The sequence below is a fragment of the Salvelinus sp. IW2-2015 genome, linkage group LG30 (assembly GCF_002910315.2).
Source record: "Salvelinus sp. IW2-2015 linkage group LG30, ASM291031v2, whole genome shotgun sequence".
In the NCBI taxonomy this organism is placed as follows: Eukaryota; Metazoa; Chordata; class Actinopteri; order Salmoniformes; family Salmonidae; genus Salvelinus; species Salvelinus sp. IW2-2015.
This window is the reverse complement of record NC_036869.1, coordinates 5,053,857-5,125,945: the sequence shown is the minus strand read 5'-3', so window position 1 is coordinate 5,125,945 and position 72,089 is coordinate 5,053,857. Positions and strand designations below refer to the sequence as shown.

At 42.5% G+C, this 72,089-nt stretch overlaps 2 protein-coding genes across 2 annotated transcripts in view; both read left to right on the top strand.

Annotated features, from left to right (window-relative positions):
* Positions 1-2,283, top strand: part of LOC111954791 (CUB and sushi domain-containing protein 3-like) — a 184,061-nt gene extending 181,778 nt beyond the window's left edge. The window contains 1 exon segment of the mRNA XM_070436005.1: positions 2,213-2,283. Within this exon segment, the coding sequence (XP_070292106.1) occupies positions 2,213-2,283 (71 nt within the window).
* A 22,209-nt stretch (positions 2,284-24,492) lies between these two features.
* On the top strand, positions 24,493-66,485 carry LOC111954790 (CUB and sushi domain-containing protein 3-like). The gene is made up of 13 exons (XM_023974702.2): positions 24,493-24,499; positions 28,381-28,476; positions 31,434-31,637; positions 39,121-39,245; positions 39,785-39,881; positions 41,466-41,584; positions 42,309-42,378; positions 46,272-46,388; positions 49,638-49,847; positions 50,240-50,428; positions 50,589-50,766; positions 60,644-60,789; positions 66,197-66,485. Exons 1-13 carry the CDS (start codon positions 24,493-24,495, stop codon positions 66,325-66,327), a joined length of 1,689 nt encoding a protein of 562 aa, XP_023830470.2. The 3' UTR covers positions 66,328-66,485.
* The last annotated feature ends 5,604 nt before the right edge of the window (positions 66,486-72,089 follow it).

The following is a 72,089-nucleotide window of genomic DNA, read 5'->3' as shown; positions in this document are numbered from 1 at the left end:
TTCCAAAGAACAGAATAAACTCATCAAACGTCTGTAAGGAAGACCGGTTTTGGTTTGTTAGTCCGAAAAATGTGTCTATCAACTTGCCAAATTGAGCCACATTTCAAATTATCACACTTTGAGAATAACTATTCCAGACGCGAGATGCACATCACTTCTGTTCAATTTTATTCTGTTATATTACATCTTGTTTTTTTACTATAAAATAGGTATGTTTTGACTGATAAGGGCTTGCGAAATAAGAGCGTCTTGTCTGCTAAATGAACAAAACAAGGCTATGCCATTGCACAGCAATAGGCTTCTACAAGCAAGCGCCACAATGTTGAGGTTATGTCACGTTCCTGACCTATTTTATGTTATTTTTGTATATGTTTAGTTGGTCAGGGCGTGAGTTGGGGTGGGCATTGTATGTTTTGTGTTTTCTATGTTTAGGGCACTTGAAATTAGCCTTATATGGTTCTCAATCAGAGACAGGTGTTTGACGTTTTCCTCTGATTGAGAACCATATATAGGTTGGCTGTTCACACTGTTGGTTTGTGGGTGATTGTCTTCCGTGTCTGTGTCTGCGCACCACACGGGACTGTTTTGGTTGTTCGGTTCGTTTATTGTAGTCTGTTCCTGTTCGTGAGTTCTGRGTGTTTTATGTAAGTTCCATGATCAGGTCTGTCTACGTTGTTTGTTTGTTATTTTGTATAAGTCAAGTATAGTTTGTGTCAGTCTTCGTCTTTTCAATAAATTCATTATGTCAACATACCTCGCTGCGTATTGGTCCACCGATCCTTCTCTCCTCTCCTCGTCTGAGGAGGAGGAAGATCTAGAAAACCGTTACAGGTTACTACCTTTTTGATATACTTTGTTCAACGATATAATATTGTTACGTACTCCTCTTGGGAACGCAACACCCCGCTACATCTCAACTCCCCATGGAGTGAAAAAAGTATATGATCGTAGGTGCGGGGAAGGACGACTGAGGCAGAGAAAAATACCATTTACAGGGAATGTATTATTCCTTAACACGGTAATGTGGGGAAAAGGGACCAAAGCAAAGAAAGTAAATATTAGAGTCCCCTCTCCTACCTTACCTGCCTTCCCACTTCTTACCTAACCTTAAGCACCTGGTGTGCTAACCAAAATAAAGATCTTACCTAGAGTGCATAGACAGAGTAAATACTACGGGTTATGTATGCCCGCAGGCCTCTTGCCTAAACACTCCCAAGGTGCGTTCCCCTTCCCCCCCTGGGAACAAATGAAACAGAATAATTTCAGTGAACAATTTCAGTTAACTAAAAACACAAAGTCCTATTGGCATAAACATACCTCTGAAGGAGCGGCTACAAAATAATATCAACAAAACTTTCACTGACCAACACAGGACATAAAAAGAAGATCTCCTCCCTGAGGGAGGAACACTGGCTGTTATCTACCTGGAGAAGGAGTTGGTAATTGAAGAGACAGCTGTTTCCCCTGACGAGAGGGAGGGGTCAGAGCTCCAATCAACGATGGAGCTGACCAATCAGCTGCTTTAGGATTCCAGGAAGCCATTTCCTGAAATGCACACACATACAAATCCACAACAACACAGAAACTGGGGAACGTAACAATATAAAAAGTTGATATTACAGTTTCAATACATGAAAATGGCATTTGTTTTTTTATTGACTGAATATACATGAGACAATTTAGCAATTAGGATTTGTTATCTGTAATGGTTATGATAAATGAGGCATTGTTGCGCACTGTTGGCATGTAGATAAATTCACTTTTTTTTTGTGCTGGTCTTCTGTTCTAAAAATAGCTTCTTCTTTTTTTTTTGTGTGCTGCCTTGGTACTCGAGTACTCAAAAAGAAATCATGCAAGTACTCGAACAGTCCAAAAAGGTCAAATGCCCATCCCTACCACTCACCCATTCATTCATTTCCCCCGAACCCAGAGCCACCAATGTTAAAGAATGCACTGTTCTGCAGCAATTTTTTTATGTTTCATTATTCTGTCACAAAGAATGACAGCAGCAATATTTCAGACAATGACAAGTTTGGTCTAGCAGATGATTAATGTAGAAGGAGAGAGAGCAGAGAGTGAAAGTGCTTCTCTCCCCTCCTCTCTCTCTCTCTCTCTCTCTCTCTCTCTCTCTCTCCCATCACTCTCTTTCTCTATCACCCCTTTCTGCCACCCCCCTCTCTCTCTCTTTCTCTCACTCTCTCTCTGGCCTCAGGCACACCATGTAAAATCAATGGAGAGATCTTCCTCTTCTCCTACCACGCCATTCCGCTCACATTTGTGTGAACTATCCCTTTAATTGTAGAAAAGAGTTGGAATGTTGAATTTTCAATACACTGGCTTGACTGTCCAATATTGTTTTAGCCTCCTATATTCAGATGATGTTTGTATAGTCGTATAAATCACCTGCAGACATTTTTCTTTATTCTTTGTTTCATAATGTTTGTCCTTTTTTGGTCTATCACCTTTTTCTCTCACTCATTCAGGTTATTCTGGTATTAAAAGGCAATTGATTTGGATTAAAGCTGTTACTAAACAACCTGGGGGATGCATTATTCGCAATTAGCATCAAATATAATCATATATAATATACTACATTGACATTTACAGTCCCACCAACAGTAGACGACTGCAATGCCAGGCAGCAGAACACACACACAAAACATACACGCACGAAAGCACACACTTCCACCACATGATTCCTACTGCTGTTACCAAGGGGATCATTTCATCATTATGTTGTTTTTTTACTGATGGGCTGTCTGCCATCATCTCCAGCCCATTTAAGGCTAATAGGGGAAAGGGAAAACCTACTCAGTAGCACAACTGAGGGCATTCAACCAAAATATGTTTCCCGCTTTTAACCCAAACCCTCTGAATCAGAGAGGTGATGTGTGCTGCCTTAATCGACGTCCACATTATCGGAACCCGTGGAGCAGTTGTTGTTGGCGATTAACTTGCCAGCTCGGAGAGTAGAAATAGTGACCTTTCGTTTAATGGCCCAATGCTCTTAACTGCTATGCTACCTGCCGCCCCTTAATACCAACCCAAAGTGGCAAACGGACATATTTGCACATTTCAATACTTTCAAACATCCGCTGTCAGAGCACGTGGGTTTGGAGAAGAAAAAAGTCTGAAATAATGCAGAAATTTTATTATATTGACTGAGCTGTCTAGTTGTTGCATTATGGATCTGATGTGCATGTTGGTGAAAAGAGAGAAACATTAACCCATGCCATTAAACTATTGCACTTTTACCACACCACTATTGTGGTATGCCATTGTTGACTCTTCGTGCACCAAAGGCCATTTATTTTCCTTTTTGTACTTTAACTATTTGCACATTGTTACAACACTGTATATAGACATAATATGACATGTTAACTYTACATTTTTTATTGAGAGAGAGAATATCCCTCATCACTTCTAAAACCATATATCTAACCCATCTTCTCCAGCTATACAGACGGCCTCCCCGACACACCATATCTCTTTCAACATCTCCACACTTTTTATCCTTTTATAGAATTCAAATTCCACCATAAGGCGCACAGAGACCATCCCATTAAATAATAGTAAAGGGTATGTTATCCTCCACCTTTGACCCTGTTTCTCCTTGTTAGCCAAATAGCCAACTTTGCCTGAACAAACAGAAAATTCAACAACACACATTTGGCCTTTTCCTTATTCGAATACCTCTACCCCATTATAAACATCCCAGCATTAAACTCCACCCCCAACCGCTCAAACAGACATTCCAACAAAGACATTAATGGCATTAACCTGGCGCACACAGAAAACACATGATGCACAGTTTCACTCATGACAAAGAAAGGACACCCCTGTCCGACTCCCATGTCACCCCTTACCAACAAGCTATTAGTGGCCAGGGCTCCATGAAGAACCCTCCACTGGAGGTCCCCTGACCTCTTTGGTACTGGGGGTTTGTAGAGCCCCCTCTTATCTAAAACCCACAATACTCTCTGCCCCACATACCCCCTGCCACTGATGTGCCTTCACTCCTGTTAGGCTCCTACTGTTCCTCACCTTAATGCAGAAGTTGTAAAGGATTTTACTTCCCACCCAGTGGTGGAAAAAATTGTAAATTCTCATACTTGAGATACCTTAAAGATACCTTAAAGATACCTTAATATAAAATGACTCAAGTAAAAGTGAAAGTCACCCYGTAAAATACTACTTGATTTAAAGTCTAAAAGTATTTGGTTTGAAATATACTTAAGTATCAAAGTAGAAGTGTAAATCATTTCAAATTCCTTATATTAAGCAAACCAGACAGCATAATTTTCTTGTTAATTTTAATTTACTGATAGCCAGGGGCACGCTCCAACACTCAGACATCATTTACAAATGAAGCATTTGTTTAGTGAGTCCGTCAGATCAGAGGCAGTAGGGATGACCAGGGAAGTTCTCTTGATAAGTGTGTGAATTTATATATATATATACATTCAAAATGTGACGAGTACTTTTGGGTGCCAGGGAAAATGTAGAGTAAAATGTATATAATTTTCTTTAGGATTGTAGTGAAGTAAAATTTAAAAAAGTAAAAGTAGTCAAAAATATAAATAGTAAAGTAAAGTACAGATAACCCAAAAAACGAATTAAGTAGTACTTTCAAGTATTTTTACTTAAGTACTTTACACCACTGCTCCCACACACTCAAACTACCCTAGGCTCAGAGTGTTAAAGTCCAACAAGTCCTACATACCCCCTTACCAGTGCCCAGTCTCTGCCGTCACCTGCAGTGGCGGAAACATTGGTGACCCCTCCCCCTTTGGCAGCTGCATGCATGCAGGTTTCCTCCAGTCGACATCAGTATGGTACAGCAGTCTCTGCGCCGCCTTTAGTCGGAATGCAGCCACCCTGCTTTCCAGTTCCACCAGGCCCTGTACTTCTTCGTGGACGGACATGTACAACACTGCCGCCCTCAGCCGGTGACCAGAAAAAATCCACCAGGTTGAGGACAACCAGTTTATGCCACAAGGAGGATACCGCCAGGTTGTTGATTATCAGCACCCTCCCTCTATATGACACTTGGGACAGGAGCCACCTCCAACTGGCCAATCTTGACACCACTGCCTGTGAAAGCCCCACCCAGTTCTTTGTGACCCACCTCTCCAAGTCCAGGTACACCCCCAACATATTAAGCCCTTCACAACCCCACTGCAAATCCCTCAAGGCCCCACATAACAGAGTTTTGCTCTTGCCCCAGTTCACCTTCGCTGACAAAGCTCCCTCGTACACCTTCAGACTAGTTTCTAGTGCCTGCATGTCCTGCCCATCCCTGTCCATCACAGAAACGTCATCTGCATATACCGACACTGCTATGCCTGTCAACACACCCATGCCTGTCCAGCACACTCCCTGTAGTCTCTTGCGTAGGAGGCCCAAAAAAGGCTTAATCGCTAGTGTATATAACTGCCCCGATATAGGGCATCCTTGTCTAATGCCCTACCTCACTCAGACTGGCCTATTGCGCCCCCCTCCCATCTTGACCATACATGACGTCCAGCATACATCTTCACACAAGCCAAAAACCTTTCCTCAAGCACAGACATCACATTAAACAGATACTTATGGTCCACTCTATCAAAAGTCTTCTCTTGGTCTAAAGAGACCAGTCCAAAGTTCACATTAGAATCTCTCGACATGTCCAACATATCCCTGATTAAGAACAAACTGTCCGTGATTGAGCATCCCGGTACACAATATGTCTAGTCCTTGCGTAATATAGAGTCCAGATGGGACTTCAGTCTGTTATCAAGGACATTGGCAAATATATTGTAGCCCGCACAGAGCAATGCCACAGGCCTCCAGTTCTTAAGTTCACAAAAGTCCTCTTTTTTGGGCAGGAGAGTCAGAGCCGCCTGACGGCAGCTCATCGGCAACTCTCCTACCCTGTCGCGCTCACGCAACATGCAAAAGAAGTCCAGTCGAATTATTCCCCAGAATTTTTTATAAAACTCCACTGGGAGTCCATCGACCCCCAGTTCACGGTCGGGGGACATCTGGGTTACGAATGTCCATTTCATCCTTCTGTGCCAGAGAGAGCTTTTAGGGAGTTCTGCAAACAAAACCTGAGCACACATAGGATCACACAGTCCTAAAACTCCACAGTCCGCTCCTGCATCTCCCACACCACAGAGGTCACCCACTCATCCGACAGCCGCAGACAATGCATACCCTTGGCTTCACCGGTCTGTCTTTCCAAACCAAAGAAGTAGCTTGGAGCATCCATCTCCTTGAGCATGAAGAACCTAGCTCTTACAAGTGCTGGATCGAATCCCCGAGCTGACAAGGTAAAAATCTGTTGTTCTGCCCCTGAACAAGGCAGTTAACCCACTGTTCCCTGGTAGACCGTAATTGTAAATAAGAATTTACCTCCACTTCACTGATATTACGCTCGAGTTCCCCCAATACGTTCCTAGCCTCTAAGGATGAGTGAGCTGTTTACTGTTGACTGAAAAGCCGAATTTGGACTTTTCCCACATCCCACCATTGACTCAGAGACTCATACTCCTCTCTTTGCAGCTCCCACCTTTCCCAAAAAGTCTGGAAACCTGAGCAAAAAGTGTATCTTGTAAGAGCTTTACATTAAACCATGGTTATGTGGTGATCCGAAAAACCCACCTGGAGAATGGTAGCGCCCACAGCCTATTGCTCTGATTCCTGGACATGTAAAACAGATCCTAGTTGGGCTGCACTCACCCTAACCCAAAAGACCCATGTATACTCTCTTGTGTTGGGATGTCTAGGTCTCCAAACATCCACTAGGTCAAACTGCTTAATGATGTCCTCCCCATTTCTATCTTTTGTAAAAATCTATTGTACAGTTCCAGTCCCTACCTACCACCAGAGTTCCTGTCTAAGACACCCAAACAGACGCCCCCTCTCTCTCCATGTGTTAGGCGCATACACATTTATAATGACAAAACCCCTGTTGTAAATTTCTGCTTTCACTACAAGCAGTCTACCCCTACACACCTCCCTTGAGGATAACATTTTTAAGGCCAGACCCAGTGCAAGAAGGACTGCCACCCCTGCACTAACATTTGTTCCATGGCTCAGCACACTTGCGCCTTTCCACCAGAGGACCCAATCAACTTCATTCACCACATCACTATGCGTCTCCGCATCTCTGGCGCCATTTATATTAAGCGAGCCTACCCGAAGAGCCTCCATAAGAAGTGGGAGAAAAGCAAGCAAAGAAATAGACCAATAGCAAAGCTCAAAAAGACCCAGTGCCAGAAAATAAAAATATTAATCTAAACAGCATCTGAAGATAGACCATTATGCATGGCTGTGACTACTTCCTCAACCTAAAACGTTTCCTGGGTGAGAGTACACCATGCCCCTCATTTTTCATAGCGTGTTGTACACATCTTATAAACTTTCCTGGATCGCAAAAGTTTTTTTTCCCTTTAGTCTCATTAAGGAACCTTGACAGTTCCCTCACCATGTACTTTGACCCCTTTGCCTGACTGGCTGTCAGCTCTGGACCCATTGAAGAGGAGTCTGAAAAGAAAGCCTCCTCATCGTCATCTTCCTCATCTCCATCTCCCATCCTGACCGCCTGCCCTTTCTCTCTAGTCGGGGCCTCTCCCCCAGCACCAGGCAAAGGTGCCTTTGACCACACCAGCCTCTCCCCTCTCACCTCCTTTCTTCTCCCCCTTTTTCCTCTTCCGCTTGACACTATCTTCCACCGGCCCCTAGTCGCTTGCCCTTCCAGATTAACCTGACTAGGCCCAGTCTCATCTACACCGCCATCCATGACATGAATAGACCCAGTCTCAGGTACACCACCATCCATAACATGACTAGACCCAGCCTCATTTACACCAGCATCTCTCTCCTTTCTAGGCCCAGCCTTATCTACACCACCATCTATAGCATGAGTAGACCCAGCCTCAGCTACACCACCATCTATAGCATGACTAGACCCAGCCTCATCTACTCCACCATCTACAGTGGTTGCTCCACTAAAAGTTTTGCAATTATGCTGCGAGACTTAGAGGTAATTTATGGTTTAGTACAGTACCCTGCATCACTACTTCATTGCTCCAGACCAGCGCAAGGGGATTTAGAGCACTGATTATGCTTTTGGGTCCTACTGTGTCTCTAACTGACATTGAATGGGCGACATAAACCTAAATAGAAACTGATAATTGTGCACGACTTCAGTATTACTTTCTAAAACTGTTGTTACACTAAGGTTTTTATTATTTTATTTTGTTAGGATTATTTTGCTCTTACTGGAGTACTGTAGTCCACTCCCGACCGGTCATGTTGTACAGCGCCTGAGTGGCGTAACGGTCTAAGACGCTGTGTTGCTACAGATGCTGGTTCAATGTCTGTGCCGGCCTCGACTGGGAGACCCATGAAATGACTGTAGCTTTTAAGTTTCTCTCCCTCTAAAAACATAAATAAATTATTCCAAATAACAAACTGGCTTTATTTACAAATTAGTAAAAACGTCTCACCCCATGTTCAAGAATGGCCTTTTTCTCGCTCATTTTATGTTATTTGAAAAGGAATTCATCTCCAAAATTGTATTATTAAAAAAAAAAGTGATTATTATTATTATTTTTGTTATTCATTTAGAATTATATAAAATAACCTTGGATATTCTCACAGATATATTATTAACCCTGTTATTAGCAGGACAATATATATTGGTCATATTGGTCATGGCTCCCGAGTGGAGCACAGTGGGATTGTCTTGCAGTTCTCCAGCTGTATCCACCCCACACCGCCACACTGGGTAGCACAGAGCAACACTTTAAAACTTCTTATGGCAGCAATCCCGTTAACGGGATGATATGACAACAGCCAGTGAACGTGCAGGGCGCCAAATTCAAACAACAGAAATCTCATAATTACAACTCCTCAAACACACATGTATCTTATTCCATTTTAAACGTAATCTTGTTGTTAATCCCACCAAAGTGTCCAATTTCAAATAGGCTTTTCAGCGAAAGCACCACAAACGATTATGTTAGGTCACCACCAACTCACAGAAAAATTCAGCCATTTTTCCAGCCAAAGAGAGGAGTCACAAAAAGCACAAATAGAGATGATTTGATGATCTTCATCAGATGACACTCATAGGACTTCATGTTACACAATACATATATGTCTTGTTCGATTAAGTTCATATTTATATCCAAAAACCTTAGTTTACATTGGTGCCATGTTCAGAAATGCCTCCAAAATATCCGGAGAAATTGCAGAGAGTCAAATAACAAAAATACTCATCATAAACTTTGATGAAAGTTACATGTTTTACATAGAATTAAAGATACACTTGTTTTTAATGCAACCGCTGTGTCAGATTGCAAAAAGCTTTACGGCAAAACACAATATTCAATAATCTGAAAACAGCGTTCAGCCACAAAAGCAAGCCATACAGTTACCCGCCAAATTGTGCAGTCAACAAAACTCATAAAAAGCATTATAAATCTTCACTTACCTTTGCTGATCTTCGTCGGAATGCACTACCAGGACTCCCACTTCCACAAGAAATCGTTTGGTTTGGTAATGTCCATCATTTGTGTCCAAATAGCTATTTTCGTTAGCGTGTTTGGAAACAAATCAAAACTCACAAAGCGCTTCACTAAAAGCTGATGAAATGTCCAAAAGTTCCGTAACAGTCCGTAGGAACATGTCAAACGATGTATTGAATCAATCTTTAGAATGTTTTAAACATAAATCTTGAATAACGTTCCAACCGGAGAATTACATTGACTTCAGATGAGCGATGGAACAGAGCTCCCTCTCATGTGAACGAGCATGGTCAAAGCATGGTCAGGTCATGGCAGACCTGACTAATTCCTTTCTCATTCGCCCCCCTTCACAGTAGAGGCACCAGACAAGGTTCTACAGACTGTTGACATCTAGTGGAAGCCGTAGGAAGTGCAAACTCATCCATATCTTGCTGTGATTTCAATAGGATCTTGGTTGAAAATCGACCAGCCTCAGAATTCCCACTTCCCGTTTTGATTTTTTCTCAGGTTTTTGCCTGCCATATGAGTTCTGTTATACTCACAGACATAATTCAAACAGTTTTAGAAACTTCAGAGTGTTTTCTATCCAATACTAATAGTAATATGCATATATTAGCAACTATGGCTGAGGAGCAGGCTGTTTACTCTGGGCACCTCTGTGCACCTTTCATCCAAGCTACTCAATACTGCCCCTGCAGCCATAAGAAGTTAAGGAGCATTGCACTAATAATGAAGCTGACTAGGGAAACGTCCCCGCTGTTCTTAGTGCCAGCCTGCACATTCAAACTAAAACAATGTAACTGATAATGACATCTTTATGCTTTCGGTAATAAAATAATGATAAAAATACTCTTTCAAAATGCCGATGTTTATTTAGTTATGGATCCATAATGAATTACCATGGGAATAAATATCACTGAATTACAGAAATATTGGAACAAAGTTGTCTGTTGAAGATAAACAAATTGTTGCTTACTGGAAAATACTCTTTCAAACACACATGGTCACGTTGTACAGCGCCATTATGGCTATTAGCAGGTAGCTGGACGATWGACTTGCCTAGAAGGAGGCTGGGGGGAGAATTCTATCATCAAATGCATTTCTAAGTTAGGTTGGCTATATCACAACCGACCATAATTGGTTGCAATTTCATTTTAATCCACCAGAAAGACTAAACAAATAATACCACAAAAAGTATTATTATGTATCACATCCGACGGTGATTGGGAGTCCCATAGGGCGGCGCACAATTGGCCCGGCATTTCTCTCCCTCTAAAAACATAAATAAATGTTTTGGCCTTTACAAATATTATTTTGGCCTATTCAGCTTAGAATCGCTCACTTTCGTAACATGTAGGTATTACAGACTCGGTCAGGGACAGGTTGAAAATGTTAGTGAAGACACTTGACAGTTGGTCCGTGCATGCTTTGAGTACACGTCCTGCTAATCCGTCTGGCCCAGCAGTTTTGTGAATGTTGACCTGTTTAAAGGTTTTGTTCACATCGGCTACCGAGAGCGTTATCACACAGTCATCCAGAACAGCTGGTGCTCTTGTGCATGCTTCAGTGTTGCTTGCCTCGAAGCGAGCATAAAAGGCATTGACCTCGTCTGGTAGGCTCGCATCACTGGGCAGCTCGCGTCTGGGTTTCCCTTTGTAGTCCGTAATAGTTTTCTAGCACTGCCACATCTGACGAGCGTCAGAGACAGAGTAGTAGGATTCAATCTTAATCCTGTGTTGACAAGTGCTTGTTTGATGGTTCGTCTGAGGGRATAGCGGGATTTCTTATAGTCGTCCGGATTAGTCTCCCGCTCCTTGAAAGCGGCAGCTCTAGCCTTCAGCTCGATGCGGATGTTACCTGTAATCCATGGCTTCTGGTTGGGATATGTACGTACAGTCACTGTGGGGACGACGTCATCGATGCACTTATTGATGAAGCCGATGACAGAGGTGGTGTATTCCTTAATGCCATTGGATGAATCCCGGAACATATTCCAGTCTGTACTATCAAAACAGTCCTGTAGTGTAGCATCCGCATCATCTGACCACTTCCTGATTTAGCGAGTCACTGGTACTTCATTCTTTAGTTTTTGCTTGTAAGCAGGAATCAGGAGGAAAGCATTATGGTCAGATTTGCCAAATGAAGGGCGTAGGAGAGCTTTGTATGCATCTCTGTGTGTGGAGTAAAGGTGGTCTAGGATTTATTTTTCCCTGGTTGCACATGTGACATGTTGGTAACTGTTTGGTATAACTGATTTAAGTTTGTCTGCATTAAAGTCCCCGGCCACTAGGAGCGCCGCTTCTGGGTGAGCATTTTCTTCTTTGCTTATGGCCTCATAGATTTTAGTGCCAGCTTCGTTTTGTGGTGGTAAATAGACGGCTACGAATAATACAGKTGAGAACTCTCTTGGTAGATATCAGGCGAGCAATACCTCAAGACTTCTTTAATATTAGACATTGCCAGCTGTTATTGACAAGAAGACACACACCCCCACCCCTCGTCTTACCAGAGGTAGTGTCTCTGTTCTGCCGGTGCATGGAAAATCCCGCTAGCTCTAAATTGTCCATATCTTCGTTCAGCCACGTCTCGGTGAAACATAAGATTTTACAGTTTTTGATGTCCCGTTAGTAGGATAATCTAAATTGTAGGTAATCCATTTTATTGTCCAATGATTGCACGTTAGCGAGAAGAATGGAAGGCAGTGGGAGTTTACTCGCTCGCTTCCGGATTTTCAGAAGGATGTCCGACATGCGGCCCCTTTTCCGGCGTCTTTTCTTCACGCAAAAGGCGTGGATCTGGGACTGTTCCAGTGAAAGCAGGATATCCTTCTTGTCATTAAAGGAAAAAGTTTATTTCAGTCCCCGGTGTAACGTCGGGAGAGTGATGGGTGTGGAGTCAGACGCAGAGAGCAGAAGGTAGACGGGAAAAAACGCTTTAATGTCCTCAAGCACAGTAACAGGTACAAACATGGGTGAAGCCCAAAACACAGGCGCAAACAAACCCAAGACCACTGTTACCAAAATACCGGACAGCGAAAAACCCAAAAGTCAACAAACACCACTAACGTCAAATAACCACAAGCCCGCACAAACACCAGCGGGCTAAACAAAATAAATAACACCCATCCCAAAACCCCAACAAGGAACAGGTGAAAACAATTAGACAAAAACAAATGAAAAGGAAATAGGGATCGGTGGCAGCTAGTAGACCGGCGYCGACGACCGCCGAGCGCCACCCGAACAGGAAGGGGAGCCACCTTCGGTGGTATTCYTGACACCCGGTGAGTAATTGCTTTTCTGATGTCCAGAACTTATTTTCGGTCATAAGAGATGGTAGCAGCAACATTATGTAAACAATAAGTTAAAAAAAATGTTACACAAAACGCTAAAAAACTAAACAAAAGACGACAATTTAAAGAGCATATTGAAGTTAGAAGTAYTAGGATTTGAAGCAATAGCCTACAACTATTTTAGCACCATTTCGCACTGCTCTGAGACAAGCATGGGGACTGGTCTTGATAAATCGATTGGATTATTATTTTGACTGAATCTCCATTTGGCTATTGGTTAGACTACAATTATGGTGTAGAAATGTTATGCTCTTAGTGTAACCTTCATTTAACTACGCATGTCAGTGGGTACTGCTAATCTAACAGTGTCTTAACTATCCACCATAGAAAATAAACATTTAAAGGAAAGACCAAGGAAATAATCAAGAAAATAAGTAAGGGCAGAGTCCTCCACACGGCCTCTCAACTACAAAACACTCCCAGCATGCACTAAGAGAGAGAAAGATAGTGCGAGAGAGAGAGATGGAGGGCTTGGGTGGTTGTGTTTCTCCTGCTTCTTCTCCTGCTTTCTGGCACTTGGTTTGGTGCCTGTAGTTGACCTTTGCTTTGATGTGAGATGGCGAGGAGGCTGAGAGCTTTTTTTCCCGCTTTCAATCCTCTCTCATATGTTCAGAAACTAATTCTGATGTTCATCAGGTTTTCCACCCATAGCAGAGCAGTGCGTTATTGTGCAGTGATAAACAGTATCTCTCTGTCTCTCTTTTGTTCTCTCTCTCTCTCTCTCTCTCTCTCTCTCTCTCTCTCTCTCTCTCTCTCTCTCTCTCTCTCTCTCTCTCTCTCTCTCTCTCTCTCACTTCTCTCACTCTCTCCTCTCTCTCTCTCTCTCCCCTCTCTCTCTCTCCCCTCTCTCTGTGGGGTTCTCACTTAGTTTATTGCTTAGTGTTAGGCCATACATCTGTGTTGTACAGGGTAAAAGGATGCTTCCTCCCACCCTTCCTCCATCCATCCATCTCTACTGGGTTATTTCTAGCTGTAACTCCCCCGTGAGGCGAGCTGTTCGCTCACCAGAAGAGTTCTCCACTTGAAACTGAAATGGGGAACTTAATCTTGTTGACCCACTCTCTCTCTTTCCACTTTGGACGAGGTTTATTAATTGGCCTTTCCAATACGACATCTCCTCCTCACCGCACAACTAAGAACAGGAGTTTGTAGTGCAATGGCGTGTGGGCTGTTTTTATATTAGTAACTACATTAAGTAAGGAAAGATGTCATATATAATGTGAGTAAACTATCTGTCTTTTTGACCTCTCATGGCCCACTCATGAATTCCTGTAAATAATGTGAAAACTGGTTATATAAAGACTCATTATAATGTAATAATAACAAAGTAATCATAAAGTTAAGAGAACCTTCAACCCTTACAAACACAGTGCTATTACTGTATTAGCTCGAGCTCAAGAGTGGTGGAGAGGACCAATTGCAATCACTAAACCAGGCTGTAATATACCAGCAAAACTGGAGACTGATGGCAATCCAACTAATCTGATTGCCATCTGACTGTCAGTCCATTCAAAGAAGCATGAGTGATGAGCACTCTTGCAGCTCCAAGCTGGTTTATGGAGAATTCACATTTTTGTTATAATATCTTGTTTGGCTTGGGCTTGGATGATTCTGCACAGAGCAGAATTTGGGATTTAAATTCTGATTCAGCAGATTTTGAGTGAATTCTTTCCATTGCTCAGTTTTCTTTTTCCAGTGGCTCCTGAAGGCATTCAGTGAGCTGACCTAAGCTCTCAGTGGACAAACACCATGTCTCTTTCTTTTCTTACATCAGATCTCTCTCTCTGTCTCTCTCGCTCTCTCGCTCTCTCCCCCTCCCTCTCTCCCTAACTGTGAGTCCCTCCAGAATGGATAAGGCTGTGAAAGCCTAGAGTGAAAACATCAAACCTAGTGTAACATAACCCAAGGCACACGAGAAACAGACAGGAGAGAAGGGAAGGCTCTAAGAGCATGTTAAAGTGTTTGGCTTGAAAGCCAGTCACACCATGGATATCTCAGTGCTTCTCACTGTTGACTGTAATTAAAGAATATGTCACTTATTTTCTTTGTCATGGGAAAGATATTTTAACTCTTGCCACCAGTGGTGGTTCCCAAGTGATGTCATTATAGAGAAAGACTGAAAGTGGGCAGATGAAATACATTTTGGTCTTATTCATGGATCATAAATTATTAACAGGATTAATAATTGATATCAGATTATCAGTATTTCAATGGCATCAGTGGATTTTAAGTACTGGTCCAGACGTTTTGGACATCTCAATCCAAGGACACATTAGTTCACCCAAATGCAAATCACCATGAAGCACGACCTGTTGTGTATGATATACTGTGTGTCATCTGTTTCTATACATGTCCATGTACTTCATTTAACTAAAGCAGCCATTCAAACAGGCTAAGATGAGTTGTTTGTCCTTGTCTGATTAGTAAGCCATCTCTACGGCTTCATTCCAAATGGCACCCCATGTCCTTAACGGAGTGGCTGCGGTTCCGGATTTTCTGGAAGACGACTTACTGTTGCAAAAAAAAAATAGATTTATGCGCATGCAGGATCCACTAGCCTACTACTTTTCAGCTGCTGCTCAGTGCTCAGTTCCTCCTCCATTGTCAGTGCTGTCACTCCTTAACATTAGGCCAAAGCAAACATAAGCAGGACACAAACAGGTTGTCTAGCAATTGCATGTTCTTTTTTCAGGAGGGAGTTAGCTATTTGTGGCCTCCACAGCATATCAAACAAGCAAGCCACAGACAGGCAGTCAATAGCGATTTAATGTACTTTTTTTCATCATTGTTACAAACGTTGGCAAACAGGTCTGATCTGGGTCTGATTCTGTGGCTCAGAGGCCTGTCCTGGACCCCTGTGGAGGGGCTGTGGAGGGCTGTTGACATTGTGTGGCCCCTGGGGTCCAGGGCTCTTCTCCGGTGGAGAGGATGGTGGGTAGAACACACAGAGACTGATGACTGCTTTCTACAGAGAGAGAGAGCGAGAGAGAGAGAGCGGCTCCAAATCCTGCAGATGGATGGAATGTTAATGTGAGGATAAGACGAGGCACAGCCTGGAGGCTCTTATATGCTACCACTCAAGCCCAGCCCCTACAAAACACACCCAAAACTCAGAGAGAGAGAGAGAGAGTAAAAGGAAGAAAGAGAAACAGTATGCTCTTATAGTCTATCCAGGCCCCTCCACAACACAACACACCCAGCACTCAGAGAGAGAGAGAGAGAGCAGGAGAGGAAGAAAGAGAGCGAAGAAGCTCTTATCCTGAGAGGGAGAGGGACAGATAAAGAGGGTGAGGGAGAGAGAGAGAGCATGGCTGAGTGTTATTGTAGTGTGGTTTTATAAAGGATAGACTGTCCATCTGGAACGACACTGAGTTAGACCAATGTGTTCTTTTGCAACTTCGACATTAGGTCTGCTATCTGTTTGCTTCTATCATTCTTTCCACCACTGTTCTTATCACGCTCTCTGTCTTTCTGCCTTTCTTGTGTTGCATGGCTATCCTGATTTTTCTGTCACCACCAGAAACAGTACATGATATTCTCTCTCTCTCTCTCTCTCTCTCTCTCTCTCTCTCTCTCTCTCTCTCTCTCTCTCTCTCTCTCTCTCTCTCTCTCTCTCTCCTTTGCTGGCACACTGAGACATGTCACCCAATAGATATGGGAGTTTAACAAAATTGGATTTGTTTTTTAATTCTTTGTGGGTCTGTGCAATCTGAGGGAAATATGTGTCTCTAATATTGTCAACATTTAGCAGGAGGTTTAGATGTGCAGCTCAGTTTCCACCTCATTTTGTGGGTGGTGTGCACATAGCCTGTCTTCTCTTGGGAGCCAGGTCTGCCTACGACGGCCTTTCTCAATAGCAAGGCTATGCTCGCTGAGTCTGTACATAGTCAAAGCTTTCCTTAATTTTGGGTCACAGAGGTCAGGTATTCTGCCACTGTGTAATCTCTGTTTAGGGCCAAATAGCATTCTAGTTTGCTCTGTTTTTTTGATAATTACTTGACACATTGGAAATAATAATCTTTTTGTTTTCTCATGATTTGGTTTGGTCTAATTATGTTGCTGTCCTGGGGCTCTGTGAGGTCTGTTTGTGTTGGTGAACAGAGCCCCAGGACCAGCTTGCCTAGGGGACTCTTCTCCAGGTTCATCTCCCTGTAGGTGATGGCTTTGTTATGGAAGGTTTGGCAATTGCTTCATTTTAGATGGTTGTAGAATTTAACGGCTATTTTCTGGATTTTGATCATTAGCAGGTGTCGGCCAAATTCTGCTCTGCATGTATTATTTGGTGTTTTACATTGTACATGGAGGATATTTTTGCAGAATTCTGCATGCAGAGTCTCAATTTGGTGTTTCTCCCATTTTATTAATTCTTGGTTGGTGAGCGGACCACAGACTTCACAACCATAAAGGGCAATGGGTTCTATATCTGATTCAAGTATCTTTAGTCAGATCTTAATTGGTATGTCAAATTTTATGTTCCTTTTGATGAGGTAGAAGGCCCTTCTTGCCTTGTCTCTCAGATCGTTCACAGCTTTGAGGAAATTACCTGTGATGCTGATGTTTAGGCCGAGGGACATATCTTTTTTTGTGTGCTTTATGGCAACGGTGTCTAGATGGAATTTGTGTTTGTGGTCCTGGCAACTGTACCTTTTTTGGAACACCATTATTTTTGTCTTACTGAGATTTACTGTCAGGGCCCAGGTCTGACAGAATCTGTGCAGAAGATCTAGGTGCTGCTGTAGGCATTCCTTGGTTGGGGACAGAAGCATCAGATCATCAGAAAACAGTAGACTTTTGATTTCAGATTCTAGTAGGGTGAGGCCGGGTGCAGCAGACTGTTCTAGTGCCCTCGCCATTTAGTTTATATATATGTTGAAGAGGGTGGGGCTCAAGCTGGATCTGTGTCTCACCCCACGGCCCTGTGGAAAGAAATTTGTGTGTTTTTTTCCAATTTTAGTTAACGGCACACTGGTTTTGTACATGGATTTTATAATGTCGTATGTTTTTCCCCCAACATCGCTTTCCATTCATTTGTCAACAGATTCTCATGCCAAATTGAGTTGAAAGCTTTTTTGAAATGAACAAAACATGAGAAGACTTTGCTTTTGTTTTTGTTTGTTTGTAAATTAGGGTGTGCAGGGTGAATACGTGGTCTGCTGTACGGTAATTTGGTAAAAAGCCAATTTGACATTTGCTCAGTACATTGTTTTCACTGAGGAAATGTATGAGTCTGCTGTTAATTATAATGCAGAGGATTTTCCCAAGGTTGCTGTTGACACATATCCCACGATTATCGGGAATCAAGGTAAGACCCAGATGCAGACACGTCGAATTGACAATGGTTTAATATTCCAACAGGGGCAGGTAATAGACAGGTCAAGGCAGACAGGGGTCAGTAACCAGAGGTGGGGCAACGGTATCGGACGGCAGGCAGGCTCAGGGTCAGGGTTTGCAGAGGTCAACAATCCAGAMGTGGGGCAAAGGTACAGGATGGCAGGCAGGCTCAGGGTCAGGGGCAGGCAGAGTGGTCAYGCAGGCGGACTCAGAGCCAGGACAGGCAAGTGTCAAAACCAGGAGGGCGAGAAAAAGAGAGACTGGGAAAAGCAGGATCTGAGAACAAAAACGCAGGTTGACTTGACACACAAAACAAACTGGCAACAGACAAACAGAAAACACAGGTATAAATACATAGGGGATAATGGGGATAATGGGGAAGATGGGCGACACATGGAGGGGGGTGGAGACAATCACAAAGACAGGTGAAACAGATCAGGGTGTGACAACAATAGTTATTGGGGTCAAATTTGTCTCTACTTTTGTGGATTGGGGTGATCAGTCCTTGGTTCCAAACATTGGGGAAGATGCCAGATGTCACGCCCTAACCTTAGAGATCCTTTATTTCTCTATGTTTGGTTAGGTCAGGGTGTGACTTGGGTGGGAAAGTCTATGTTTTCTATTTCTTAGTTTTTTGCCGAGTGTGGTTCCCAATCAGAGGCAGCTGTTTATCGTTGTCTCTGATTGGGGATCATATATAAGTTGTCATTTTCCCTTTGGCTTTTGTGGGGTCTTGTTTTCTGTTTAGTGTCTGTACCTGACAGAACTGTTCGCTTTCGTTTTCGCTTAGTTATTTCTTTTTTGTTGTGTGTTTTTGATAATAAAAATCATGAACACTTTCCACGCTGCGCTTTGGTCCACTCCTTTCGACGAGAGCCGTTACACCAGAGKTGAGGATYATGTTAAATAGTTTAATTATAGCCAATTGGAGTTTGTGTTCTGTATAATTTATCATTTCATTTAGGATACCATCATCACCACAGGCCTTTTTGGGTTGGAAGGTTTGTATTTTGTCCTATAGTTAATTCAATGTAATTGGAGAATCCAGTGGGTTCTGGTAGTCTTTAATAGTTGATATTTGTATTTGATCATGTATATGTTTTTTTCTGTTTGTCCTTTGTTAAAGAGCCTAACAGATTGGTTAAGTGGTTTATCCATACATCTCTGTTTTGGATAGATAACTCTTTGTGTTGTTGTTTGGTTAGTGTTTTCCAATCTTCCCAGAAGTGGTTGGATTCTATGTATTCTTCAAATATATTGAGCTGGTTTCTGACATGCTGTTCCTTCTTTTTCAGTAGTGTATTTCTCTATTGTTTTAGTGATTCACCATAGTGAAGGCGTAGGCTCAGGTTTTCTGGGTCTCTACGTTTTTGGTTGGACAGGTTTCTCAATTTCTTTCATAAGGTTTTTGCATTCTTCATCAAACCATTTGTCATTGTTGTTCTTAGGTTGTCTGCCTGACATTTTTATATTTGATAGGGAAGCTGTGAGGTCAAATATACTGTTTAGGTTTTCTACTGCCAAGTTTACACCTTCAGTAATGTTTTGTCCAGTAAGTTCTCTAGAAGGGATTGAATTTGTTGTTGCCTAATTGTTTTTTGGTAGGTTTCTACACTAATTTCCTTCCATATATAGCATTTCTTAATATTATGCAGTTCCTTTGGCATGTATACCTCATGATTGAGTATTGCTCTGTTCAAGTAGACTGTGATTTTGCTGTGATCTGATAGAGGTGTCAGTCGGCTGACAGTGAACACTCTGAGAGACTCTGGGTTGAGGTCAGTGATAAAGTAATCTACAGTACACAGACTATTACAGGCCCACAGACTATTACTATTCCAGGCCCACAGACTAGTACATGTCACTGGGCCTGGAAATTGTTGAGCTCCCCCTCTAGGATGGGGATTCTATTGGGGATCTCTCTCCCTCTCTCCCTCTCTCTCTCCCTCTCTCCCTCGCTCTCTCAGGCAAACACACAAACTCACTCACCACCACTTAAAGTACATGTCTGATGGTACAGCATGATGGAACAATGGGAATAGTGTCTCTCACATTAGGACACAATGTTATTTTGTGAAGAATGATTGAGGATGGAACACATAGCATGCCTGGGCATGGTCTATTGATGATGTCTGGATCACTGAATCAGATCACACTGCACAAACACCATGCATATCAATGTATTGCTGTGTCAATGGTGAGGTGTGAGTGTTACATACATCTACAAACTGTTAGTGGTGGCACTTTGTCTCAGCCTGGACTCGGTGGCTCTGGATCTACAGTAGGCTCCTCATTGAGTGGTGTAAACACCCTGTGTTACCATTATCAAACAGTCTCCAGATAACGCTGATTTTAGTCATCACAGATAAAATACTTTAGATCCTCTGAGTGGCAAGGAAGAGTCTTCAGAGGTGTAAGAATAATTAGGAGTACACATCTATTTGGTGCAGTGTCAGTAAACTCACAGAGCGCTTCATGTCCAATGTTTCATGTTGTGAATTATTCCCTTTGGAGGGATAGCGACGAACAGAAAGAGACAAGGGTGTCTGAGAAAAAGTAAAGTTCACCAGTTAAAAACAACAGAAGATGAATCAAGGTGACACTGGGAGTGGTGAGAGATGACAGAACCCAATGTGTGTGTGCATGTGCGCGTGTCACAGACAGAAAGTTTCTCTCCCTGTGAATTCATCGAGCCCTGAGCTGTCCTGATTCACAACAAAGAGAGACAGATTTATCTGTGAGCCATGGAGGGCACCAAGGGGAATGAGGATTAATGGGCTGTGTAGGCCGGGGCCTGGGCCTTGCCTGACACTGGCTCCAGGATAGGGCTGCTCCAGCCCAGGGAGGTCCTGCGGCAGCCGGCCCCAGGTAGAGGGGTGCCCGGGGGGGGGGGGGCATGGATCTGATGCCCCTGGATCGCAGTATTACTACTCCGCTCCAGCCAGGGCTCATATGGGACTCTGTGTTTGATATCTATGTCGAGGTGGGAGAACAAAGAGTTCAGATGGGGCTAGTTCGGGCAGCAGCCACTCACATTACACACACACACTGCACTCAAAACAGATCAGGCCGGCCAGAGAGAGTGAGAGAGAGAGAAAGCGAGAGATGATTATGAAATGGAAAGATCATGTACTGTGTGTGAGAGTCTGTGTGAGTGTGAGAGTCTGTGTGAGTGTGAGAGTCTGTGAGTGTGAGAGTGGGTTGGTTCTTCTATTCTAAAATAGTCCCCCCAAGGATAGTAAAACAAGGACAATTCTTCCTTGTGGGGACATTTACCACGTCCCTATGAGGACAAAGGCTATTTTAAGTTCAGGGGTTAGGTTTAGGGTTAGGGTTACAATTAGGATTAGGGTTACAATTAGGGTTAGGGTAAGGGGTAAAGGGTTAGACTGCAGTGGGCTAAGTCAGGGTCACACAGAGTGTTTATTGGTAGTCTTAAACAAATCTACTTTGAAACAAAAGTATACACCTCACACACATGGTTATGGGATCAACAAAAAGAAGACACCTGTACCATGTCAGATATAAAGTTGAAATGTATTTTATTTTGAGTTTGCATTCCAATATTACACTTTATATACACTACAGAAGACTGAAATATAACACAACTGTTTGACATAGAAACACTGGATTTTTGTCATTTTTAATTATGAAATTATGAAACATATTATTAACGTTCAACCCACGAGGCCAAATATTTTGGTCATTGACTGCAGGAAAGGGATACACCTGCTAAACGAAACCCTATGAGGCAAATAGCTAGGTTGCATCCCAAATGGATGCAATTTGTCTCAGCATCCTTTTATCCCTGTGGCTTGACTGAGGTGTTATCTCCATAGACATCTGGTTAGAGGGCTCAGTAGGGCCATGAGTCCTGACTGACTGAGTCCTGACTGGGAAAACATGCTGCTAGACGGGGGGGTATAGCTCAGCCTGATCACTAGAAATAGACTTTGATTTCAGATGTTTGAAACCGTCCCCAGAATATTGATATATGCCTTCCTCGGCGCTAACAAATGTGTCGTTTTTGCGATTATGCACCACTGGCCGCAAACTCGTGATAACTGGAGCCAGAGCACCCTGCTTAGACCACCACTGCAGTTCACAGTGCTCTAGCAAGCCGTGAAAATACTTTTTTTATTATTTTGTTTTAAGCCTTCCCCAAACCATAGCCCTAATCTTAACCACTCGGAATTGAAGACCTAAACTGTTAACCTTTGAGTTGTTTCTGTTTTAACCCAGAAACCATGCAGAATGAATGCATCAAAAATAGACATTCATCCATAATACGTGGAATTTCAAAGGGAAACTATGAGATCTTGTTGGTGATGTATATCTACCACGTTGGGGCGCCGGTAGTTTGGGTGCGTGTTTGTGTGTCTGTGCGCTTGTGTGGGTGTGAGCGTGTGTCTGTGCATGTGCGTGTGTGCATGTGTGGGTGCGTGCGTGTGTGTGTCCTGACTATGCTGGGTTGGCGAGGGGGGTAGATGTACCACGGCCCTGTGTGTGTGTACAGAAGCTCTATCGAGCTGTACAGTCAGAACACTAGCAGGCCACCCAACGGCAGCATGGACCAACGCTGGGGTGATTACCCTTTTGTCCTCTAGCTCCTTATCCCACAGACGCAGGTCCCAGATAATGAATTCCTTTGGATATTAGACATTTTCAAGATCCCAGCCCCTCGCCTGATTATTATTGGCCCTTTTCCACTGATTTCATGAATACTGCAGACTGAGATTCTAGTCCAGTGTGACATTCAAAGAGCTTCCCTTCTGCTGCAAGGTTATTGAAGAGTGAATCGCATTAAGCCAAGGCATTTATATTGCAGTAATACTGTATGTATTCCCTGTTTTATGCTTGGATTGGGAGCTTTTGGCACAAAGGACATTTTCTCATGTCTCCCACCATTAATTGCGTTTAGTTTGCACTTTAGAGGTTGAAAGTGTTTTAAATGAAAGCCATGATGGCTATTGCACACATTATTTCAGCGTCAACATTTGATATTCAACATTGTACCTGGGAAAGCTGGGAAAGTTCTAGAATTTGAATATAATTAATTCAGCCCAAGAAGTCGCGCTTCGGTCCGACCTTGAGTCATATGTTTACGCTTTGCATCTTACAGATGGTAATTGTATGCTTTGTACAATGGGGTATTGTGCCTGCCCTTAACACTTCTGTTCGGTATTTCCATGACTGTACCTTGGCTGTGTTTGTGTGTGTGTGGGTGTGAGTGTGTGCACATACGTGCGTCGTGCGTGCACACGTTGGTGGTGGTAGACACTGCTGTTGAGCATGATAACGTCAGCTATAGGTCCTCATTCATCTCAGAAAAGTCTCCATCTTTTTCTCTCTCTCCCTCTCTCCCTCTGTACCTTAAAGAACGGATGAAATGGAAATCTGTTCCAACCAAGGCACCATCAGGTGAGACACCGAACCAGAAAAAAAACGACAACTGCAAGGTCTTTTATTTTAGAGAGGTATCTTAACGCCTAAGAAAAAGCGCGGAAAAGGGAATCTGAATTAATCATCGGTTTCATTTCCATATAACCTCGGAAGCATCTGTCAGAACATGTTAAGTGAGCGAGACGCGTTTGGTAAAGGGCAATCTCGTGTGGCGGAGGTCTGTTTGTTGAAACTACTTCCTGAAATAGTGCTGAGCTAGGTGTTTAGAGCTAGGTGTTTAAGGCTATGTCCCAAATGACACCCTACTCCTACTACTAGCTCTATGGCTTCTTCAAAATGAGTGCAATACTTAGGGAATAGGGTACCATTTGGGACGCAGCCTCTGCTTGTGGGCACTGCGCTGAAGCACTTAGCTCTGGAAGTGCTAACAGTGTGTGTGTGTGTGCTGTCTCTTATACACATCTAGATGTGTATAAGAGACAGGTGTGTGTGTGTGTGTGTGTGTGTGTGAGAGAGAGAGCATGGCTGGAAGACAAGGTTCACCCTAGCTGCTTGTGAAACGAGGAGCTTGCTTCTCTGCTTGTCAGGCAGTTGGCTCTGTAGCGAAATATCTAGGCTATGTATGAACATGACTTTGAGTGGTACAGCTCAGCGTGTGAGTGTTCTGTCTGTAAGATTTTTCATGTGAACTCTTTTTTGAGGCAGTTGCTACATCCATTGTCGGACTTACACATTTATGATATGTACCCATTGATTCTTGAAGAATATAACTTATGAATGCCTCATGAGTTTAGTTCAGAACCCAAAATATAAGCTTGTTTTACTCCAATGTTTGTAAACAAAGTAAATGTAAACAAGCACTGTACAGCCTCAAAACATGGTTTTGATATCATGGACGGTCAGTCTTTTTATCCATAGCCCTGTCTATGAATTTGAAGGTGGTTACATTTCTCAAGCCCAATCCCTCAACTGTTTACCAATAAAAGTGTCAGGGAGTTTTCTTTGTTATTGTTTCAACTGATCAAATATATCCCTGAAAAACTGGTATCCTTACCTAGAGTGCACACTGAAACCTATTCATATGAGGAATGGGTCACACATGCTCTGACCAAGGCCAATATGCTGATACATAAGCTTGACTAAACTAAGTAATAATGGCAAGAGCTAACACAGATGTGAAAGTTGGCCTACTTTTCATTTTAGAAGGAATGGGTCTGAAATCTGAGGGATGGCACAAACCATAGGGTGAGCATTTGCCAAACTGGTACTCAGGTCTTCTCTGGTTCCATGGCCTCCCTCCCAGACACAGTACTCTGTAAATGGACCATGGTCTCTCTGTTCTCTCTGTTCCGTTCAACAAAGCACATTCCCTGGGGAAGGTTTGAGCTTTTTCCCCTGACTTGGGCCCAGTATTGGTGTGGGGATGCTGAGGTTCCCAGTGGTATGGCGTTTGGGGAGGGGGGTCTGTGTGTGGGGAGGCTGAGGTTGCCAGTGGTATGGCGTTTGGGGAGGGAGGTCTGTGTGTGTACAGTAGTACAATACCACGACTGCTACAAATACTGACATTTTAACACAAAGCTGTAGGACTTCTCCCCACACTATAAACCCACACTCCCCAAACACAATGGCATTAAAAGTGGATGGTAGGCTATTATGCTACGTTAAAATGATACATGCTCTTCCCTAACCAGAACTATTGGTCTATGTTTCTTACTGTGCCTTCAGGCCATACAGACGTGTTGCAGTGATAGAGAGCATTTCTCTCATCTTCTGTTATTCAAGGTGGTATTTGGAACGTAGCCTCTGTGCAGTTGGGCTCTTCAGCATATCATGAATAAAGGCCCATCAATAATGGCCTTGTTGGTACATGCCCAATTGCGCGTGTTTGTGTTTTCCCTGTCCTGTACTAAATATATGCATGAGGAGTCGAGCACACACTCATCTTGTATACTTAGGCATACAACTCAAAGGCACTACTCTTAACTTGGGTAAAACATCCTGGCAAATCTCATCATTTCTACGTTTCTGTTTAAATACAGAATCAAATCTGTAATACTTTTCTTGTAAAAAAAAGATGGATTGTTGCAATTCAAAAGCAACTGTATATAGTAAGGGTTGTATGTATCAATCGTCTCAGAGTAGGAGTGCTGATCTAGTATCAGCCCCCCCTTCCATGCAATGTTATTCATTGTGATCTAAAAGGCAAAGTGGATCCTTAATCAGCCCTCCTACTTTCAGACGCATGATACATACGGTCCCCGAATCTGTTTCACAGGGTGACTGTTAGTGTAAAGATACCATTTAATCAAAGCAAGAAATCAAAGGGAATCAGGCAAGATGTATGTATAACCTCCATACAGTATATTTGCTATTGGGATGGCCATGGGGTGTAATGACCCATCCCTTGTGCATCACTCACCAAATAAGCTTTGGGCTTAATCACAATATAGCAGTCCTATAAGCATACTATTATGTAGATGCATAGATACTGTAGATTCATTAGCATCTGTAGCCCTTTCCTGCAGTCAAAAGACCAAATCGGCCTCAAGGGGCCGATAATTAATAATGAGTTAATACCACTTTATTTATTACATTTTTGCTTAAAATCCAGTGTTTCTATGTCAAACCGTTTTGTTATATTTCAGTCTTCTTTGATGTATATAAAGTGTAATATTGGGATGCAAACTCAATATGTAATATATTTCAACTCTATATCTGACATGGTACAGGTGTCTTCTTTTTTTAAGACCATAACCATCTGTGTGAGGTGTATACTTTATTTAAGAATCCCAAGAAACCCTCTGTGTGACCCTGATTTAGCCCACGGCAGTAAAATCATTAACTGACTTCCTAATAGACAGTTAGTAGGGCAAGATGGTGCAAGTGAGTGTCATAAGTGTTCACCCTAATCTCATATATTAAGTGATTACACATGTGATTTGGATCTCCTCATTTCAAAATCAAAAGTTACTGGAAATGTCCAACCCTGACTGGGCATCCATCATTGGGCTTACTTCTTGGAAACCAAAGAGAATTTGGGTCAGGGGGAACGTAAAGTTAGAGAAATCAGCAACTAAGTGACTTACAACATACTATTTCTCCCGAGAACAAGTAGTCTCAGCATCAAATTGCAAATTGTCATTTCGTAACAATTTAGGGCAAGTACAGTAGAGTTTTGTTATGCTAATGACTTGGCTGGGTAAAGAGTGTTTCTGCCTTCACAATGACGCCATCAAAGTGGTTAGGGAGGGTAAATAAGGATTTTTCTGTGTTACTGTGTACAGTTGAGAGGAAGCCCACAGTGTGCACCAGTGTATTGCGGCTTTGCTCAGAACACTAAGAGACTCTCAGAGAGGTTTCCAATTAAAKGATTTAAATAAACATACAGTGCTGTTACCTCGGGGAGTCCCTGCCACAGTTTTACGCCCACTGCTGTTGTAATGAAGAATAATGATGTACTTTTGTGATGTTATTAGCACAATGTAAATTTTTTTTTAAAGCAGCTCAATATGCTCATTGCCAAAGAGAGGAGGAGCAGTTGACAAAACAGTAATTGTATAATGACACATTGTGATCTATTCTGCTGTGCTTTAGTACTTACCATCCACTGATGTCACAATTTAGCTCTCATGATTTTTCTAAACGGCCAGTACACCTGTGACAACTAGTAACGCTCTCGTTTCTATTTTGATAGCTTGGTGTGAAATGATGAATTGTGTTAACACAATGGTGCTAGCTTTTTTGTTAGTATTTTAATTAGTTAAAGACTTCTTTCTCTTTTCTCTCTTTCTCTCTTTTAGTGCTGTTTGGGCAATTTGTCTTGTTCCAGACATCACTCAATGACGTTGTGGACATTTATGATGGGCCTACGCAGCAGTCTCCACTCCTGTCTTCTCTCTCTGGCTCCCACTCAGGTAATATACAAAGAGCAAGGAACACAACACAACGACAGACACGTCAGTAAAAGCGACACTGAACGTTGTTCTGGAGATTTTCCTTTTTGTCACTGTGCTTGCTGTTTGGGGTTCTGGGCTGGGTTATTTTGCAAAAATGCTTAATAGCCACATCCCAAGAGCCATACATTAGTCACATATTGGACACGTTTATTCAGTATCACTTTAGTCTCCATACAAAGTATTTATCAGCAAAGCATCTGTTCCCCTTGGGTCCCTCAGTCACGCTGAGCTATTGAGCCGTGCGTGTGTGCGTTGGTGTGTGTGTACATGTGTGTACGTGCTTGCTTGCTTGTGTCTGTATATGACGGAGGGAAAATGACATGGTCTGTACCATATAATCAGCAGCACCTTATGAGATGCTCTTAACAAAGAGGTAAGTGCTGATACAAGGCTGTACATTTCCCCCGTGGCTATCAGGGATAAGACCACCAAAGTACCAGGGAGACTGTGAAGAAGAAGAGGAAGACGATGAGGTGGAATGAAAGGGGTCCGTTGGCAATCAATAAGGCCTTCTATCAAAGCATGAATCCCTTGTTGCCTCTTAATGTTCTATTCAAGTATAACATTGAACCAACAGCTGATTAGTTAAGCACAACAGGCATCAGAGTTAAACAACGCCAGATCAGAGATCAACATGATTGATTAATCCAATGGACTCTGATACATTTATCTTTAACTGGGTCGGATCATCAGTTGTTGGACAGCCAACCTACACATCAATCAGAAGAATAACCTTTCATCCTATGAAATATCTATGTGCGGTGGAGTTGTAAGTTGTGTTTGATTGATCATTGAAATCCGTCTTTTTTTTTTCTTTTTTCAGGAGAGTCTCTACCCTTGAGCACGGGCAACCAGATAACCATAAAGTTCACCACGGTCGGCCCGGAGACTGCTAAGGGCTTTCACTTTGTTTACCAAGGTTGGTCTTCCATAGATAAACTCAGCAAAAAAAGAAACGCCCTCTCACTGTCAACTGTGTTTATTTTCAGCAAACTTAACATGTGTAAATATGTGTATGAACATAACAAGATTCAACAACTGAGACATAAACTGAACAAGTTCCACAGACATGTAACTAACAGAAATTGAATAATGTGTCCCTGAACAAAGGGGGGATCAAAATTAAAAAGTAACAGTCAGTATCTGGTGTGGCCACCAGCTGCATTAAGTACTGCAGTGCATCTCCTCCTCATGGACTGCACCAGATTTGCCAGTTCTTACTGTGAGATGTTACCCCACTCTTCCACCAAGGCACCTGCAAGTTCCCAGACATTTCTGGGGGGAATGGCTCTAGCCCTCACCCTCCGATCRAACAGGTCCCAGATGTGCTCAATGGGATTGAGATCCGGGCTCTTCGCTGGCCATGGCAGAACACTGACATTCCTGTCTTGCAGTAAATCACGCACAGAACGAGCAGTATGGCTGGTGGCATTGTCATGCTCGAGGGTCATGTTAGGATGAGCCTGCAGGAAGGGTACCACATGAGGGAGGAGGATGTCTTCCCTGTAACGCACAGCGTTGAGATTGCCTGCAATGACAAGAACCTCAGTCCGATGATGCTGTGACACACCGCCCCAGACCATGGCGGACCCTCCACCTCCAAATCGATCCCGCTCCAGAGTACAGGCCTCGGTGTAACGCTCATTCCTTCGACGATAAACGCCAACCCGACCATCACCCCTGGTGAGACAAAACAACGACTCGTCAGTGAAGAGCACTTTTTGCCAGTCCTGTCTGATCCAGTGATGGTGGGTTTGTGCCCATAGGCGACGTTGTTGCCAGTGATGTCTGGTGAGGACCTGCCGTACAACAGGCCTACAATCCCTCAGTCCAGCCTCTCTCAGCCTATTGCGGACAGTCTGAGCACTGATGGAGGTATTGTGCGTTCCTGGTGTAACTCAGGCAGTTGTAGTTGCCATCCTGTACCTGTCCCACAGGTGTGATGTTCGGATGTACCGATCCTGTGCAGGTGTTGTTACACGTGGTCTGCCACTACGAGGACGATCAACTGTCCGTCCTGTCTCCCTGTAGCGCTGTCTTAGGCGTATGGACATTGCAATGTATTGCCCTGGCCACACCTGCAGTCCTCATGCATCCTTGCAGCATGCCAAAGGCACGTTCCCACAGATGAGCAGGGACCCTGGGCATCTTTCTTTTGTTGTTTTTCAGAGTCAGTAGAAAGGCCTCTTTCATGTCCTAAGTTTTCATAACTGTGACCTTAATTGCCTACCGTCTGTAAACTGTGAGTGTCTTAACGCCATTCCACAGGTGCATGTTCATTAATTGTTTATGGTTCATTGAACAAGCATGGGAAACAGTGTTTAAACCCTTTACAATGATGATCTGTGAAGTTATTTGGATTTTTACGAAATATCTTTGAAATACAGGGTCCTGAAAAAGTTTATTTCATAGATTATACTTAATTATTCATAAGTACAGTGTCCTTATTAGGACATCCTTATGACTCTGAGGCTGTACTAATTTTGGCAACATACATACAAAACTAAGTCCTTTCTGTCTTCCAATATTGGGTATTTTAGCTCTGTCATGACATTATTCAAATGAATCAGCAAGTCACTTTCATCCAACCCCAGCCAAGCCAGAGGCATGGATTGAGTTTAGCTATGCATGTAAGGATTGCCTACACTCCACTGTCACTATGTGTTCGAAATGACTGTATAAACATTAGGATCCTTTGAATACAGTACCTCCACTTGTAATAAATATTGAAATGTGTGACTCTGACAGGGAGTGAAATAAATTTTGCTTTATTGATATGTTCTTACAGAGTGCTCTCAAGAGTAATGCTGGTCTGTAAATTAAAATAATATTTAGATGCCTGACATTTAGAACGTCACACACTTCCATAGAGTACATACAGTCATCAGTAGTGTGCAGAAGCAAGAGGGGTACATTTACATTTTTCTGTCAGCTAGCTATCTGTTGATGACGTTGCCTGGCCCCAAAACCTGTCTGTTCAGCACTATCACAGGCACAGAGGTGTCCTGCTCAGCAAGATGCTTCACATATCCCCAAAAAGCTTCGAATGATCAAGCTTCTTATAACTTTCGCAAATTGTACACATTCCACATTTCCCCTCCTTGAAATCTCCTCAGAGTAATTTTGCGTGCCACATGGCACTCTATTCCCTACACAGAGCACTACTTTTGAACAGAACTCTATGGGACTTGGTCAAAAGTAGTGCAATATATAGGGAATAGGGTCCCATCTAGCAGCAGCATCCTCCAGTGTAGAAGTCTCATTCCCCCCTGACACATGCTAAGCCTAACTCCTGGATGGATCCCAACAACCCCCTGCCTCCCTCCCTGCATCTCTGCCTCCCTGCCTCCCTTCRTCCCTTCCTTCCTTCCTCCCTCATTTTTGGACTCATTCATTTGTTCTTGCAATTGCGAGCTAGGCCTGCTAACTTAAATCCCACTCAATAGCTCAGTTATTGCTCTTCTCAACATTTAATCCCAATTTCAATTGTCTGTTTAAATAGAACACCACCAGACTTTTACACAAATGACAGATTCAGTCAGACGGTTCTTGTTTATGTGATAACCCTGCCTTCAGTATTCAAGTGTGTAATAGTTTTTCTGAGCGCTCAGGGGCGGATGATGAAGGTAACAGACACACGCTCTCCTCTGCTCTTACAAAGCCTAAGAACACCATGGTGCTGGTCTGTCTCAGACGTGGTTTTGCATTGATGTTATATCTTACCTCAGAACCCATTATCAAATGTCACGTTAGCTAGCTAGCCAGCTAGCTGAAAGTCTGTGGTGAGAGATTGGGTATATCTAATTTGAAGTTTTTCTTCCCCTGCTGCTGCTTCTTCTTCCATTGCTTTACTGACACCTCCTATCCTATCCACAGCTGTCCCAAGGACCAGTGCCACCCAGTGCAGTTCAGTCCCTGAGCCTCGCTTCGGCAAACGGATCGGGAACGACTTCGCCATGGGTGCCTCGGTCCTGTTTGAGTGTAACCCTGGATACGTCCTGCACGGTTCCACCGCCATCCGCTGTGAGACCGTCCCTGACACCCTGGCCCAATGGAACGACTCCCTACCCACTTGTGTTGGTCAGTATGATTGGCCCCCAAGCCAATTGTCGGCTACGGTGATTGGCTACCGTGTGTGAGAAACACCCCTGATTGTTCTACCGCTAATAAGCTTTGTCAACATGCCAATCGTCACGGGCCACCTCTTAAGTGAGGCAAAGTCATTATCGTGGGAGCGTGAGTGTGCACACGAAAGCAGACTGGGGTTTTGGCTGTGAGGGTCCCTCAGAGGGCCTTCCTTACCACTCTGAACAGAATGTTTCCTCTTGGCTGTGCATTCAGCCAGGTCTAAAGAGTGTGGTGAGGAGAGGAGAAAGGATAGAGACAGAGGGTTGAGCAAGAAAAGAAGAGAGAGAGAGTGTGAGAGCGAGAGAGATAGAGAGATTGTCTCTGATGAGAGTATAGAGTTAAAGTGAGAGATGACACTCACTCTCTTTCCCGACGAGTGCTCTGGCCAGTTTCTTACACATTTTGACTATCAATAGAACTGCAATCTATTATTGTAAAAACAGCTAACTTTCTAACTCCGCCCATAACTTTTTGACTTTATAGCACTCCCAGAAGGCATGAATTATTGAGTCATTGTTAGTTTTACACTTAAGACATGACTCTGCCGTTGTGCTGTAGAATTTGTGAATTTTGTCTCATATATAATAAATTCTACACATTAGTTTATACTGGATTAAGCGTAAATGTTTGTTAACTGTAATTTTGTTAGTTATATGTTCCAACTCTCCCTCCATCTTGTGCCAATCATTTCTATTTTTTTCTAAGACATTGTCAGTTGGATTACATTTGAAGGATCTTTTAAAGACTCCCTTTTTTCTCTTCAAGTAAGTTTAGTCTTTTTTCTGCATCCTCTTTTTCTCAGACCACACACCAATATTCAAGGTTCTGTTTTTGAGCCAGATCAACATTCTTATCACACTACTTTTAAGACAGCTATTTCTTCTAGGCTTTTTTTGTGTACTTGGTGGGGTACAGTGGGCAGAGTGTGTGCCTGTCTGATGAGTTGTAGATTACATTTTGACCTGTGATAGCTCCCTGTTCCTCACTGGCAGAGACAGAATGACAAGGTGTCCTTTTCTGTCATGCCCATCCAAAGCCCTGCTCCAAAGCCCTGCTCCAAAGCCCTGCTCCAAAGCCCTGCTCCAAAGCAACGAAGGGTGACAGAGTACAGTAGTTCATAAACAGGATTTGACCTCAGCTGTAGTCTGCTCCTTCTGTTCATATATAAAGGGCCTCTATCTAGCTGTCTTTGAATGAATGGCCTCTGTCTAGTTATGTGGTGGTGAAAGGCTTCTATCTAGCTATCTGGAGGTGAAGAGCCTCTATCAATGCATTAGGGGGCGCAAAATTGACAGGGCCATATTTGCAAATGAATTGCTCTCTCCATGTTTTTAACTCGTGTTTTCCAGTGGGAAGGATACGGTCCATAGGATTTTCTCTGTGATTATCTTAGCACTATGGCTGCATTTTATATATCATCTGTAAAATATTGATGAGTTGAAATTGCTCTGAAGTGAATTTGTTGAATAATTTAAGCGCCTGACACAGATATATTGGACTTTTCTCTCTCTCTCGCTCATTGCCCTCTTTTGCCCCCTTTCTTTCTCGCTCTCTCTCTCTCTCTCTCCATCTCTCCCTCCTCTCTCGCTATTTCTCTCCCTCTCTTGCCGTCTCTCGGATCCGTCAGACATTTCTGCTGCAATTTTAGACAGCCATCAATGTGGCCCTACCTGCTCTTAGTTGTTTAAACAAAGTGTTTAGCGCTGACCCCTAGTATACACCGTTATCCTTCACAGATAGCATCACCATCGTATCTGAGCATCTGAGTAGGAAAGAAGAAACCTGTTCTGGCAGCACTAGATACCAGCTTGTGCTATTGACAACGCTCTGCTCTCCCACCTCTCTCCCTCCTCACGCGGTTCGGAGGACAATACTTGGCAGCCCTTCAAGTTTCTTGGCGTCCACATCACCAACAAACTAACATGGTCCAAGCACACGAAAACAGTCGTTGAAGCTCTCAACCTGCTCCACTACAGCTCTGTTGATGAGAATGGGTGCGAGCTCGGTCCTCCTTTTCCTGTAGTCCACAATCCTCTCCTTTGTCTTGATCACGTTGAGTGAGAGGTTGTTGTCCTGGCATCACAAGGTCAGGCCTCTGACCTCCTCCCTATAGGCTGTCTCATCGTTGTCGGTGATCAGGCCTACCACTGTTGTGTCAACGGCAAACTTAATGATGGTGTTATACAAAAATTTGAAGGTGCGAACGGACGGAGGCTAGCGCAATCCGCTCATACTTACATTTCTAGCAGACAACAACTCATGGAGAATGGGTCCCGAGCGACATGGTAGGAAAATACGACTTTGTACTTTGTAAAAGTTCCAAGGAAAATCTGACAACTGGACCGCTTTCAACGAAAGATTCCGTCACCGCTCATCAGAACTGCTTGGTGCCCTCACCACTTTCTCTCTCCCCGGACCTTTGCTCGCCTACATCATACGCATACATCGCTGACTTTTTATTGATCAGCGGTTTAACTATTTGATTACTGACTTTTAGGGCATTTAACAAACATGATGCTGTTGTTCATTTTGCTGGTGTCTACCCTTGGCTTTTACAATGTTGGCGATACTTTTAGAGCCCGTTGCTCTGTGAATGAGGAAGTATATGATTGTTTCTCCCTCGACTATTGTGAGAAACCCCACGCTTGCTCCGGAAATGCACATGAGAACTATGCACATTTCTCCTGAACAATATGGGAGAAATCAGACTCTTGCTCTTACATGTCAGGACTGTTCTCTTGGTACTTAACCATGTATCTGGACTTTACACATCTCCTGAATGTGTAAAGTAAAATGACTCTGGAGACTCTGGATTCTCGTTCAACTGCTGTCTGTAAATCCAAATGTTGTAACCCTCGATCTAGACTTGCCATTATCTTGCTGCTTCTATTGTCTGGAAATGTCCAGTCTAATCCAGGTCCTGACATTCTTACCCCTGCCAAATTAAGTAGTCAGAGTGGCCTGAAGTTTTTGCATATAAATGTAAGAAGTCTTCTGCTGAAGCTTGATTTTGTGAATATATGGATAAAAACTGCCGACCCTGATGTATTTATGCTTTCTGAAACCTGGCTTAAAAAAATCTGTTACTGACAAAAATATTGGCATAAATGGTTACAATGTGTTTCGTACAGATCGTAAATCTAAGGGTGGTGGTGTTGCTGTATATGTAAAAGACAAGTTCTCGGTGGTCGTTCTGACTTCTGTTACTAAACCTAAGCAATTTGAATATCTGTCTCTGAACCTAAATCTTGGTTTATCTTTAAATATTGTTGTATCTTGTTGATATAGAACTCCATCTGCTACTGTTGGCTCTCTGGATTGTATTTTCAAATTGTTATCACAGAATGTAAATTCTGAGTTTGTCCTGATGGGTGATCTGAATCAGGACTGGCTAACATCTAGCTCTGATCAACTTAAAATCATGTGCAATACCTACAATCTCACTCAGATTGTCAACAGTGTAACGAGGTTGAATATAAAGTATCCTCTGAAATCCTCTTTGATTGATTTGATCTTAACCAATACTCCCCATCGTTTTAATGCTTCTGGTATTTTTGCAAATGACATAAGTGATCACTGTGCTATTGCCTGTGTGAGAGATGGTCAAATTCCTAAGAAATCTCCACGTGTTATTACGAAAAGAAACTGGAAGCGGTTTGATATTCAAGGTTTTTTACATGCTGTATCTAGCATTGAATGGAATAGAATGGAATTAATCCCTGATGTTGAACTAGCCTTTTCTTACTTCCACAACACATTCCAGGATGTATGCAATAGGCATGCGCCTTTAAAAAAATACAGGATTAAGGGCAGAAAGAATCATTGGCTTACTAAGGAACTTACAAAAATCATAAGAGAACGAAATGCTATGTGGGCTAAAGCAAGAGGGACTGGTTTGGCAGATGATTGGAAGGCTTTTAAACATCTTCAAAATGTGGGTGTGGCTATGATCTGTAAATTGAAAGCAGACCACTACCTGAAATCTACTTCACAAAATGTAAATAATCCATCCAAATTTTGGCAAGAAGTGAAGGGTTTGGAGTGCAGAAAAGATACACAGCTTCCCAAACAATTGTTGGTCGATACACAGATTGTAACTGAGAGAATCTCCATTCTGAAAGCCTTGAATACGCATTTTTTAGATGCAGGCCGTTTATTTGAAAAGGTCAAAGGTATAACACTCTGTTTCAGAAGTGTGTAAAGCCCTGAAAGAAATGTATTTTTTTTTAAATGCCCTGGCCCTGATGAACTAGACCCCTGCCTCCTACACCTAGCTGCAGACATCATTGCTCCCCCTTAACATGTATTTTTAACCTCACGCTTGATGTTAAGGAAATCCCCAAGTTATGGAAATCTCCTTTTGTACTGCCTCTCCTGAAAGGTGGAGATCCTTCGCTACTTGACAACTATCGACCCATATCAAAATTGTCTGTACTGTCAAAGGTACTGGAGTCTACTTCCAAGGTCTAATTCCAAGAAAACAGATTCTTAAATGGAATGCAATCAGGTTTTAGGTCTGGCCACAGCACTGTTTAGCAACATTGAAGGTTTTAAATGACATCCACTGTGCTCTTGATAAGAAGTTACATTGTGTGTCTGTATTTATTGATTTGTCGAAGGCTTTTGACACCGTGGACCATGCTGTGTTAGTGCAAAGGTTTAAAATGTTTGTGTGGAATTACTGGTCGTGCTCTAGATTGGTTTATAATTACTTATCAAATCGTACACAATGTGTAATGGCGATGGTTGTAAATCCATAGAGTCCATAGAGGTGTGCTCAGGTGTTCCGCAAGTTCTATTTGGGCCCACTGTTGTTCATTTTGTATATCAACGACATTGGGGATCTGATTGAAACAGCGGATGTTCATTTTTATGCAGATGATACTGTTCTTTATTCAAGTGATAGTAGTTTATCTTTAGCTTTTGAAAATGCCCAAAGAGCATTTAACATCATACAACAGAATCTGTATGATTAAAGCTGATTCTAAATTCGGGTAAAACAAATGCATGGTATTTTCAATGCCAGGCATGTTACAAATCATGTCATTGCTACATTGGCTGGACATACTATAGAGCAAGTTAAAGTGTACACATTAAATATCGTCAACATTACCGGTCCCATTCTGATTTGCTTCTAACAGTACCAAAAATTAGAACAGGACATGGTAGAAATAGTTTTAGTTACTTAGCTCTGTGGTCCTGGAATTCCGTCATGAACATTTTAAAATGTGATGATCTAGTTTCGTTGGTGGAGTTTAAACACTTGATCGATGTACATATCATAGAAGAGTGTAAATTGTTTTTAGGCCAGCTGTTTTTAGTCAAGACGTTTGTGTTTTTAATGTACAATATTTTTGTTGTACTGTATGTGTGTTTTATAGTTTTGTTTAATGTTGTGTTAGTGTATGTAAGTTGTTTTGTCTGAAACGTTGTTCCCTCTGCTGCTATTGGACCAGGTCTCTCGTGGAAAAGAGATGTTATCTCAATGAGAAAAAACCTGTATAAATAAAGGTAAAATAAATAATAAAAATAGGCGTGCCTGGCCGTGCAGGGAGTACAGGAGGGCACTGAGCACGCACCCCTGAGGGGCCCCCGTGTTGAGGATCAGCGTGGTGAATGTGTTGTTACCTACCCTTACCGCCTGGGGCCGGCCCGTCAGGAAGTCCAGGATCCAGTTGCAGAGGGAGGTGTTTAGTCCCAGGGTTCTTAACTTAGTGATGAGCTTTAACTTCTTATGGCTGCAGGGGCAGTATTGAGTAGCTTGGATGAAAGGTGCATGACCTTCTGCCAATCTCCCCGTGTGCCCCCCCCAAAAAACAATTCTGGGGCTGCCTCTCGTGCACGCCTCCTCGAGCCAACTCCTTGTAGCGTCGCCGCTCCGCTTTAGCTGCCTCCAGCTCCTCTTTTGGACGACGATACTCTCCCGTCTGTGCCCAGGGTCCCTTGCCGTCCAGGATTTCCTCCCATGTCCAGGAGTCCATTACACCACACTGCTTGGTCCTTTGGTGGTGGGTAGTTCTGTCACGATGTTCGTCTGAGGAAGAAGGAGGAGACCAAAGCACAGCGTTGTACATGTTCATGATGTTTAATATAACCTGAACACTGAAACAAAAAAACTAAAATGGAACAAAACGGTTCTGTCAGGTATACACACAAAACAGAAAACAACTACCCACAAAACAAAGGTGGGAAAAGGCTACCTAAGTATGGTTCTCAATCAGAGATAACGATAGACAGCTGCCTCTGATTGAGAACCACACCCGGCCAAACACATAGAAATAGACAACATAGAACAAAAACATAGAATGCCCACCCCAACTCACGCCCTGACCAACCAAAATAGAGACATAAAAAGGATCTCTAAGGTCAGGGCGTGACAGTCTGCTTGAAACATGTTGGTATTACAGACTCAGACAAGGAGAGGTTGAAAATGTCAGTGAAGACACTTGCCAGTTGGTCAGCGCATGCTCGGAGTACACTTCCTGGTAATCCGTCTGGCCCTGCGGCCTTGTGAATGTTGACCTGTTTAAAGGTCTTACTCACATCGGTTGCAAAGAGCGTAATCACACAGTCGCCCAGAACAGCTGATGCTCTCATGCATGTTTCAGTGTTACTTGCCTCAAAGCGAGCATAGAAGTTATTTATCTCGTCTGGTAGGCTCGTGTTGCTGGGCAGCTCTCGGCTGTGCTTCCCTTTGTAGTCTGTAATAGTTTGCCAGCCCTGCCACATCCGACAAGCATCCCTTTTTTTTCATTGTCCCTTTTTAAATAAAGTTTTATTTAATCACAGACACATGGTGGGATGGGTTGTGTGTATAGGTATGAGGCCAATAAGTGCTGTGCTGATTGGTCAACGTGAGGTATTACATTATTTTAGACCTCTTTACTTTTTCTACAATCACTGTCTGTCACTGCAAAGAATGTCTTTATCGAAGATTTGATTAACCGTTCCTTGTCCAACATGCGTTCTCTCTATGTTAGACAATCAATATTCTATTGACTGAGGCCTCACTGAATCTTAACTATATGTCAGACATCTATAGTGATATCTCTGTCTGTAGTGAGGTAACCAGGGCCCCTATTCAGAAAGTGTAACAGACTAGCAGTGCTCATCTAGGATGTCCTTCAGTTTCATGTATTTAACACAGTCTAGGAGAAGACATGCCTTGCTCCATTAGGCACAGCACAGCCACCTGGTTGTACTAGCTACATAATGATATCTGTATATTTAAAAGCCATCGGTGCGTCCAAAGCACAGACCCACGTATATGGTGGACATATTAGGACATACATGCTAGCTAGTCTGATGTAGCATGTCGTTTTCCTTGGATGTCTGATGTGCTTGTGCTAATGTATGGGACGTACTGTATTTTACCACAGGCACTTGTACGGTGTACTAACATACATCCCTCTGTGTTTTGACTTTGTCTCCTCAGTGCCGTGTGGAGGGACCCTGACGGCACGCAGGGGGACCATCCTGTCCCCGGGTTACCCTGAGCCCTATGACAACAATCAGAACTGCGTCTGGAAGGTTTCGGTGCCCGAGGGCGCTGGAATCCAAGTAAGAGGGCCTCTTCTGTTCTGTTTGAAGTCCCATGGACAAATATAGATGTTTGAGATTTAACAATATCGCCATGCAGTATGAGAAGTTAAAACTTTTAATAAAGGGAATGCTTAATAGCTTATTAATTATTTAAAGGGTAAATGTTTAATGTCGCCAGTAAGAGTGCTCTGTGTTTTGAACCTCAATTCTCGCCCCTATCTCTTTCCATTGAATATTATCTACAGTACGTTTTCAATGTGTTTTTTAAATTAAGTGACGACGAAGTGTATGTGTATTTCTGTATGGGAGTTTTCTTCCTCTGGCTGATACCCTTTTCACACTACTGAGCCAAGCCGAATCGAGCTGTACTGTGGTGGCCTGCTTACGCATCCGCCATAGTGGCTGGAACAGTGTTGGAAAGGATAATGTGAAAAGATAATATGCAAGCCAGTATAGTACTGTTTGGGATATAGTATGAATCAGGCATTAGTGAGTTAGCTCAGTTCGGGTCAGGTTGGTGAGGGAGTGTGAAAAGGGTCTGACTCCGAACTTCTCAGGTCCAGGTGGTGAGCTTTGCTTCCGAACACAACTGGGACTCTCTGGACTTCTATGACGGAGGTGACAACCACGCTCCTAGACTGGGCAGCTACTCAGGTAATCTACAGATCCTGTATAAAAATTTAAAAAACACTTCTGGTGCCTTCATTTATTTATTTAGCATCACAAATGTGTTGTGATATCTGTTAATGTCATCCTGATTTGGTCATCAATTAGAGTTCCAGCTAGCTATATTCTATGACAAGAAAGTCCCTTTCTGAGATCCTTATAATAATTTACTGTGAAAAATAAGTTGTTTTCCCTCAAGACAAACACCTTCCTGCGTCCATGACCACGATCTCATAACACAAAATGTATCTCATAACACGAAAATCCCTTTCCGAGATCATTATAATAATTTACTGTAAAAAATAAGTTGTTTTCTCTCAAGAAATACACCTTCTTGCGTCCACGATCATGATCATATAATTCTACCAGTCGGAACACATGTGGTTCAATGTGTCCCTCCCTGACTGTATACTACAGATCATTTCCTGCAGGCCTGTCAAGGGAGCTCCCTCCCGCTGATTTCTGTAGCCACATTGACAATAATACCATGGCTGATGAGCACATCGATAGGGCCCCAGCATCAGCCACGCTCCGGCCTTGTTGGCCTGTCTGTCACCGAGGCCCAACGGGTCAATGCTGGATCTATGGGGTAGAGAGTGGGAGGAGGACGTGGGGTGGACAGTAATGTGGAAGTTCAACTGGGTATGAGTCCCATGCTGAGGCCTGAAGGACAGGGCCACTCCACAATGTGGAGCTGTGAGCTGGTCCATACAGATCTGACCTGCCTCATCACCTATACAATCTATAGGAAGCTGCTGGAGGTTGGAACAATGGGATGTTAGAGAGGGAATGAGATCGATGTGAGGAGGACACGTAGGAGAACGGAGTAGGGAGATGGACACAATATGCGTCATGTTTACAGCTGTCCAAGTGCTGTAGCTAGACTGTTTGTTCTCTTCATAGCTGTTCACTGTTATTTAAGTCTGTTATTAACCACTTGTTAGTGTCGCTAAATTGCACCTTACCAGTAGCTGAGAGGGTATCATCTGAATGGTATGAAACACAAGCAAAAGGTTGATTCACAAACCAACTACCCAGTGTTACTATGTTCCTGTTTTACATAAGCCTTTAATCACTAATTGATTGTCCCATCTCTTTTTTTGGGGGGGGGGGGGGGTTAGTATTTATGGCAGGACAACAAGCAGTAAGGGTGAAGTGAACCTTTAAAGAGCTTATTTTATAACATCTTGTCTCACTCTCGTTCTCTCTCTCTTTCAAGGCACCCCATCCCCCAGTTGCTCAACAGCACGTCCAACAACCTATACCTGAGTTTCAAGTTCAGACATCAGTGTGTCGCTGCAGGCTTCCACCTGGAGTTACACAGGTTAGGCTGTCACTAGATGGCTTTATCGTGTATGTGTGTGTGTGTGTGTGTGTGTGTGGTGTGTGTGTGTGTGTGCTGTGTGTGTGTGTGTGGTTGTGTGTGTGTGTGTGTGTGTGTGTGTGATGTGTGTGTGAGTGATGTGCGTGTTGGTGTTGGTGAAATGTGTGATGAGCGTGTGAGTGTGTGTGTGTTGTGCGTTGTTAAAACTTGTGATAACAAGTCATATGTCTCTTTCCCATTCTCCACAGCCATAGGTCTGGAGTCCTGTCCAGAGCCACAGACCCCCAACTATGGCATCAAGGTTGGAGAGCGCTACATGGTTGGAGACGTGGTGCTGTTCCAGTGTGAACAAGGCTACTCTCTGCAGGTAATTCTTTCAATCTCTATTTTTTTCTCTATCTGGATCGATTTAATCTATTCTCTCCGTCTGTTCATCTTAGTAGGTATTTTGAAAGTTTTTCTCAGTGTTCTACTGTTCTAAAGCATCTATGAATAAGGCATATGTAACATTACAACATAATACTGTATGTTTATAAATACTTACACCATGGCATTCTTCAAAACTTGTTTCAGATTGACTTCAGATTGAAGGGCATTCTAGAGCATTCATTATTTCCCTATAACGCACAGTATATTTGTATGGTAGAATTCAATGGCTATAGTTCTTACATGTTCTATGTTTGAGCTGCTTTTGAAAGGAAAAGTCTAATTGAAAACATTATTGGCATTGACATAATTCGATTTTCATAATAGCAAGCTAGGACTGATGGTTTGGTTAGCTAAACTAGCAAGTCTGTTTGTTTGGTTACCAAGGCAACTACCGTTGCTATCTAGTAAACTAGCTAGCTGGATGTTGAACACATTTCTACCTGCAAATGAATACATTTTTTGTGGAATTGTGTTAAATTATAGCCATGGTATAAAAGGCATAATCAACTCGGGGTGCGGTCTCTGGAAAAGAATACAACTCCATGGGAGGTTATTTCCACTCCACTAGCGCGTTGTGGAACACACCTTCCACTTCGTTCATTATTTTCCAGAGAAGGCATAGCCCCTCATTGATTATCTCTTACATGTATTTTCTTCACCAGGGGAACGCCCATATAACCTGTATGCCAGGACCAGTSCGGAGATGGAACTACCCAGTCCCACTGTGTCTTGGTATGTGGATAACCTTACTGTGACATTAGTACAGATGTAGGATCGTCATTTGATCACTCTTTTTTGCTGAGCAGGAAATACAAACAAACTTGTAGTGTATTTAAAAAGGCTTATAAAGTTTGTCATTTCCACTTTGAAATTAATTTCAGACTTTATTTGCACGAAACGAAAAATGTATCAACCCCTACAAAAATGTCCATTAATTATAGCCCACATAATAATTCACATGTCCTGTTGCTGCAGGATTATTTTCCTGCTGTAGAAAACTGACTCAAATGAAGATCCTACATCTGTATGTCTAAACATCTAGTAGAAAATAGAATAGAGTTCCTTTACTCTGTGACGTAAAGGTGTGACTGTCAATTAAGATTGTATAGAGCAGCGTTTTCCAAACTAGTGGTCATGAGAGAAGCTGAAAATGGGGTCGTTCAGAGAACAGGGGTTATGTCAGTAACCTCCTGTAGCCGGTAGATGTGGTTGTAATAAGCAGAGTGGTTTCTGTATTCTTCCTACAAATGTGGCTCTATCTTTTGAATGGTTTAAGCTACAAAATATTATGACTCCATCACTGAAAGATAAGACTCTCAGGAACACGCACAGTGCATTCGGAAAGTATTCAGACACCTTGACTTTTTCCACATTTTGTTACGTTACAACATTATTCTAAAATGGATTAAATAAATAAAATCTTCATCAATCTACACACAATACCCCATAATGACTACGCAAAAACAGGTTTTCTGTATTCTTGCAAATTTATTACAAATAAAAGTAAAAGTATTCAGACTCTTTGCTGTGAGACTTGAAATTGCGCTCAGGTGCATCCTGTTTCCATTGATCATCCTTAAGATGTTTCTACAACTTGATTGGAGTCCACCTGTGGTAAATTCAATTGATTGGACATGATTTGGAAAGGTACACACCTGTCAATATAAGGCCCCACAGTGCATGTCAGAGCAAAAAATAACCATGAGGTCGAAGGAATTGTCCACAGAGCTCCGAGACAGGATTGTGTCGAGGCACAGATCTGGGGAAGGGTACCCCAAAATGTCTGCAGCGATAAAGGTCCCCAAGAACACAGTGGCCTCCATAATTCTTAAATAGAAGAAGTTTGGAACCACCAAGACTACCTGGAGCTGGCCGCACCGCCAAACTGAGCAATCGGGGTAGAAGGGCCTTAATCAGGGAGGTGACTAAGAACACGATGGTCATTCTGGCAGAGCTCCAGAGCTCCTTTGTGGAGATGGGAGAACCTTCCAGAAGGACAACCATCTCTACAGCATTTCACCAATCAGGCCTTTATGGTAGAGTTGCCAGCCGGAAGCCACTCCTCAGTAAAAGGCACATGACAGCCCGCTTGGAGTTTGCCTAATGGACTCTCAGACCATGAGAAACTAGATTCTCTGGTCTGATGAAACCAATATTGAACTATTTGGCCTGAATGCCAAGCGTCATGTCTGGAGGAAACCTGGCACTATCCCTATGGTGAAGCATGGTGGTGGCAGCATCATGCTGTGGGGATTTTTTTCAGTGGCAGGGACTGGGAGACTAGTCAGGATAGAGGGAAAGATGAACAGAGCAAAGTACAGAGAGATCCTTGATGAAAACCTGCTTCAGTGCGCTCAGGACCTCAGACTGGGGTGAAGGTTCACCTTCCAACAGGGCAACAACCCTAAGCACACAGCCAAGACAACGCAGGAGTGGCTTTGGGACAAGTCTCTGAATGTCCTTAAGTGGCCCAGCCAGGGCCCGGACTTGAACCCGGTCGAACATCTCTGGAGAGACCTGAAGATAGCTGTGCAGCGATGCTCCCCATCCAACCTGACAGAGCTTGAGAGGATCTGCAGAGAAGAATGGGAAAAACTCCCCAAATACAGATGTGCCAAGCTTGTAGCATCATACCCAAGAAGACTCGGCTGTATGTGCTGCCAAAGTGCTTCAACAAAGTACTGAGTAAAGGGTCTGAAGACTTATGTAAATGTAATATTGCAGTTTTCTTTTATTATCTGAATACTTTCCAAATGCACTGTATGTGTCTGTTTCCCTCTACAATGCTCACAAGCCTCATTAGACCAGGCACTAAATCAGACTGGGGGGAAAAGATCCTCACTAACCACATTTTCATCCACAGTTTTTATGCAAGTAAAGTTTTTAAAAATGTGGATATCAAAATGAGGTCTCGGGCCAAAATGTTTTGGAGCCCCTAGTCTAGAGGCTCGGTACACAGTAGAGAAAGTACAACTTTGACATTTCCAGAGTTGGCTGTTGTCTCGGGGACAACTGTCATCTCAGGCCAGCTGTATATCCTGGGGGGGAAAAAATATTCACAGTTCACCTGCTTACAGACCTTTTTCATGACCTTTTTTAAGCATATTGCAAAAAAGTTTTTCAAATTAAACACATTGGTCAACGTACAGTAATTCACCTAGACATGATGAATTTGATTGATTTGTTCAGAAACAACGTGTACATTGCTTTGTAAACAAAAATAATGAGCCTGATCACTCCAGGGATGTGCATTGGGCTTTGGTATGCATATGAAACGGACACATTCTCTTTAGTCTCTTGCCAGTCATTGAATGAGCTGAATGAGCCTATTTCACCAAACAGAAAAAAATAAAATGTTCTGGGATCTCGGATCTCTGTCCTCACGCTCGATACAGTCTCTTCCTCTGAGCTGCTCTACTGTGAGGGGCGTGATGGATACGTTCTGTGACTGCTGTTTTTGATGTGCCAGAAGTTTACATCTGAGCCTCCCCACTGCCACTGATTTTGGAAGGCGATGCGGTACTAGAGGGTTTCCCTTGGGACCCTAGGCCTCAGTGTTAGGACCTCTAAAGTTCAACCGTCGACTTATCAAGGCCACGTTGTTTATCTCTCAGAAATCCCTGGTGCTTTGATGCCTTCACGTGTTCTGTTTGTCCCATTGGACTTCCCGTCCCCTCTCCACGTTCCAGCAACTTTGAAGGTGCAACTCTCACTAAAGAGTTCCGGCCACAAGTCCGAACGCCTCTTTATTCACAGTCSACTCAGCTCATCCATCATTTTTCAGGTCGGATAGGTTTCAACTGCTTTTGATATTGTTTCATCTTTTTTTCTTTTTTTATCTAACAGAATTACTTTTTTCTGACACACAACACTTGTAAGTGGTGAAGAAAATAAATTCTGCCTGTGCAGACACATTTTCTGAAAGACCCCAATGAAGCGTTGTGCTTTTGTTCGTTGTTTTATAAAAGCTCTCACACCATTACGAAAGGTACGCAGCTCCTTTGTGCCTTTTAGCACACAGAAGGCTGTTCTTTTCACAGAATAAGATTTACCTCAGACTGGCTGAGCCACTGAGAGGGAAAGAGACTATGCTAATAGCACTACAAGGTGAGTTGATCTGTAGCGCTGATGCTAAAATAGACTTCAGAATGTTTGAAGGGCAGGCCCATTTAAAGGCCTGTCAATAATGTACTAATCTAGCGGTGGCCCCAATACCCATTCATACAGTCTAGAGATGTTTAACCCGAGATGAACCTTTCTGCTTTTAGGAGACTGTAGCTATAAATACAGATAAGAACATGGCATGGTGAAGTTTAAGATTTTTGTCTATGATTAATAAAGTAGTTATTCTACTCTATTGTACTGTACTGTACTTTACTGTACTGTACTCTACTCTACTCTACTCTACTCTACTCTACTCTACTCTACTGTACTGTACTGTACTGTACTCAACGTTGCTATACTGTATGCGGTTTTACTCTACTATACTGTACTATACTATACTGTACTGAACTTTACTATACAGTACTTTACGCTACTTTACTCTACTATACTGTACTCTACTGTACTCTGCTCTATTTTACTCTTCTATCCTTTAGCCTGTCTAAATGTGATTGTCTCCACAGCCCAGTGTGGTGGCTCCATGACTGATGTCAGCGGTGTCATCCTGAGCCCTGGATTCCCTGGAAACTACCCCAGTGGATTAGACTGCACCTGGACTGTCAAACTACCCACCGGCTTTGGTATGGGAACCCACTGACAGTCATTGTGACAAAGCACACACACACACTGTCAAGCTACCTATCACTTTGGTACATTAATTCACTGCCATTGTGGCCAAGCCACTGTCACACACTGTCTTACAAAGAAGTGGATGTCTTGATATTATTTCAGTGAAAACCCAGCTTGTGGGGAAGTGGTCCTAGATGTAGCAGCAGTGTAGGGAAGTGTCAGACRCATGTTTGTCAGCTGTAGAGGTAATGATGCTTGATTTATAGGCCTAATGTGCAGAGACATGGAAAGTGTAACACCAACCGTGATGTAAAGTCAATCCACCAGTCAACCAGAAAGCAGCATCATTGTTTACCTATAGTAGGCTACATAAATAGTGTAGTCGACACTAATGCACTCTGGACCAGATGCGTTATCTCCTTGCAGGCGATATGCGCGTGTTAACTCAAGCTGCTGTTCCACAGCAAATCTCTCCACAGATTTCCAATGTATGATTTACTGTATGGCAGTGGCGGTCGATGCCGTTTAAGATGAGGGAGGATGCTTTTTTTTGATGAGCATGACCTTATTTCTATTACAGCATCTTGGATGACAGTCATTCATATTTCATTCACCCAGTTCAATGTAACATTGAAAGGTTTAGGTTACTACACGATACTCTAATTTTCCCTCTACCCATCATGGGGTTGCTACAACAGGTCGAATAATTTTGAGTAATCAAGGTGACAAACAGTGACACATTCAATAGCACCTTGCACACTTTTGCCTGTGTCAGAGTGATCTGGGTGGAATCATTAGTCAACAGTTGCATATTAGAGTTTCTATTGGACAAATTGAGGTATGTTTATCCCCCGTTTCATTCCGTTTGCTTCCGTTTAAGAAATGTTTTTCAAATGAATCACACGCAACACACAGTTCACTTTCTAGCAGCCACATACAAACAGCATGATCACTTTGCTCCTTGTATATATCATTCCTTTTCGCATCTATCTACGTGCTCTCTTCCTCTTACCTTTCCTTCGCTTGTGGACTTCAGTGCCAAACACATCATCTGTCTGGACCAGGTGAAAAAAACATATCATGACTGCTGACCACTAGACACAGCCTGCATCGTTTTCACCTCATAGTCAACATCTGTAGCTACTAGAACTAACGGTTAGTAAACTCGCTACAATCATGCAGTACAATGTACAATCAGAAAGCAGTTTAGCAGGTACACCGGTGGGCCCCGGTGGCAATAAATTAATAAAACCAAAAGCGTACCTTGACTTAGAAGAGTTCCAGTGTTGGATAGCCATAGCCCACTAGATAACAATAGCATCCTCTCTGTTTGAGCGGGGGGTTTGAGTAGCTGAAAGTGAAAGTTAAAAAAAATACACAAATATATAGCTAGCTCTCTCTCTTTTGCTTCTCATTTATTTTGGAAGAAATTAATTAGTTCAAAACTCTTCAACTATTGTCTGTCTCTCTCGTTGAGTTAACTTCTCACCACATTTTATGCACTGCACTGCAGTGCTAGCTAGCTGTAGCTTATGCTTTCAGTACTAGATTCATTTTCTGATCTTTTGTAATTGGGTGGACAACATGTCAGTACATGGTGCAAGAGCCCTGATAGGTTGGAGGAAGTCCTCCAGAAGTTGTCATGATTACTGTGTAAGTCTTTTGAAGGGGGTGAGACCCAAGAGCCTTCTAGGTTTTGTGTTGAAGTCAATGTACCCAGAGGAGAACAGAAGTTAGCTGTCCTCTGGCTTCACCATGGTGCTGTTGAGGCTACTATAGACCTTCATTGGAAAACAGTGGTGTTTTAATCAATTATTTGGTGACATTAATATATTTATGTATAGTTTTCACAATTTTGTATTTTTATGAAATTCACTGAGAGGATAGTCCCTCCCTATCTCCTCTGAAGAGCCTCCACTGCTGTATGCATATGTTTGAGTTACAGTATATGCATGTTTCGACAGCAAATCATTTTAGCCTGGTTGAATGGATTCAAACGCATGGTGAAATATAAAATGTGTGATTCAATAATCCATGCTTTCTGGGAATGCTATAAAGTCCAAAAGTTATGGGCAGAGCTAGAAAGTTGGTTGTCAGAAGTTTTACAATGTAAACTTACTTTTAATCCATTTGTCTGCATATTTCAAGACATGGCATATGTGGGTGTACTGACATACCCAATGGGCTGGACAATTATTCTCATCACTCATCTTGAAAAAAACGTATATTAAAACTTGGAATTCAATTAATCCGCCATCATTAACACTATGGAAAAATCAAATTATTTATTCTTTAAATATTGAAATAGCATGGGCGACCGAGAAAAACAAATTGGCACAATTTAAGGCCATGTGTCAAACAATAATGCAGGGACTAGGGATGGAGGTGTAAGCAAGCGGGTCTGAGCAGATTAAATGTAGTGGATGTTTGTGTGCGTATGTAAATCAAATCAAATCAAATTTTATTTGTCACATACACATGGTTAGCAGATGTTAATGCGAGTGTAGCGAAATGCTTGTGCTTCTAGTTCCGACATGCAGTAATAACCAACAAGTAATCTAACCTAAAATTCCACAACTACTACTTATACACACAAGTGTAAGGGGATAAAGAATATGTACATAAAGATATATGAATGAGTGATGGTACAGAACGGCATAGGCAAGATGCAGTAGATGGTATAGAGTTGTTGCTGTTGTTCAATAAGCTGTTGTTCATATGTGTATGTTTGTATTTGGTGTAAAAATATATCCTTTTTTATACTGTATATATAAAAAAGGAATATAACATGTGTCTGGTGTTCCTGGAATTCAGACAACAGCATTATATACGTGGGAGGTAGCCTAGTGGTTAGGTTGCAAGATTGGATCCCTGTATATGTCGTTCTGCCCCTGAACAAGGCAGTTAACCCACTGTTCCTAGGCTGTCATTGRAAATAAGAATTTGTTCTTAACTGACTTGCCTAGTTAAATAAAGGTAAATTAATAAATAAACATTAATGTAGCTTGACTATATTATGACATTTAGTTGCTCCTCTCCTTTGCAACTCTTTTTATGTACCAATGAGCATCTCTCAGTCAACTAACCTGTTATCTTGTGTAACGTTTCTTCTTATAGAGTGTCAGTGTTCTGTTTCAGTGGGTTCTGGATTCTAGGATTAACCTACCTGATGAAATAAAGGCAGATGAGTAAGATCATGGACTTTATTTCATAAACTCACAATCTGACCAGTATGTTTTTAATATACCTGTTTATTTTAGGAATCCACCTGCAGTTCCTCAACTTCTCGACAGAGGCCATCCATGACTACCTGGAGATTCGGAGTGGAACTCTGGAGACTGGCACGGTGATTGACAGGTTCAGTGGACCGCAGGTCCCCAAGTCGCTGTTCAGCACCACCCACCAGACCAGCTTCTTCTTCCACAGCGACTACTCACAGAACAAGCCGGGTTTCCAGATCACTTACCAGGGTGAGGATAGAGTTTGTTGTTTAAAAATATATATTATTAAGATATTTTATGATTTTATTGAACAGATAGATAGAGAGAATGACAGTGCGGAAATATGGATAGAGGTTGTGTCAAAAGGCAGTAGGCCGGATTCGAACCAATGCCGACACCGTAGACTACAGAAGTAGATCAGTAGAATGTGTGGAAGAGGAGAGAACTCAAAAAGGGCTTGTGATTTCTCTCAACTCAATTCAATGTCATTGTATTTTTCATACTCTCGGGCTGGGCTTAGTATCCTCGATTTTGGCATGACACAGTTTTATCTATATATCAGTTTTCATGATTGTATAATTTCTTTATATGTATTTTCTGCCAATATTTATCTGAATTATCGACCACTTCCTGATTTCCAGCCTATCAGCTGCAGAGCTGTCCCGACCCTCGTCCTTTTCGTAACGGCATCGTGATCGGCAGTGACTTCAGTGTAGGCTTCACTGTGTCCTTTGAGTGTCTGCCTGGCTACTCCCTCATCGGGGACGCTTCTCTCACATGTCTGCATGGAATCAGCCGCAACTGGAACCACCCGGTACCACGCTGTGAAGGTAACTATAGAAAAAGGATATATATGGTAACTACTAGCATATAAATCTAAAAGATACGATCTCTATGGTAACAGATTGATACTGCACCTAGAGAGCTGCTGTGGGCGTTGTGTTGGGGTAACATCARCTGACCTGGCTGTGTATCTCCTCTCATCTATAGCTCTGTGTGGGGGTAACATCACCTCCATGAATGGGACCATCTACTCCCCCGGCCACCCTGAGGAGTACCCCAACTTCCAGGACTGTGTGTGGAGCGTAAGGGTTCCCCCTGGGAATGGGATCTACATAAACTTTACTGTGCTCAGCACTGAACCCATATATGACTACATCACCGTGTGGTAAGAACCTACACTCATCCCTCTCTCAGCAACTAAGGTGTTATATCATACTAAATATACATCCACTTCACTGTGCTCAGTACAGAACCCATCTCTGACTACAGCACTGTGTGGAAGGAAGAGATTCCCACTCATCTCTCTCACTCACTCAGCAACTAAGTTGTCTTTGATTTGAATTCATCTATCACTGCATCAGTGTGTGGAAAGAAGAGATTCCCACTCACCTCTATCTCCGCAACTAAGTAGTGTTTTATGTTACATTATAATATATGTACTTGGTAAAGTCTTAACTACTGGCCTCTCTGCGTGGTAAGATAACCCACTCACGTCACTTCCTGRCTGTAGTTAGCTCTTCATGCACCTTGTTATGGAAAAGGTTGGAAAGGGAGTTCACAAAGACAGCTGTTCTTTTTCCTTCCCAATCACCTCTCACTAGGCAACAAAGTAGTGTTTAATTTTTCATTGCAAAGCTGCCAACTCTCACAAGTTGAGCGTGAGACACACACGTTTGACCCTCTTCTTACGCTCACGCTCCACGCCTCTTATATCTCACGCATTGAAAGTACTGCCAATTAGTCCATTAGTCCATGCATTAACTTTTCAACTGTGCTCCAAGTCCTTTTGAAATCAGAGCATCTGCGCGTGCAATTTCACATCACGAGCAGAACCTCTATCATTGTCCTGTCTTGCCACAGCACTGTGAACCGTGGCACATTGAAGCATATGATTGGTCTAGTTATGTGAGGGATCAAGGGGATTGGATGCACGTTTAAAGAAACGCCCCTCAAGATTAGAGTGCAGCAGAATGGAGAGAGAGAAACGTTCTCCGCTGAGTTGATAAAACTGTAAAAAGAGCAGCACAGTAGCACTGTTTTATGTACAATGTTGTCAACAAAATTAGGTTGCAGTTACTCCCGTCCCTATTGCAGAATGCAGCCTTTTGACAGCATGTACGAAAGTTGACTTAAACCACACTTGCATTAGTCCCCTTGTTTGGTGATTGGCATTTAGGCTGTGACAATGAAAAGGAAGTAGACAGAGTTACAGTATGTTTTAGCAGGGAAGATTGGGTAGGGGGACCTGATTTGTAACTATGAAAATAATTTTGTCAAACCGATTGTGAACTCAAAACTTCTAGAGGGGGGGACAATAAGTTGAAAAAATGATTTGGGTAGGGTGTAGGGGCATAATATTCTCTTCAGGAGATTTTGTTATCTATTTACTTTATTTAGCCTGATAAGTTGAACAATTTTCATTCTTAACATTGGCCTAAAATATAGGGTAATTAGTGTGCTTGTCAGCAAGAACACTACTGTTATTCCCCATACTTATTTTGTTATTCCACTTCTTCCCAATTTTGCCAGTGTAATTGCATACACTTAGTGTACAAAACATATGAACACCTGCTCTTTCCATGGCATAGACTGACCAGGTGAATCCAGATGAAAGCTATGATCCCTTACTGATGTCACTTGTTAAATCCACTTCAATCATGTAGATAAAGGGGAGGAGACAGGTTCCTGCAGTCAAATGACCAAATCGCCCCTCTAGTGGCCTCATGGGTGGAACGTTATTAATATAAATTATAATTTCATATATATATGATAAAATTATATATCATTTTTAAATCTAATAACATGCCGAAAGCCGGTGTTTCTAGGTCAAACGGTTTTGTTATATTTCAGTCTTCTGTGATGTATATAAAGTGTAATATTGGGATGCAAACTCAAAATGTAATACATTTCAAACTCTATACATCTTGACATGGTAGAGGTGTCTTATTTTTTAAGCCTCCTTGACAGTCACCGTGATGACAGTGTGAGGTGAGTATACTTTGTTTCAAAGTAGATTTGTTTAAGACTACCAAGAAACACTCTGCGTGACCCGATTTAGCCCACTGCAGTAAAATATTAAGAAGGAGTTTAAGCCTTGAGCTATTGAGACATGGATTGTGCATGTGTGCCATTCAGGGGATGAATGGGGGCAAGACAAAAATGACAACCCTGGTTTTAATAAAATAAGACCTTTGTTTCAATACACATGAGGGGATAACAAGAAATGCTGTGAACTATGTGATAGGCAATTAGCCTAGCCAATTATGTTAAAGCTCACCCTTGACCTTACATGTTGGATGCTAAATTAGTGGAATTATTATAAGATCTCTATTGTGATTGTAAAAATATTCCTATTTTTGTTGTTTATATACTTTAAAGTGTTTTAGTGATTATACAATTGTCACAAAAAACAACATTGTTTTTAGAGTTCCACGTTCCATAGTGCTCTCCAACCTCTTCTCCCCCCCCCCCCCCCCCCCCCCCCCCACAGTACATCTATTTTAAGCATCGGCATTGTTGAACGCAGACTTTGAATCTCTCCATGTGACCTGTGCACCAAGCAATACAAGTTCTTCAAGTATCCCCATAGATCCAGTTCAAAGGCATCTTGATGTTTTAAAAGAGAGTGGCTTTCTGAGTAATTGTCTTCCCCAGCACTCTTGACACCACTGTTGTGTAGTGGGATGGAAGAGAAAGAGAGAAAGAAGAGGGGTGGAATAATGGAGGAATGAATGAGTCCGGAAGTTCATTCTAATAATTGATGCCTCCATCCATGCGCACACAAATTCCAAGTCCCCCTTTGTTTTAAAAGAATCCATGAGGGTACTTTAATTTATTAATGCTTTCAGCATAGCATACCCTCCACTCCACCCACACCTTTAAATAATGACCTTTCAGCATAGCATACCCTCCACTCCACCCACACCTTTAAATAATTCACTTTCAGCATAGCATACCCTCCACTCCACCCACACCTTTAAATAATACCTTTCAGCATAGCATACCTCCCACTCCACCCACACCTTTAAAATAATGACCTTTCAGCATAGCCACTACCATCCACTCCACCCACACCTTTAAATAATTTCACCTTTCAGCCATAGCATACCCTCCACTCCACCCACACCTTTAAATAATGACCTCTTCAGCATAGCATACCCTCCACTCCACACACACCTTTAAAGAATGACCTTTCAGCAGAGCATTACCCTCCACTCCACCCACACCTTTTAAATAATGACCTTTCAGCATAGCATACCCTCCACTCCACACACACCTTTAAATAATGACCTTTCAGCATAGCATACCCTCCACTCCACCACACCACCTTTAAATAATGCACGTTCAGCATAGCCATACCCTCACACCTCCACCCACACCTTAAATAATGCACAGTTCAGCATAGCATACCCTCCACTCCACCCAGACCTTTAAATAATTCAGTTTCAGCATAGCATACCCTCCACTCCACCACACCTTTAAATTAATGACCTTTCAGCATAGCATACCCTCCCACTCCACCCACACTCTTTAAATAATGACCTTTCAGAATAGCATACCCTCCCCTCCACCCACACCTTTAAATAAGACCTTTCAGCATAGCATACCCTCCACTCCCCACACACCTTAAATAATGCACTTTCAGCATAGCAATACCCTCCACTCCACTCCCCACACACCTTAAAATAGCACTTTTGGACGGTTGCCCTCCTTTCCCCCGCCCGCCCTTCGTCAGAGCGAGGGGCCATAGTTCACAGACAAAGGGTTTAAGGTTAGGGGGGCCTCCGGGTGCTCCGCCGCCGCCGAAGCGCCGGGAGGGCTGGGGAGACATTAAACCCGGCMCAGGCGGTTGACTGGGWTCCCAGTGCCGCGCGAGGATACTGGGCGATACTCAAGCCGCTTAAAGATGTGAGACCATTTCGGGAAGTCCCGGTTCACCGGACACCCCCAGTCCCCTTCGGTAGCGGCCGACTCATCCGCACATAGGTGCGTCATGTGGCCGTAGCTAACGGGGAAAGGGGATGGAGCCAGTCGGGCGCAACCCAGGCAAAGAGGAAATGTGGGGAACCGGGCTAGGACCGAAGACACCCGTGCSGAGGGAAGGGAGTAGGATGCTGCACCCTACTTATCTGTAAGCGAGATTGCCCTGAGCCCCACGCCGAGGGGAAGGAAGAGGCTAAAAKGTCTTCGGAGAMTCGTAGTCTCACGCCGTTTACCCGCGCTTCATCTGTCTGTTTCGCTCGACGGCCTTCCGATCTATGTTCTTTAGTGGCCCTCCGGTCGACAACCGTTTTCATTTCGGTTATTCATTTCCCCTTTCTTGTATTGTATTGTACTTGATTGCCCCGCTTCACTATCTGTCTGGGCTTATAGATCGAGACCTGCTGCGGATATGGGTACGGCCCGGCGCGAAATTTACACCCTCTCCCCCGGATTTTCAAGGGCCAGCGAGAGCTCTCACTCACTCACTCACTCACTCACACCGTGCTCCTGGAACGTCTCCGGTGTACGCAAATTAGCCAGACTAATAAGACAGCTCATTTGTTCATTTGGACCACCCTAACCTAATTGTGCACAGAGAGTGGGTCCACTGATTACCAATACCCAGAACCCCTCTCCTCTTCACACTCTTCTTTACCTTTTACTGGCTCCAGATTGTACTGCTCTCTGGCTGCCAGGATCACAGAGATGTAACCCTCCTGCTGCCCCTGTCTCTTAATTAGGTAGGTAGTTTGATATCTGGGTACCTTTTTCAAACAGCCTCAATTTGTCGGGGCATGGACTCTACAAGATGTCGAAAACATTCCACAGGGATMCTGGCCCAATGTTTCCTACAGTTGTGTCAAGTTGGCTGGAAGTTCTTTGGGTGGTGGACTATTCTTGATACAGACGGGAAACTGATGAGCYWGAAAAACCCAGCAACTTTATAGTTCTTGACACAAACCGGTGCGCCTGGRGCCTACCCCGTTCAAAGGCACTTCAATCTTTTATCTTGCCCATTCACTTTGTAGCTACAGCTATACAGTTTGTAGCTACAGCTATACAGTTTGTAATTACAGCTATACAGTTTGTAGCTACAGCCTACTTTGTAATTCACAGCTCCCTCCCAGTTTGTAGCTACAGTATACAGTTTGTAATTTCAGCATACGTTTAATTACAGCTATACAGTTTGTAGCTCACAGCTATACAGTTTGTAGCACAGCTTTACAGTTTGTATCTCAGCTATACAGTTTGTAGCTACAGCTATACAGTTGTATACGCTATACAGTTTGTAATTACTAGCTATAACCAGTTTGTACATACAGAGTATTACAGTTGTACGCTACAGCTATACAGTTTGTAATCACGCTATACAGTTTGTAGCACAGTATACATTTTAATCAGCTATACAGTTGTGTAGCTACATGCTATTACAGTTTGGTAGCTACAGCTATACAGTTTGTAGCACTTACAGCTTATACAGTTTGTAATTACAGCTATACAGTTTGGATGCTACAGCTATACAGTTTGTAATACATAGCTATACAGTTTGTAATTACATGCTATATTACAGTTTGTAATTACAGCTATACAGTTTGTAGCTACAGCTATACAGTTTGTAATCACAGCTATACAGTTTGTAGCTACAGCATACAGTTGTACATACAGCTATTACAGTTGTAATTACGCTATACAGTTTGTATTACAGCTATACAGTTTGTAGCTACAGCTACACAGTTTGTAGCTACAGCTATACAGTTTGTAATTACAGCTATACAGTTTAGTATGTGTAGCTACAGCATACAGTTTGTAGCCATTACAGGCATACAGTTTGTAATTACAGCTGTACAGTTTGTAATTACAAGCTATAATTTTGTAATTACAGCTATACAGGTTTGTAATACAGCTTATACAGTTTGTAGCTACAAGCTATACAGTTGTAATTACAGCTGTACAGTTTGTACAAGCAGCTCATCTTGTAATTAAGCTATACAGTTTGTAATCACAGCTATACGTTTGTAGCTACAGCTATACGTTTTGTAGCTACAGCTTATAACAGTTTGTAATTACAGCTATACAGTTTGTAGCTACAGCTAACAGTTTGTAATCACAGCTATACAGTTTGTAGCTACAGTATACAGTTTTAGTCGCTACAGCTATAGACAGTTTGTATGTTTTTACAGCTATACAGTTTGTATTACAGCTTATACAGTTTGTAATTACAGCTATACAGTTTGTAGTACAGCTATCAGTTTTAAGCTATACAGTTTTGTAATTACAGCTATACAGTTTGTAATTACAGCTATACAGTTTGTAATTATCAGCTATACAGTTTGTAGCATACAGCTATACAGTTTGTAACACAGCTATATACAGTTTGTAGCTACAGTATACAGTTTGTAATTACAGCTATACAGTTTTGTAATTAGCTATACAGTTGTAATTACAGTAACAGTTGTAGCTAACAGCTATACCAGTTTGTTAGCTACAGCTATACAGTTTTAACAGATACCATCTGAGCACAGCTATACAGTTTGTAGCTCAATACAGTATTACGCTATACCGTTTGTAATTAACAGCTAGTACAGTTTGTAACTTACAGCTATACTTTCTGTAATTACAGCTATACAGTTTGTAATTACAGCTATACATTTGTAGCTACAGCTATACAGTTTGTAATCACAGCTATACAGTTTGTAGCTACAGTATACAGTTTGTTAGCTACAGCTATACAGTTTGTAGCTACAGCTATAACAGTTTGTAATTACAGCTATCAGTTGTAAGTCAGCTATACAGTTTGTAATTACAGCTATACAGTTTGTAATTACAGCTATACAGTTGTAATTACAGCTATAAGTTTGTAATACGCTACAGTTTGTAATTACAGCATACAGTTTGTAGCTACACTATACCAGTTTGTAACAGCTATACAGTTTGTAGCTACAGTATACATTTGTAATTACAGCTATACAGTTTGTAATTACAGCTATACAGTTTGTAATTACAGGATACAGTTTGTAGCTACAGCTATACAGTTTGTAGCTACAGCTATCGCAGTTTGTAATTACAGCTATAAGTTTGTAGCTACAGTATACAGTTGTAGCTACAGCTATACAGTTTGTAATTACAGCTATACAGTTGTAATTACAGCTGACAGTTGTGTAATTACTATACTTTGTAATTACAGCTTACGTTTGTATACAGCTATACAGTTTGTAGCTACAGCTATAAGTTTGTAATTACATTATACAGTTGTAATTTTTATTACTATTTTTATTTCACCTTTATTTAACCAGGTAGGCAGTAAGAACAAGTTCTCATTTACAACTGCGACCTGCCAAGATAAGCAACAGCAGTGCGACACAAACAACACAGAGTTACACATGGAAATAACAGACAGTCAATAACACAATATAAAAAAAGTATATATACAGTGTGTGCAAATGGAGTGAGGAGGTAAGGCAATAAATAGGCCATAGTAGCGAAGTAATTACAATTTAGCAAATGAACACTGGAGTGAGAGATGTGCAGATGATGATGTGCAATTGAAATACTGGTGTGCAAAAGAGCAAAAAGTAAATATAAACAATAATGGGGATGAGGTAGGTAGATTGGATGGGCTATTAACAGATGGGCTGTGTGTGTACAGCTGCAGCGATCTGGTTAGCTTGCTCAGATAGCTGATGTTTAAAGTTAGTGAGGGAGATATAATTTTCCAACTTCAGAGATTTTTGCAATTCGTTCCAGTCATGGCAGCAGAGAACTTGGAAGGAAAGCGGCCAAGGGTGTTTGCTTTGGGGATGACCAGTGAATATACACTGCTGGAGCGTGTGCTACGGGGGGTGTTGTTATCGTACCAGTGAGCTGAGATTAAGGCGGAGCTTTACCTAGCCATAGACTCTATAGATGACTGGAGCCAGTGGTCTGGCGACGAATATGTTAGCGAGGCCAGCCGACGAGACCATACATGTCGCAGTGTGGGTGGTGTACGGGCTTTGGTGACAAAACGGATGGCACTGTGTAGACTACATCCAGTTTGCTGACTAGAGTGTTGGAGCTATTTTGTAAATGAACATTGCCGAAGTTGAGGATCGGTAGGATAGTTAGTTTATACGAGGGTATGTTTGGCGGCGTGAGTGAAGGAGACTTTTTTGCGAAATAGGAACAGATTCTAGATTTAATTTTGGATTGGAGATGTTTAATATGAGTCTGGAAGGAGAGTTTACAGTCTAGCCAGACACCTAGGTATTTGTAGTTGTCCACATATTCTAAGTCAGAACCGTCCAGAGTAGTGATGCTAGTCGGGTGGGTGGGTGCGGGCTGTGATCAGTTGGAATGGAGTTTTTCTAGCGTTAAGAGTATTGGAGGCCACGGAAGAGTGTTGTATGGCATGAAGCTCGTTTGGAGGATTGTTAACGGTGTCCAAAGAAGGCCAGATGTATACAGAATGTGTTGTCTGCGTAGAGGTGGATTAGGGAATCACCCGCAGCAAGAGCGACATCGTTGGATATATACAGCGAAAAGAGTCGCCCCGAAATTGAACACTGTGGGACCCCATAGAGCTGCCAGAGGTCCGGACAACAGGCCCTCAGATTTGACACACCTAAACTCTGTCTGAGAAGTATTTGGTGAACCAGGCGAGCAAGTCATTTGAGAAACCAAGGCTGTTGAGTCTGACGATAAGAATGCGGTGATTGACAGAGTCGAAAGCCTTGGCCAGGTCGATGAAGACGGCTGCACAGTACTGTCTTTTATCGATGCGGTTATGCTATCGTTTAACCTTGAGCATGGCTGAGGTGCACCCTGACCAGCTCGGAAACCGGATTACAGACAGGGAGAAAGGTACGGTGGGATTCGAAATGGTCAGTGATCTGTTATTAACTTTCTAAAATTTAGAATGGCAGGGCAGATAGATATAGGTCTATAACAGTTTGGGTCTAGAGTGTCACCCCTTTGATGTGGGGGATGACTGCGGCAGGCTTTCCAAATATTTAAGGGACTCAGACGATACGAAAGAGAGGGTTGAACAGACTGGTAATAGGGGTTGCAACAATGGCGGCGGATAATTTTAGAAAGAGAGGGTCCAGATTGTCTATCTCAGCTGATTTGGTAGGGTCAGGTTGCAGCTCTTTCAGAACATCTGCTATCTGGATTTGGGTGAAGAGAAAGATGGGAGGCTTTGGGCAAGTAGCTGCGGGGGGTGCAGAGCTGTTGGCCAGGGTTGGAGTAGCAGGAGGAAGCATGGCCAGCCGTAGAGAATGCTTTATTGAAATTCTCGATTATCGTGGATTTATCGTGCTTGACCGTGTTTCCTAGCTCAGTGCATGGCAGCCTGGGAGGAGGTGCTCATTATTCTCCATGGACTTTACAGTGTCCCAAAACCTTTGGGAGTTAGAGCTACGGATGCAAATTTCTGTTTGAAGGTTAAGCGATTCAGCTTAATTTGCAGCTATAGCCGTTTGTAAATACAGCTGTTACAGTTTGTAATTACAGCTATACAGTTTGTAATTACAGCTATACATGTTGTAGCTAACAGCTATACAGTTTGTAATTACAGCTATACAGTTTGTAATTACAGCTATAACAGGTTTGTAGCTACAGCTATACAGTTTGTAATTACAGCTATAAACAGTTTGTTAATTAAAGCTATAACAGTTGTAGCTACAGCTTACTGTTGTAGCTACAGCTGTACCTGTTGAACGTTGATGGTCGGATGCCTGATGTAAATGATTGAATGGGCTGCTCTCTACATTGACGTGGGAAAATGTGCAAGAGATTTTTAAATGCACTCCTTTCAAAGCTAAATTTGTTGTTTTCATTTTCTATTGACATTGTCACTTGCCCATGGAGAGGGATTTGTCATTGATCTGTGTGTGTGTGTGTGTGTGTGGTGTGTGTGTGTGGTGTGTGTGTGGTGTGTGTGTGTGTGTGTGTGGTGTGGTGTGTGTGTGTGTGGTGTGTGTGTGTGTGTGTGTGTGTGTGTGTGTGTGTGTGTGTGTGTGTGTGTGTGTGTGGTGTGTGTGTGTGTGTGTGTGTGTTGTCTACTCTGCTCTCTGTCACAGGGACGGTCCAGAACAGAGCTCCCCCCAGATCGGTCAGTTCAGTGGGAACACAGCACTGGAGTCTGTCTACAGCACCTCCAACCAGATCCTCATTAAGTTCCACAGCGACTTCAGCGGCAGCGGGTTCTTCGTGCTCAGTTACCATGGTGAGCACTTAATCTGAGAGATGGGCATGGGAGAGAGAGAAACTTAAAGGACAATACAGAGACAAAGATGGAGATCGAAGGAGATAGGGAAGGAGGGGAGTGAGGGAATGAGAAGTAGAGAAAGATCAATGGCCTGAAAGGCAGCAGAGTGAAGCTCCTAGTCCTCCACTTCCTCCTCTTCATCCTCCTATTCCTATTCCTCCTCCTCTTCCTCTTCCGCTACCTTCTCATCCTCCTCCTCCTCCTCTTCCCCTTCTTCGGCTTCTTCCTCCTCCTCCTCATGCACCCTGACTGCCTTGGGCCTCGCATGGCAGCCAGTACTCATTATTGGCTCAGCTCATTTTCATAGTCAATTAAATCCTGACTTATTGCACTTCGATGCCTCTCTCCCATCTGACAGTGATAAATCAGTGAAGGTTTGTGGCTCTATACACATCGATTATTGACTACAGGCTGCACTCTGAACAATGAGCACTCGACCAAATCTAGTTTTTCTAAACAGCCATCCAGTCACATACTGTATTGTATACACAGTGCTGAGCCAAACCAAGACAATAATAGTATTAATAATATTAAGCTGAGCTGTACTGGGCAGGCCTGGTTACACATCCATTATAGTTGCTGAAACAGGGCTGGGAAGGAGAATGTGACAAGAAACTATCCGAGCCAGCACTGTATGTCTGATTGGCATTATAGTGTAAATCACGTCTCTATAAGAATAAAAATACCTCAGCCTGCTCAATCCGGTTCAGGTCAGCCTTATAGTGTAAATCAGTCATTCCAGTTCTCTATAAAGCTGGTGCTGGTTTACAGTAGCCTTCTTTCTGTGGAATTACCAATTCCACACAAGGCTGTTCTTACACTGATTGTTGACACGGTGCTACTGGAATAAACAGATTTATCAGCCCAACAGAAAAGCCCCTGTTATTCTGCTACCGCCAGCATTTATGACTTAACTACAAGTGCTTATCGATCGTGGCCTATATCAAACGTCTCTTCCTGTTAACCAGTCTGCCTCGATTGCGGACGGTGTGGTGGCTTTAAAGGTACTCCAATCACTTTACTATAACAGTTGAGGTGCTTAACTGTCACTTTAGTTTCAGCTCTGTCCAAATGGATTATGGGTAAACTGCAGTTTGATACAGTATGGATCAACAGTCGCTGTTGGTTGATTACAGTTATTAAACAATGTTTAATTTGTCGGTCAGATGTTCAAAGGTAACGGAGAACTATTTGATGTATACTATTATTATCATTATTATTCATCTGTACTTCAATCCCTATAGTCTAATAAAGCAATCCCTAACCACATATCTGGTCTGTTGCTCCTCTCTGAATGTACTAGACTAGAGAGAATGCGCAGCAATGTTTCTCTATATTTACATGGATTTGGGAATTACTCTGCTTCTGTAATGAGTTTAGCTTTGATTTATTTTAAAAGACCGAGTTAGAGTTAGAGACAATTTTATTTCCCCTTAGTGAACACTCTGCTTTGCTGTGAATTAACCAAGATTTATATAACGTTTAGTATTAGTAAAATATATAAATTTACTATATTAGAATGTCCTCAACTGTCCTCAACTGTCAAGTAATCAGATTATAGTCTATAGCCGGTTTATTCATGTAGTTTGCAGTCCAGACTTACAAAAAAAAGTGTTTTCATTTCGGTCACATCAAAGATTGGCCAGGGGTAAATAGATTGAATATGATTATCTCTCTGAATAATCTTCAACAAGCAAAATGCAAAACTGTCACTTTTTCCAATTCTGTTAAGAGAGGGTTTACGTTATTCAGGACATTATGCAGACATCATGATTTGATGACTCAATTCCCAGAGCCCACTAGTTTTGACCGGTGATTATCTTCATCGTTCACAGTAACCAAGTTTCCATCCAGTTTTTAGGCGAGTAAAGTCAAACTGTATAAAAAAAAATCACAACAACTATGATGGAAACAGGAAGTTTTGGTACAATTTGATCAATGCAGGCAGATAATTTGTACGTTCAACATGGTGAGCTCTTTTTGTGTCTGTAAAATGGCGGTGGAAACGCCATATCAAAGTAAACTTGGAGTCACGTGATTATATGGTGTGTTGTCCTCCCATTACGACTCGGGAAAGCATGCAGTTTATAATACTACAGATGAAATACATTATAGGAACTTCATGCTCCTTTCCAATAAATATTGAGGGTCTTATTCTGGTGACATGATGATCGATGCTTGACTGCCGTTAGACAAATACAAATATCCCTTCACTTATCCATAATCCTCTCACRGTGTAAACTAGCCTACCTGCACAGCTTATCCGCACTGTGMCTGCGAGCTGTTGGCTAGACCAAGGTAGGCACATTTGCTATTTAACGTAACGGTTTTTGTGACAAAACTATCGATGGAAACACATTGAACTTTAGATTTTTATTCTGTACATGAAAACTTCGGAAAATACAATTTTGTGTGCACTATGTRATCACGTACTGATTTTTATCACAACAAGTCAGTTTAGTGGAAACACTACTYATGGGAAAATGTGCATATTTTCTTTATGCAGATTTGAGAATATTTGCATGAAAATCTGTGGCCAATTGGATGGAAACCTAGTTAGTGTAGATAAATCCCACGAGGGAAATACATAGAGGAAGCTAAGTAGTGTTTCCTCCTTTTTATTGCGCTCTTTTGTGAGAACTGCACTCTTAGAAAAAAGGTGCTATCTAGAACCTAAAAGGGTTCTTCGACTGTCCCCAYAGGAGAACCCTTTGTAGAACCCTTTTTGGTTGCAGGTAGAACCATTTCTACAGAGAGATCTAAATGGAACCCGAAAGGGTTATCCTGTGGGAACATCCAAATAACCTTTTTGGAACCCTTTTTTCGAAGAGTGCATCAGTCTCTCATGGGGACATAGAAAGTAGCAGTCAGTGTCATTGACTCTTCATAGCTTTCGCTTCAATTGCCAATACACACAAACACACGCACACATATTCTCCAACTTCACAGTCACACACACACACACACACACACACACACACACACAAGTGAGCCACACACATGTGATCAACACACACCACACACACACACACACACACACACACACACCACACACACCACACAACAACACACACACTCAGCAACCCCACACCCCATAGTGCCACCCACACACACACACACATACACAACCCCTCCTCACCACCTAACACCCCACCCACGACACACATACACATGCTCCCATCGCCCATCATCGTTCTCCTACCTAACCTCCCCCACCCTGTTCCCTCTGTGCTCTCTCTCCTTCCTCTCCCTGCAGAGCCTCCAAAGGAATCTTATTAATCAGCTAGCACATTGAACAGGAGCCACATGGTAAGTGGCTCTCGCTACTTAATTCGTTATATTCTAGCGACCAGCATCGTCTGGAGCCAAAGCTCCTGTTCTCTATTAGAGAAAGCTGGCTTCCTCCCTCCTCTCCTCTGTCTACTCTGTTAGCTGGGGTGTATTCATTAGTGCACACAGCAGCAAACCATATRAAGAGTTTCTTATTGGACAAAGGTAGGTCCCTCCCCGTTTCGTTCCGTTGGCTTCTGTTTGTTTCCCAGTGTATACATCCCTGTTCATGCCTGGGAGAAAAATAAGTACTGTYTATCAGACCTGGGTTCAAATACTATTTGAAATCTTTCACYTATTTTTAGTTTTTGCTTTAGCCTGCCTAGGGAGCCAGGTGGGTGGGGTTTGCGTTTTTGAGACGTTGGTGCCTGGTTGTGCCAGGGATGGGGATTGGTACAAATAGCCCACTGTGTTATTCCTGATAATTAATGCACCAATTAAGACGGTGAAACGGTTCCCACAATTAACGAATGTTGATGGTGCTTCAGCCTGTCTATATATACTGGAAGAGAGAGGGAGAGAGTCAGGCAGTGATTCCTATATAGTGATTCCCTAGATATAGTAGTGTGCTACTTTTGACCAGAGCCCTATGGGGAATAGGGTGCTATTTGAAGCGCAGACCAGTTGAGTAATGCTCTAGCTAGCTCCAGTACTTCATAGTATTAGCATACCTATTGTATTTTTAGCAGCATGCTACACTTTCAATGTATTTGGTGCATGATAGATTACCTTCAAATATTACTCAATAGTTCATTATGATGAATGATTAATGACTGTTTTTGATTTRCCCTCCTAGTTTGTGTTGGCATGACACTGCCAGGTAGCTGGGTAATGGGTGTAGTCTGGCTTTGCAGTCCTGAAAGATGTTGGCTGTAAGATTCAATGGTAATATGGTAATATTTCCCCTTGCCTTGGTAATATTTCCCTTTACCTAATATTATTCCTGTCATTAGCAGTGATTCCTCAGATTGTGTGTGTGTGTGTTCATGTGTGTTTGAGAGTGTCTATGTGTGTCTGTGTCTGTATGTCTCTCCGTCTGTGCATTTGCGTGTGCTTGTGTGTGTACAGTGTAATATCTCTCCCTGTGCACAGCTCCGACCTGTATCACCTTATTTTATCCTGTCATTAGCGCCAGCTAGCAGCGTTCGCTTTCCTCAGATCGTTAGCAGTGCGTCGGTCCCAGCACAGCCCAGTTTGACCACTCTATTGATTCCCAAAAGGTACACTGGGCTTATCTGATGCCCATAAACACATCGTCGTGATCACGTTGCTGCTGAATTAATTGTTATGCAGCCAGGTGGAGGAGGTGTGGAATCTGATATTGTTTTTCCATTTACGCTTAACCTTTCAAATGTCAGTTTTTCCTCCTCCCCAATGCTGATGCTCTTTTGTCCAGACATGGGAAATCAATGGAGATCAGTGATTTTGCAAGTGGGTCTGCGGTAGTGGTGGCACAGGTGGGGTGATGGGCTTTGCATTACTGTTGAGTTTAGCAGAAACTCACGTTTAAACCATTAACAGGAATAACCAAGAGATCAAAATATTCTTAATTTAATTCCATGTTTGATAGAATACAAAACAGTGCCAGTGCAGTAAGTGCTTAACAAAAAAAGAGCAGTACTACTTTTTCATTACTGTTGAAATGTTTTTTACACTTTTTTCTTCTCTTCTTTCTTCCTCCTTCCTCATTCTTCCGTCTACCTTCTTCTTCCTCCTTCTTCTTCCTCCTTCCTTCTTCTTCTTCCTCCTCCTTCCTTCTTCTTCTTCCTCCTCCTTCCTTCTTCTTCTTCCTCCTCCTTCCTCCTTCTTCCTTCTTCCTCCGTCTTCTTCCTTCTTCCCCCTTCTTCATTCTTCTTCTTCCTCATTACTCCTTCTTATTCTTCTTCCTCCTTCGCCCTTCGTCCTTCTTCCTGCTTCTTCTTCTTTTTTCTTCTTCCTTCTTCCTTCTTCCTCCTGCTTCTTCTTCCTCCTTCTTCCTCCTTCTTCATCCTTCTTCCTGCTTCGTCCTCCTTCTTCCTCCTTCTTCCTATTCTAGCATACCAGCTGAGGATCTGCCAGGCGCCCCCTGAGGTCGCTAACGCTGATATACTCATGGAGGACGGGGAGCTTGAAATAGGTAAGGCGTCCACCTTTAGTTCAATCCCAGAATATTCTCCCTTTTTCTAATGGATCGTTTGAGAGAGATTGGGCCTCCTCACTACTCTTCATACTTAGGACCAGGAGGTTTTTCTACCCACCTAACCTAACCAGGAAAAACTCTGGTGTTGTTGGTTATAACTATGACCTGGAGTTTTTCCTGGTCAGATCACATGGTCAAGAATACTCCTGGGCATGTATTCGTAAAGTGTCTCAGGGTGCTAGGGTTCGATTCAAACTGTAATGTTGAAGRGTGTGATCAACATTTTTATTTAAAGATGTAGCTGACGTATGCAGCGTTTAACGTAGATGCATTCTCCGCTAACGCAGAAACATTGCCTTTAAATTTCAWTCACGTTGTTACGTTGAACTTCAGCGATGCAGATTGAATGGAGCCCCTAATCGAGGATCAGTTGAGCTTTTTTAGCTCATAATGAATGAAGATTATATGGACGGGGATCAGACACTCCTACTTCTGAGATGCTTTGTGAGTATAGGTCCTGGCCTTACTTCAGCCGCTGAAACTAGGAAACTGAAACCCTTTACACCAGTACCATGTCCCTGTGTTTCACAACATCCCCCATATCAGTCTCACCTCTGCTACAGTAAACATGCTGATGTACAATGTTCGCAGAGAGTATCGATCATGGCTTAGAGAAGAGGGGGCAAGCCTCCTCCTGTATGTGTGACCCCCACTAATACCATGGATGGACTCACACACGCACACACACACACACACACACAGACACACACACTCAGACTCACAGACACCTTGCTAGGACACACACATGCATGCACGCATGCGCACACACACACCCTGCTAGACACACAGGGTTATTTCTGCTTTGCCGTGGTATTAATAGTGAGTTAGCAACTAGCTCTGTGATTGGTGGGTATCAATGAGTGAGTTAGCAACTAGATCTGTGATTGGTGGGTATGAAAGTGGGCGAACACAGTGGCTGAGATGGATTCAGCTTGCCCGGTAACAAGGCCCAAAGACTGTGTGCGTATGTGTGTGTGTCTGTGCGCGTGGTTGTGTGTACTGTAGCAGCCCTGTACAGAATACTAAAACCACTATCATCCATCATCATCTGTGACATGGCCCTCTGCTGCTTTTTAAAGATATCAGATGGCTTCTAAAAAGACTAGAATGTTACAGTAGATGATGGTGATGATGATGATGAAGAGCATAACTTTTGATTTTCAACACCAGTTATTCTTGGTTGCACTAACACTAGTACTAATACTTCAGGGACCATGGTTTATTTTGCATTATATACTGGGTGGTTCGCCCCCTGAATYRTGATTGTRTGAAAGCCGTATACCACGGGTATGACAAAATATAACTTTTTACTGTTCTAATTACGTGTGTAACTAGTTTATAATAGTAATAAGACACCTCAGGAATTGGTGGTATATGGCCAATATACCACAGCTGTTGGCTGTATCCAGGCACTCCGCATTGCGTCGTGTTAAGAACAGCCCTTAGCRMTATTATATTGGCCATATACCACACCCCCTCATGCCTTATTGCTTAGTTATAAAGTCTTGAAGTGTCCTACCCAGGCTAGAACTCACTCATCAACAGTGTTCAACATTGACATTTTGGGAAGGTCACCCCATCCGTCTCAGGCATCTGTTGTCCTTCTTAATTAAACAACTGCTTCATCTGAGTGCATCTACACTCTTCAAAAAAAGGTTGCCAAAACAGTTCTTTGGTTGTCTCCATAGGAGAACCCTTTTTGATTCCAGGTAGAACCCTTTTTCGTTCCCGGTAGAACTCTTTTGTGTTCTATGGAACTCAAAAGAGTTCTACATGGAACCAAATGGGTTCCACCTGAAACCAAAAATGGTTCTTCAAAGGGTTCTCCTATAGGTAATTTTTTCGAGATTGCTGCAGTAGGCTACACACTCGCTACTTTCTTTGTCTCTCTCTCTTTCTTTCTACCCTTCTTTCTTTCTTTCTCTCTTCGCTTTCAGGACACATGCTAACTTGTCTTCTCAGCCTCTTGCTCCATTCAACTTTTCTCTCTCTCTCTCTCTCTCTCCTCCTCTCTCTCTCTCTCTCTCTCTCTCTCTCTCTCTCTCTCTCTCTCTCTCTCTCTCTCTCTCCTCTCCTCTCCTCTCTCTCTCTCTCCACTCTCAACATTTCCCTCTCTTTTGGTGTCCTCCCCTTCCTTCCTCCTCCCTTAACTGTCCCTCCTTACAGGCAACATCCTCCAGGTACCGCTCCATCCGCTTCACCCTTGGAGGTGAGATCCTGACATGCAGCTGGGGAGAGACTTGCAGATGGACGGGCCCTCCTACCACATGTCAAGGTGTGTTGTGAGCGCGGCATGGTGGTGCGTTGTTTACGTTCTCTTTTCATGCGCATAATGTGTGCGCAACGTTGCGAGAGGCCTAGCGAGTGTGTGTTTGTTGTGGTGTGCGTGTGTTTGTGCAACTCATGCGTGTGGTGGCAGCTGTAATAAACTGTGTTTAGTCATTAGATGTTGTGCTGCTGTGATGCGTTTTGCCCAGCTCTGTCACAGCCCCTCGTGTCTCCTGTCTTCTCTTCCAGTTATGTTTCTGTGTCGTCCCTCTCGCTGTGTTTAGTGGCCTAAACAGCTGTTGTCATTAATCTTTTATGGTGCCATATTTCTCTCCTCGATCCCATTGGTGGGACTCACTTTGTCAGGATTTGTCCTGATAATCTACCTGAAAAATATGTTAAACCTGGAAACTCGATGCATCATGGCATCATTCACAGCCTGCGTCCCAAATGGCACGCTATTGCCTACATAGTACATTACTAGTACATTACACAGGTTTTTGTCAAAAATAGTGCACTATGTAGGGAATAGGGTGCCATTTAAAGGCAGTCACAGTATTTTGCAACCGGAACTGGAACTCGATCAAAACTAACTCCCAGGCGTGTGTTAYAAATAGAATGAAGTAGAGCTGAAAGTTTTCACATWACTTTGAAGTTAATTTACAMTACCAGTCAAAAGTTTGGACACACCTACTCATGRAAGAGTTTTTCTTTATTTGTACTATTTTCTACATTGTAGAAGACATCAAAACTATGAAATAACACATATGGAATCATGTAGTAACCAAAAAAGTGTTGGTCAAAATATATTGATCAAAATATATTTTAGATTTTAGATTCTTCAAGTAGCCACCCTTTGCCTTGATGACAGCTTTGCACACTCTTGGTATTCTCTTAACCAGCTTCACCTGGAATGCTTTTCCAACAATTCCCACATATGCTGAGAACTTGTTGGCTGCTTTCCCTTCACTCTGCGGTCCAACTCATCCCAAACCATCTCAATTGGGTTGAGGTCGGGTGATTGTGGAGGCCAGGTCATCTGATGCAGCACTCCATCACTTTCCTTCTTGGTCAAATAGCCCTTACACAGCCTGGAGGTGTGTTGGGTRATTGTCCTGTTGAAAAACAAATGATAGTCCCACTAACCGCAAACCAGATGGGATGGCGTATTGCTGCAGAATGCTGTTGTAGCCATGCTACAAGTGTGCCTTGAATTCTGAATAAATCACTGACGGTGTCACCAGCAAAGCACCCCCACACCATCACACCTCCTCCTCCATGCTTCACAGTGGGAACCACATATGCGGAGATCATCCGTTCACCTACTCTGCATCTCACAAAGACACGGCGGTTGGAACCAAAAATCTCAAATTTTGATTCATCAAACCGAAGGACAGATTTCCATCAGGGCGGCAGGTATCCTAGTGGTTAGAGCGTTGGCGAGTAATCAAAAGGTTGCTGGATCAAATCCTGAGCTGACAAGGTAAAAATMTGTCGTTATGCCCCTGAACAAGGCAGTTAAGCCACTGTTCCCCGTAGGCCATCATTGTAAATAAGAATTTGATCTTAACTGACTTGCCTAGTTAAATAAAGGTTAAATAAAAATAAATAAAAATAATTTCCATTGCTTGTGTTTCTTGACCCAAACAAGTCTCTTCTTCTTGTTTGTGTCCTTTAGTAGTGGTTCATTTGCAGCCATTCAGGCCTTATTCACACAGTCTCCTCTGAACATTTGATGTTTAGATGTGTCTTTTACTTGAACTCTGTGAAGCATTTATTTGGGCTGCAATCTGAGGTGCAGTTAACTCTAATGAACGTATCCTCTGCAGCAGAGGTKAATCTGGGTCTTTCTTTCCTGTGGCAGTCCTCATGAAAGCCAGTTTCATCATAGCGCTTGATGGTTTTTGCGACTGCACTTGAAGTAACTTTCAAAGTTCTTGAAATATTCCGCATTGACTGACCTTCATGTCTTAAAGTAATGATYGACTGTCGTTTCTCTTTGCTTATTTGAGCTGTTCTTGCCATAATATGGACTTGGTATTTTACCAAATAGGGCAATTTTCTGTATACCACCCGTACATTGTCACAACACAACTGATTGGCTCAAACACATTAAGAAGGAAAGAAATTCAAAAAATTTACTTTTAATAAGGCACACCTGTTAACCTCTCTGGGATATGTGGGAGTATGGGCCCGTTGCCGAACCGTCCAGGAAATGCAGAGCGCCAAATTCAAATAAATTACTATAAAAATGTATCTTTCATGAAATCACACCTCAATATACCAAATATAAAGCTTACACTTGTTGTGAATCCAGCCAACGTGTCAGATTTCAAAATGCTTACGGCGAAAGCAAACAATGCTATTATCTGAGGATAGCAACCAACAAACAAACACAGACCATCATATTTCAACCCTCCCGGCGCGCAAAACGCAGAAATAAAGATATAATTCATGCTTACCTTTGACGAGCTTCTTCTGTTAGGCACTCCAATATGTCCCTAAAACATCACAAATGGTCCTTTGTTCGATTAATTCCGTTGATATAAATCCAAATGTCATTTATTTGGCGCGTTTGATCCAGAAAAACACTGGTTCCAACTTGCACAACGTGACTACAAAATATCTCAAAAGATACCTGTAAGCTTTGTCCAAACATTTCAAACTACTTTTGAAATACAACTTTAGGTATATTTTAACGTAAATAATCGATAAAATTGAAGACGGGATGATCTGTGTTCAATACCGGAGGAAAACAATGTGTAGCATGCTTTCTGGTCACGTGCCTCTAACAAATTCACTGGAGCCTCATTCTGAACATGGCTACTTCTTCATTTCTCAAAGGAAAAACCTCAACCAATTTCTAAAGACTGTTMACATCCAGTGGAAGCGATAGGAACTGCAGGAAGGTCCCTTAGAAATCTGGATTCCCAAAGAAAAATCATTGAAAAGAGAGTGACCTCAAAAACAATATATATTAATGGTTTGTCCTCAGGGTTTTGCCTGCCAAATAAGTTCTGTTATAGTCACAGACATGATTCAAACAGTTTTAGAAACTTCAGAGTGTTTTCTATCCAATACTAATAATAATATGCATATATTAGCATCTGGGACTGAGTAGGAGGCAGTTTACTCTGGGCACGCTTTTCATCCAAACGTGAAAATGCTGCCCACTATCCRAGAGAAGTTAATTAAAATGCATTCCAGGTGACTACCTCATGAAGCTGGTTGAGAGAATGCCAAGTGTGCAAAGCTGTCATCAAGGCAAAGGGTGGCTACGTTGAAGAATCTCAAATACAAAATATATTTTAATTTGTTTAACACTTTTTTGGTTACTACATGATTCCATATGTGTTATTTCATAGTTTTGATGTCTTCACTGCTATTCTACAGTGTAGAAATAGTAAAAACAAATAAAAACCCTTGAATGAGTAGGTGTGTTCAAACTTTTGACTGGTACTGTATATAAATATATTGTCTG